The sequence below is a fragment of the Athene cunicularia genome (genome assembly GCF_003259725.1).
Source record: "Athene cunicularia isolate RWA chromosome Z unlocalized genomic scaffold, athCun1 chrZ_part1, whole genome shotgun sequence".
Lineage (NCBI taxonomy): Eukaryota > Metazoa > Chordata > Aves > Strigiformes > Strigidae > Athene > Athene cunicularia.
In genome coordinates this window covers 8,226,003-8,298,091 of record NW_020799142.1, presented here as the reverse complement: position 1 = coordinate 8,298,091, position 72,089 = coordinate 8,226,003, and the positions used below count along the sequence as shown (strand labels likewise).

Sequence of the window (72,089 nt, the reverse complement as noted above, 5' to 3'; positions counted from 1 at the left end):
ATTTTGTACCAAGCTGCAGTGGCACGAAGCAGAGCTAGGCTCCCCGCGCCGCCCCGGAGGTACTCGGGTTTCGGCATGGGGGGTGGAACTCGGGAATCCCCGCGGGGCTGGGGCCGGAGCCGGGGCCGGGACCGGGGCCCGGGCCCGCTTCTTGTCCTCCCCTGCCCCCGCGGCTCTCGGCGCTGCAGAGCCCCGGCACCACCTCGGAGCGGCTCTCGCAGGAGTTGCCTCAAAGCACCCACGTTAAGAGTTTCGTCACACAGAAATGTATTTAGGTAAAAGCCGTACGTGGGTTTCTCTTCGAGGAAGCCTGTTTTCCCTCTGTTCGCTCTTCCCGCACAGCGGGACGGTTTTCTGTTTTTCTCAGAAATATTTCTGCTTTCGCCTCGAGTGAGCGGTAGCCCTCGGCAGGGTGTGCTTGAGTACGCACGAAACAGAGCTTTGGCTCTTGAGGCAGAGGCAACAAGTGTAGTAATGCAGCTGAATTCTGCATGGTGCTGGTAAAAGACAAACTTTTCTGGGATACCTGAGTTTCGTTTTGAAATACTACTAGCAAAAATTTTGCCAGTGAAATTAGTTTGTATCTTATTTACATACTGCTAATTAAATAAGAGACATCATGGTTCGGTGTGGTGTTCCCTTTTTGGAAACCTGGATGAGCGCACGCACTTCCCATGCCGGAGGTCTGTGCGTCTCTACAGGTGCATGTCGGCAGTCTTACTTGACAACTCATTCGCACTGGTAAAACAAAATGCAGTCCAAAGGATGTATGCATCCAAAGGATGCCTGTTTCAGTTTTGCTCCTTTACAGCTTATTTTGCATAACTGATTAGTGAAACTACTCGTGTTACAAACTGCGCGGTCAAAACTTCTCCCGAGCAGTCAGATACACCAGATGAGGAGCTGTCGATTGCAATCCCTGCCTGGGTTGACTGCTGCCAGCTCTGCTTATCTCTTGTCATCTCTAAATAGGAAATTTGCTGTGAAAGAGCGCTGATAGCAGAGCCAAGTGCTTGCAGCCCTTGCGACAGCAGACTAGCCGTTTGGTCGCTACAGACCACAGGTCTGGGTCGGAAGAGCGTCGCTGGTCTGAATTTAATCACTTGTGGGTATCACTGTGAGATTCAGTTACTGTTCTCTGTTGGGAGACCCAAGGTGGGTATTGCAGGGGCAGCACAAGTCAGGCTGTGGCATCCCCAGGAAGGCACTGTGCCTAGACCAAGTCTTGATTCTGCACACTGTTCCTGTGGTGGGAGAGACATTAGATAGGTGGATGTTGTTTAAAAACATAGGAAAAGCCGTTGACACTGTGTACTGTTTATAACTTCCATTTAATGGCTTTTGACATTTAGCCATTAAATGGAATGTTTATTTCTTTGGGGTGGAAGTTTCTGATTATTATTTCTACTTCACGGTGATTAATGAACATTTTAGTAAACTTTGGAGACAGTGCAAGTCAGAGATATTATGACCTGAAATTAGGCTAAAGGCATTCCCTTCCTCATCATGCTGCTTATATTGTTGCTGTATATTAATAGTGCAAAAATGTAACATCACGTGTTTGTAGATCTCCAAAGTTTAACTTAAACAAGTACATGATGTATGTACTGTATGTTACATGAACAGGATACATTTTTACCTTTGCATCATCGGAAGAATTATAATAAGGAGGAGAAAAAAACATCCTCAAGGGAATGAGCTACTCCAGTATTAGGAGGCCGTTTGGATGTTCCTCACTGCTTCATCCCCAAAGTCTATTTTCTAAGAGACGGGAATCATCAGCTGTGTGTCAGACTACTTAAAAGTTTGCTGAGGCTCTAAACAGGAATTAATAGGGAAAAAAAATCCAGTGAGAAAGTTTTGCAGTGGAAGGAAGTCCAAGACAAAATTTGGTGAACTTGGAACATGCTTAGAAGCAGGAAGAAGGAACTAAAATGTTACATGTTACAATTACATGCTTATTTTTATTTAACCTGGAAGCAAATTTCACATGGAATATTATCAAAATAAAAGTTATGGCGCAGATTTTTGCAGGAGAACAAAACACTGAGGCTTGAAATGGAAGTCTCTTGTTGTTTGCCCTGACAACAGGAAACTGCTCATTTCCGTTAAATAGTAACTTGCCTAATCTGACTAAACCTAGATTTCAGTTTACTTTGTGGCTTGATTTGCCTGTTTTGAATTTTCTTTAAATACTTGCTGCTAAAGAATAAAAATTGCTGCTTCCTATGGCTGAGGAAATAATCAAATGGTTGAGAAATCTCAGCCTTTGTCAACTTCTTATTTCAGTATATCAAGACGAGTTCTCCAAGTGATGGACACTAAAATGCCTAATAATCTTTAATCCCGGTGGATTATTTTTTATACAAATAACGTAAGTACTGAATAACAAAGTATGGTATGTAAACAGTAGCTAGTTTGAGAGAAGTTACATCTTTATGATGAATTTTCTTCCAGGTTGCAGATGTTCACTCTTGAGTTTACCCCCTAACAGAGGTTTTGGCCTAGAATTTCCCTTTTAATTTTTTTATTAATTCTTATGCATGAACAGTAAAAAGATAAAAAGGGAAAAAGAAGTTACTAAGTGATATTTGTCATGGGCTTAATGTTGGACATATCCACTTAAATTACCTGCTTAATCTAAATAATTTGTAGTAATTTTGACTACTGTCTGGGTGAATTCGGTTTATAGCTTCTAACATCACTGAGACATGAGACAAGGCATTTGGACTGTACTTCACTTTTTTTCTTTTTCTTTTTTTTCTTTATTCCTTTGTAGCTATGTTTCTTGTCATTTCTTATATTTTCCCACCTTTAGGTAGATAATTTAAACTACTTTCATCTTCCCCCACCAACAAATTTCTTACGCTTTAAGTTAGGTTTTGTGGATCAGGCTGATCTGATGAACAGAACAAAATCTAACATTAAGTATTGAGGAAGAGTTTTCTCACAGGCAAAATATACCTTGTATACAGTGTATCTTGAACAAGCATCAGGACATATTCTGGTGAGATTATCTATCTATCTATCTCTCTATCTATCTATCTCTATCTATCTATCTATCTTTCTATCTATCTATCTATCTATCTATCTATCTATCTATCTATCTATCTATCTATCTATCTATCTCAATTTAAGAAATTCTAGTACTCCTGTCTGTTGTTTGGAGTATAAATACACAGAAAGTGGTACTCCAGGAGCTGATGATTTAATGGCAAAGTAACTTAAGGACTTTTTAGGCTTGGTTTGAGATTTTTTTGTGGGTATATGCTCAAAGCCATGAGCAGCCGTGTTGTCTATTTGATCTGTAATAGAAATGTCTGCAACATTTTTCAACTGTAATGTAGCAGAAAATCTAGTCCTTTTTATTTCATATTGGCTTCAGAACCACAGATAGTGAGAATGGCTTGAAATTAGTTATGGTTTTTTTTTTTTCTTTATGCCTCCAGCATCTTCAGATCATAAGACCCAGAATAAATGTTTTGTGTGGTCAAGTAGAAGTTAAGATGGCGTTTTGTCAGTTAAGCAAGTGAGCAGGAAGTTTCACTCAGCTTTTTTACTCTCTCTTCAGTAATGCTTTGCTCAAACCAGAATGTCTTTTTTTAACTTGAAGATAGACTGACCTTACCTCCACTGAGAAGTGTGAGCCCTGTGCCCTGAGACAGAGATATGTAATTTGCAGAGCAGTAGCACATGCCTGTTTCATTAGCATTTTTAACAAGTTTTAAAGAAGGGGAAGAGTACAGAATACATGATTTAAATTAGAAGCTGATAATCCTCTACTCAGGTGCTGTTTTCTGAACTGATCATTGATACTGTCACTTGGAGCCAAAACCTCACTTCCTTCTTTTTCTTTTTTTTCCCTGTCATGGTCCCTGGGATCTCTGCAGCAGCCTTGAATTTAGTAAAGTGGCTGTATGAGATGGAGTATCAAACAACATGCATGCCCTTTAAATGATGCAAGTTAAAGTTATTCCTTAATTTAATTTCAGTTCTGTTTCTCTTTAGAATCCCAGATGATGAAAATGAAGTGTCTCAGTGCTTGAGCAAATCTTGCAGGGACTTCAGAGGTGTTACATGCCTTTTAGATGATAAAACCACTAGTTGGCATTAGTGAATTAATAAAATGTATGTTTAGGATTAAATCCAGAGGATACCAGTATGAAAATCGGCATTTCTTTCAATGCTTTCTCATTAACTAAAAGCGTATATCCTAGTACATGAATTTTAGTATTAAATATGCCTGGCTTAATCCAAAATCTCATTTTTCTCCCAGAAATATGGTTGAGTATTTTTAAATGCCTAGTTTTTAAGTTCAATTTGTATTATAGGATCAACAAAACTAGACATGTAAAACCCCAGCATTTTCTTCAAATTTATGAAACAATGCAATGAATAATACAGTAGTATTATCCTACGGAAATTGGTCTGTATGCAGTCATTGCTAATGGTAGTTATTTGGATACCATGAGTATGAGATCTGACCAAGTATGAGATCTGACCATGAGTGACAGTTGTTAAATCACCTGGAGGAGATGTATGTGAGCAATGGGCTTTGTGTCCATGTCCTCTAGTTACCAGTAAGTGATTTTCAAGCCCTCTGTCCTCTCCAGCATGCATACGGTTCACAGATAATGTCATAAAACTGGTTGTCTTGAAAGATATTTTAAGTAATAAAGTAATACGTCATTCAGGAAGGCTAAGGAAATTTTTCTGTTAGGGAAAAAATGTTTAAGAAGGAGATAATTTTATTCAAAGACATGCTAAAGTGTGTGTCAAACAAAATGCTACCATATTTCAAAGATTCATTGGGAAAATTGATGTCTATGACCACTTTGAGTCTCCATGAAGGTGAATTACCCTTTGGTTTCTATCTGAAGATTTTTTTGGACACAATTCCCTTATAGCAGTGTCAGCCACTTCTAATTTGATGGGTAGTACTGAGCTATCAAAAGTATCAAAAGTTGGCATTACTGCAGAATAGTAGACTTGCCTGAAGAACTTATTTTACCTATAGATAACAGCTGAAGTTCTAGAAGTTAATCTGGAAGTCCTGAAAAAAATATATTAAAAGTAGGTTTCAGGTGATGATGAGCAGTTTGTGTCAGAAGTCTATTGGGTGGGTGTTCTAGCTAGCACTCCAGTGTAAATGCATTGCTGCTGTCACTCAGTCCTAAAAGAAACAAAACTTTAACTTCCTTCTTTCACCAGTTCTGCAAAAAACTAAGACGTAACACAGTCACTGGTGTCACTGGACAGAAGTAGCAAAATGCTCCTAAAATATGATTCAACTTCTTTGTTACAGTGCCCGAAGTAAATAGCTGCCCCTTGACTTACTGAAAGCATTCTATTGTTATTTTTATACAAATAGTTATGAAGGGGGTTTTGGTGCTGCTTTGCTTTGAGGAACAAAGAGGATGTTGCTGCTATGTTAATTACTATTAATAAAGCATCACAGTTTTATATGAAGCAGTCAGTTTTTAGAGCTCTCTCTGGTATATTGTGGTTAAGTAATGAATCTCTAGCAAAACCATACCTCCCATGGCTCACAAAACACTGTAGATTTTTGGATTATTTAGATACTCTTGGTTTCAGAATGTTGTAGAGAAATACTAGTTGGTACTGGAAGGTACCTGTGACTTTCTGACTCATCTGCTGCAGAAGTTACTCTCCAAGTGGCGAGTATGCACAGGCATAAAAAACCTAGATAAGGTTAAGTCTAGTTAAATAGCCTGTAATTAAGCCCTGACTGTTAAGGCAATTTAGAGTATTCATAACTAGATTTGTGTTTATTCATTATGTCCTTCCACTTTTTGATAACTTGTTTTGTGTATTTGCTTAGCCTATTTTCTTTAGTGTATTAAAATAATTTCCAAGTCCTGTGGAGGAACCTTTGCCCACCTTCACCTCATCACACATCCTACCTCCTCAATTGGGAACAAAAGTTCTGCATTTTATCAGCAGCATTTCAGCTGAATTTTGTATTTTATGTTTATTTACAAAGTGAAACAAAAATGCTCAGCAAATATTTTTTAAAAAAATTCCAGGTCATCTTCATGTTTTATAGTCAATAACTGTTGATGTTAACATTTTATCTAATCTTGCTCTGTATAGTACTGTCTTCATGACTGCTAACTGCAGAACTGTTTTATTAAAAAAAAAAAAATCCCCTTCTGAGAATACCTTGCCATCCTACTTAGATCTTTACATGCTTGATGTATTTTTGTTGTTGAGTTTACATCAAGAAAAGTAATTTGTTGCTCTTGGGCCTCCAACTTGTAGCATTTTGGATTCCAGACATAAAACCTGTCTCTCAAGTAGTCTAGACTTGGTCTTTTTCTTAGTATTGCTAGCACTTTTAGCTGTGTTATCTTTTTGGCATGATTGGAATGATTTTGTAAACAGGGGAGGTTTAATGGCATGTGGAACTTAATTATGCTTTTTATGAGATTAAAAAGTAGAAGCCTTTTGCATAAGATTCAGGGAAGAGAAGAATGTAAATGGAGCAAGAGAGACAAAGCTGAGGTTTTTTTAGGAGCCTTGAAGTTTGCTTAGCTGTTCAAAACTTTCCAAGTCAAGTTAGAAGAAAGCAGTTAGTTATGGCTATTAGTACAGTGAAATATGGAATAATACAGCTGAAGGACTTCTACTGTCTTTACATTTTTATGTAACAAAAATCATCACCACATTTTTTTATTTTTTTTTTTAAACAAAATGAAGAAGCTGTGTTGTTTTGTCAGCGTTGTGATGCAAACTGACTCTTTCATTTGAGCTGAAGGGCAGATCCTCACTGATGGGATAACAGGTTTAATATTTCGCATTTTCCCCCCCCATAACTTCTTTTAAGTTAATAAAAGCAATCATGTAAATTACGCGAGGTTTGTTTATGGGGATATCCCTTGCTGAAGTCTCAAGTGGATTCAGGATGAGTGTAGCAATGTTTTTCTGAACATCTTTCTGTGGTTTCCAGCAGTTTCAGAATAATTACACGCACTGAGAGAAAGCTAATTTTTTTTTCTGCTTGACTACAGTTTTCTTTTCTTGTATCACTGAGTGGTACTTAATGTTAATAACAATGTGGATAAATGAAAGAATGCTTTAGCCTCGCATCTGATGAAATAATGAAATAAGATAATACAGATCTGTTGCTATAAACCATGTAATGGAAATCTTGATACTTATTTTTTTAGCTCCCAGCCCCTTTTTTTTCCCCCAGTAGTTGACAAAATATTGGTTGGTGGAATTGTTTCTTGTTTGAAGATGTCATTCTAGAAACAGTTTATATGATATTTCTGTATTTCCTTGAATTTAATATCAAGATCTTACCTGCTACTTTATGTGAATTCAGTTGATTGTTTCCAGGCATATCCACTTAATTTCTTATCCGTTAAAACATTTGTTGTAGTACTTTGGTGTATTAAATTAATCTTCTTGTTAAAGAAAAACAAATCTACAAACCCATTTTTGTTTGGAGCTTTTGAAAATTTATTAAAAGTTACATGTAGCATTGGATGATCGTGGAAATGTGATTAATCTTTGAATGGTAGAGAAATCTGCGTAATCCAAGCTATGAATTTGTGTTGTACCGGTATGCAAAACACCATACTGGTCAATGATGCAGAAAGTATGCTGATTGCGACCGAATGCTTTTGTGCAGATTTGCTAGCAGTATTTGCTGTACAAGTGGTTCTGAATATGCAGGTGGATAGCTTAGTGTCACTTGAAATGTGAACTTTGTTGTTAATACCAGGAGGATAACTGGGGGATAGATGGGGAGGAGTACTGAATGTGAAGTCAGTGATAGGCAATAAAATACTGTGTAGGTTTTTATTTATTCCTGTAAGGTGTTCAAATGTAATCTCAGATGATTAGCAGTTTATACATTTCTTCTGCTTCAGATATTAGGCTGGATAGGAGACAGTACCAGAAGTTTGGATTATTACAAAAAACCCTCATCTGTTGAAAATGTGTTCTAGGTGATATCAAAAGATGAAGAGCATAGGATGTGGCCCTTACTATTAACTGCAGTTTGTACAGTGCTGTCCATCTTGTTGGGCATCCTAAACACTGATTGTTTGCCTATGTTTCCAGTAAACTTTGTGTAAGGTGTTTTTGTTACCTGTAGTTTTTTAGAAGTTTCTCAGAATTTCAGCATACTCATTTTCTAATCACTTGTTTTAAAATGTGAGACCTTTAAAAAACCATTTTTCTTAATATGGATTGCTGATGACACCATAATAAAGTAACCTAAAGCCAATCAAATCATTTTACAACAGTGCGAGGCAGAAGTCTTTTTCAAAGCCTCTTCCTGTTATGTAAGAAGTGGTTTAGATACCCGACATGACAGTCTGAAACTGTGTGGCAGTGCAGTTGTTTTCTGTGCTCAGTGAACTAAGGGCTTGCTATCAAAAAGTGATACAGTCAGTGAACCAAAGCTTTTTTAGATATTATTTCAGTTCTAGGTGGATATGAGCTAAAAACAGTTCAGGGCATTTCACCATGATAAAAATATGTTGAAGGCTTGCTGGGTTTAGAGCACACACACTTGCATCAAAAAAAGCTGTCAGACCCCAATCTGTACCATTAATTAAAGCTCACAACTGGGGCATGGCTCTTTGTGAGGGTCAGTAGCCAACATGGTGCCTTGGACCACAGGGATGCACTCCATGTCCAGAAGCACCCAGTGTACTGCAACTGTTGTGAGCAGCCCGCATCTTCTAGGGGTGGCCCGCAGGGGGGCAGGTGCATCACATAAAGCACCTTGCAGAACCCTCACACATGACACGAGTTTGTGGTTATCTGCCTGGAGTAACTGTCCTTCAGTATAGTAATGCTCTGGTATCAGACAGCAGGGGTATTTGTGTCTTCCTGTACTCATGTAGCTGACAAAGCGCGTATCTTCCAAGGTGATGCTGTGCAACTGAGGGAAATACACATTTTGTCAATTGATGCTACACAGATGGCTTGAAGAGTGGTGACCATTGCTCAGTTTCTTCTGCTCGAGTAAATTAAACTGAAGTTCCCTCAAGGGCAATGCTACTGACTAATTTGGAGGCAATTTGTTCAGGTGCTTAATGTTGCTGCAGTGTAACCCTAAAAGTGACATGCCTTTAACTTGTTTAATGCCTTAAACAAGACCATGTTGTAATTATGATTTTCAGGCTATGGAGCAAGTGCTGCTTGCTGAAAGCTATGCAGCCTACTAACAGAAGCCCTTCATAGTCAGAGCTGGGGAAGTCAGAGCCCCCATCCCACTTTTGACCCCTTTTATTGAAAGAAAGTACTAGGAAAACAATAACTTTCTTCAAAATTAAGCATTCAAAGACCTGCTAGAATTTGCAATTAAAAAGCACATACATAGTGTGTAATCCACTCCATTCTCTACATATGGCCACAGAGTATCTTTGACCACTTGTTCAAGTCACCAGTACTGGTCACCTTTGTTTGGCATTACAATCCTTTACGAGCAGCTGAAGACTGGATCATATAAATGCATCTGCCTGGGGAGCAAATAACTTGCAAACAATTCGATGGTATTTCCCTGGCTGGTGCCTCTCTTGCTATGGTTGTCCAGATAGAATGGTGGTAGAGTAACTAGCTCTCAGAACTTGACATACAAATGTTTTATCTATGTATAGTTGATTTGATAGCTGGAATATCCATTTTGTCTGATAACAGTTTTAGGAACATACCCACATGGTGGAAGATAGACACATACGGTGGTGATGACAGGATGGTGGGGTACATCTGCATGTGACCGGCTCCCACAACTCCTGTTACTTCTGACTTCTGTGACTCTTGGCTCGTGCTGAGTCAGCAGAGTACAGCGCCAAAAGTTATGTACCTGTATCTGAAAACTTCAGCCGAATACAGTAAGGATTGAAATAGGAAATACTGTATGAATGCAATTATTGTGCAGCAGTTATTGTGTAATATGTGTGGCACCTTATAGCAAAACTAACTCCTATTTTGGATCTGAATCTTGATAGGAAACTTTCAATGTAAGATTCTTTTGAGGGAATAAAAGTTGGTCGAGTGCTTTGAAAACATATCCTTTTTTTTCTTTAAAATGATTTCAAGGTGGGGTATTTATGCATAATTTAATTTTTAGCTGTAAGCCGGCATTGATGGAGTAGTTCTAATATCCTGATACTTAAACTGGGAATCCTGAGGCTGTTCACAAATCTGTGTAGTTTAGGAAAAAACTTAGAGGAATGATATTTTGGCAGCCCAGCTTAACAGCAGACAAAACAGGAAGATTACTGAAGTTATTCTAATGTAAGCTAGTGAAATAAGAAGATGAAATTCAAAACTGTGGAAAGACTTCAGGCAATAACTTGCTGGCTCCCTTAGTACCCTCTTTTTTTTCAGTGTTCTAAAGTAACTAATTAATTTTACACCCATCTATTCTTGTAGTACCTCTGGCACTATACATGAACATATATACATGGAAATGTTTACTCTGATTAGCGAGTTTTGGAGTTCTTGTTTGTGTGATCATTCCATACAGGACTTGTACGGAATTCTTACTTCCCATGCTCTTCTCCTTTAGAAAACCCCTGGAGATACTTAAATAGTGCGAGACGAAAGGAGCCTGAGATGACCCAGTAAGAAATAGTTGTAACAAAGGGAAAATGGGTTCCTTTTTGAGTACACAAAATACATTATTGACAGTAGAGGTGTGTAAATGAATTACTTCTTCTGGCTATAGAACTGGTTATGTGATCCAAGGTAAGTATGTTTACAGATGTTGAATTGTTGTCTGTTTTTAACAAATTCAACCAAGCTGAAAAGAATCTGGTGGAGGAAAGCGTTCTTTGTGAAGTTTTAAGCTCCTTTTGCTCAACATGAGTGGAAGAGTTCAGACTTTTCTATTCGCATAAAACTTCCTTTCACATCGCCAAAAAAAGTACTTGATTTCTATTGTGTTTTGCAATGATTTACATGAGGAGTTTTCAATAATTGGTAATATTTGATCATGAGTATAATTTGAGATAGTTTTCCTCCATAACACACATCCATTTTTATACACAGTTTAAGAGGTAATTCATACAAAGTAAAACCTTGTTATATACAGGAATATTTCTCAAGACACCTGTTTTTAATGGTTGTTTATTTAATTGATTCATTAAATTCAAGGTGCTTTAAAAATTGTCTTTGTCCCCACGATTCATGTCTCTTGTGTTTTTTGGGGGTTTTTGGGGTTTTTTTTGTTTGTTTTTTTTTTTTCAGAATGCGAAATCCAGACAGGTTTCTCTAAATTTCTCTGTAATACCTGCATACAGTTCCACATACACTGAGTAAGTGTTGTATATCTGAACAGAGTTTTCTGCTCCATTAATAACGTACAGAATTTACTGTGATTAAAGCTTTTCAGTGCTTGGGATGACATGGTAAATTGCTCCTCAGAAACTAATTTTTTTTCTCCTGTTAATCTATCACTACAGGACTGAAGAAAGTTGCTCAAGATATTCAGACTCTACACTGACATTCTTAACTCTAAATATTTGTTTAGCAAAACTTTAACCCTGAATTGTTTTTTGAAAATGCCTAGCATAGAGATAATTGCAGCATAGTATCATTCTATTTTTCTTCCCTTGGCTGTGTGCTCTCATTTTTATCAGACTTGTAGAGTGGTTTGGAGGTCCAACTGCCCTGCCATGGGCAGGGACATCTTTCACTAGGTCAGGTAGCTCTCAAAGCCCCATCCAACCAGACCTTGAACATTCAAGGAGGGGGCATCCACAGCTTCTCTGGGCAGCCTGTTCGAGTGCCTCACCACTCTCATCGTAAAGAATGTCTTCCTTGTATCTAATGTAAGCCTATTCTCTTTTAGTTTAAAACTGTTACCCTTTGTCCTAGCACTACAGGCTCTGATAAAAACTCTGTCTTTCATATAAGCCCTATTTAAGTACTAGAAGGCCAGAAAAAGGCTTCCCTAGAGCCTTCTCTTCTCCCAACTGGACAACTCCAAATCTCTCAGCCTTTTATTCATAGGAGAGCCTGCTCCAGCAGGTTCATTCCTCTTTCTGTTGGGGGCTCCAGAGCTGGACACAGTACTCCAGGTGGGGTCTCATGAGAGCCAAGTAGAGGGGGGGAATCACCTCCCTTGACCTGCTGGCCACACTTCTCTTGATGCAGCCAATGATATGGTTGGCTTTCTGGGCTGCGCATGTGTCCAATTTTTCATCCACTGTTATCCCCAAGTCCTTCTCTTTTATCCTAACATAGTTTTGGTGATTTCCCTTAATCTTGTTTAGTACTTTTAGGTGTCCTTATTTAGTAATTAGAAGTCCAAATATAGTTTTTGCATATTTGTAATACTTGCAAGTACAGAATGTGAACTGACAATTCTTTGTTTTCATGGACAGTATAAAGTGGTACATTATAGATTATTTATTGTGGAGTTGAAAATACACATGATCTGTCTGATTGTTTAAGCTGCTTTCATAGGCGCTTTATCATAATGAAGAAAGTGCAAAACACCTTATGTTTTCTAATTTTCCCTATGTGTGTTTCAGAATATATTTACAGTTCCTACCTCAGTCCTTATCCCATGCAGCTGAAATGTTACAGGTGGGCAATAGCTGGTTCCAAAAAGAAAAAAAGGCCTGGTAATGAAGGTCACAATTTATTCTACTTTAAAATCTGTTAGTCTGTATTATTTTCAGGGAAAGTACACTTCATTTTATGAAAAGCAGTGCATGGCCTTAATCTTCTAGGAAGGAAAAGTAAGGTGAGAACAGTAAAAGTGATCATTTAACTGTGGCAGGTGACAGCCTCAACAGCTTTTACAGCACTGGGATGTAGTCAGAATTTTCAAGGAAGATTTGATTATATTTATGATTTTCCCCTGTTTGGAGTGGTGTACTTGTGTGTGGGATAGAGTCCTTTTTCCAATAGGAGACATTCCTAGCTAGTGCACAAGAGGATGCAGGTTGCATGAGGCTTAACTCATTGAACTTTTAGCTAGTAAACTTCCAGATTCTGTTGTTACTGTATGGGTTTTGACTTGTGGTATCATGTACATGTAGAAGAATTTTGTATTTTTTTGTGAAACGTTTTCAGAACTACATATGACTTCTGGAAGCTTTAAATAGAAGAATGTCATCTGTTGAGATCATTTAGAAGAAAGAAACCATTTAGTGCAGAATACCACACCTTTTAAAGTAATTGGTTTTTAAATTTATATTCAGAAAATGTATTTTTGGATTGGTTCTGTGTATGTTTATATTACTTATTTTGTGGAATTTTTTTCCTTTATGATTCCTGTTTATGTGTGAAGCAGAGCTTGACTGCAAAAACACAGACAGTGATTCCTGGGTTATGACATTCACGGGCTCCACTTTATAGTCTTATTAGTATGGTGCTGCTTCTGGGAATGCACTTCCTGTCTTGCAAGAACACCTTTTTGTTTGTCAGCCATGGGAAGCAAGCACCTTCAGCCTTTTCATGCTTGCTTGGGTAGCATATGTAGATTTGGAACCTGTTTTGCAGAGGTAAAATTATGGAAATTTGTAACCCTGCTGACAAGTTATTTGCGTAGCCTAGAATGAAATTCTAATAGCAACTCAGAATAGCAATTAAGACACCTCCTTGTGTCAACTACAATTTCTGGCACAGGATAGCTGTAAGGAAGCATACTTTGTTAACATTCATATAATAAGGAAATTTTACAGTGTCCTTTGGATAATGTCAGTTTTGGTTTCAAATACATTGAGCTTTGCTAACATTACCTGGTCGTAAAGATGACTAGTTACAGCACATTCCAGGAAGTGCAGCTGTTTGCCCTCTTGCAAAATAATGAATATATTTGTTGTTGGGACTGTGCAAGGAGATGAATTGCTTGGTGACTGATACAGCTTTCCTTAGTGTAGAGCTTGAAGCCAGGAGTCTGAACTGTTAAGAAACAGCTTCACTCAATGCGTGTTAAAACCAGCACAAGCTTTTCCAGTCATAAACTGAAACCAATTCACTTGCTGCAGTTAGTTATCTGCCGCTTTCACTCAGATTCAGTTCTTCCATGGTTTTTCAAATAGAAACTGTAAAAGTCACTTCTCAATCTTGTTTCCTGAAAGAAGAAACTAGATTTATAATATTTGAAGCCTGTTAAAATAATTTTTGTCATGGCAGGAGTAGAAAAGTGTCTATGCATTAATTAAATGTTCAATTTTGTTTGTTTAGGAGAATGATAAATCTAATGAAATCTAACTTCAGAAATGATGGTTATAATATCAAGTAAATCAGTAAATAATAGGCAATTTTGTTAGTTATGCTGGCTGTGCAATTTTTTAAAATAATATGTCTCTGTACATAAATTTCAGTGCTGTTCTTCAAATAATATTGAATACTATCCACTTTGATTCACAGAGAATCTTTTGTAGTGTTTCATCACCAATCACCTTGGGATGCATGCTAAATATTTTTTGCTAATATTTATGCTGTTAACTTGAAACCAGGTGATGCTTGCCAGAATTTTTGCCTCAATTATTAAGACATCCCCTAATTATTTTTTATAAGGTTTATAAGAAATAGGTCTCTTGCTTTTGTCCTGGACCTGTATATGTTCATACCAATTTCATTATGCTTGTGGTGGCAGTGTTTTAGGAAGAGGTCACTGGAAGAAGCCTGTCTTCTGAATTACAGGCTTCAGGTCCCCTGGTAGCAACCAACTGCAGCTCACATTGTGGTCAGACTTTATTTTAATTCTGTCCAGCTGCTTACACTTTCTGTACATGGTGGAGGATTGCTCTAGTACTGGAGGATGCTGATGTTTAAAGTTTTACTTCGTTTTTGTGGCTGGTCTGTGCTCATTTGTTTTCGTATCAGCCTGTGAGCTGAAATAATTCTTTCCATTACCTGCTGCTCAGCCCCTGGATATTTTTATACTGAGGTCTTCTGTAATTAGCTTGCTTGTTGAAAGAGTATATAAGCCAAACTCTTTCACCTGCTTCTACAGGATGGGTACTCCCTCTCCTCGACTGATAGGCTCTTTCTTTGCTTTTCCGCTGGTTTGAATTCTCTTGTGAACAGTGTAGGTACATACATACTTTTGTTTATGTACCTACATATGCATGTGTCTTAAATAACATCTCTAGATAGAGCTATGTCTCTGCTGGAATTACTTCTTATGATTTTTTTCTTTTCTCGTCTTACTGGTGGGCTCCTCTCCTAAGGGTTTCATGGTGCCACAGGCATAGATAGGTCTTGGCATTAACTGTCATATTGCAGCAGCATTTCTGGTAGAGCTTGGAAGACTAATCATCATCATGCAGGCTCATCTGGCTGCATTATCATTGGATTGTTATGCACGTTATTAGCAAACATATGGCAAGACATGTTTTTCTGCTCTGAGTAGTGTATATGACGGTGTAGCAGATGATTTTGGAGCTCAAGGGCATATAGGGCTGTTAGGCCCTGGGTGGATTCAGCCCTGGTGCATGCTTGAGTCTGCAAAGTCCTGACTGAAACAAAAAAGAGATGTGGTGTGTTTGGCCCCTTCACTTTCTATGTGTGAGAAAAGCTGCTACTTTGGCAAATGCTGGCAGGATTCATCTGTTTGAGCTAACTACAAGAATGGTGAAAAATCTGTTGGCAGGTGAAGTTATCCTTGTTTCAGGCAAAGAAGGTGTATGTTCTGAGCACACGCTGCTGAGGTGGCTGCTCATCTGGAGTTGGGTTGAGGGTGAATAAGACCCAGTTTAATACAAATAATACCCAGTCAGCAAGAGAGAAGCTCAGTGATATTTGTTTATATTGAAAAATACAGCATTTCAACCATCAGTAGGTGTTGGGATTGTGGGTATGTGAGCCTAAAAGGAAGCCTGTGGCATTAGCACTGCACTAGTGCCATCCCAGACTGTTGCGGAGAGTGGTTGTAGTGTCCTCTACTTACCCACCTCCACCAGGATTGCTGGGTGCTGTGTAGTGAAACGAGTGGTTGCTAAAATGAGCAGGATCAGTCACCAATGCTGACAAGGCAGGTATGATGCAATGACAGCCAAGCTAGGGACATTGTTGTTGCAGGCCTGAATTTGGGTCCTGAGATGATCAAATTCTGGCAGGTTGTGTGCAGGGTGAGTAGATAGAAAGCAATGCAGTGCACCGAGGGAAAGCTGTTGAGGGCTGGTAATGTCCTTTACTTACCAAGCACGCTTAATGCCTGAGTTTAATGAGAGTTGGGTCTGAGAAATAGGCTATCCAGGAGTAATATTTCTGGAAAAGTGTGGTATGTGAGTTTTACTTCTAATGTAGGAGTCCCTGTGTAATCAAGCACTGAAGGATTAGGCATGATACATACAGCTAGAGCACTGGACTGGTAGTTGTTGTCAGGGGCTGTATAACTGAAGGAAATACTGTAATGTAAGCTAATAGATTTTCAACCTTGGAACAGAAAAGAGATGATTGGAACCATTTCTTGACCTATGTTGGCTTTAATTGGTTAAAAGGATTCTGATATTGGCTTAGCTTTGGACATGGGATAAGAAACAAGGCATCCTTAAAGCCCACACGGTTCATGCCTTCTATGAGTTTCTGTAAAAGAGCTGAAGCTGTGGTTTACTGTTTAATTGCATACCAAGTGTCTATGTCATCCTTCGTATGCAGATAAGAGTCTGCACTCCACTATTGTGGTCTTATCTTTTTCAGAGCAGTAACAGATTGGGTGATTTGTAATGATGTTGTGGCATAGGACCTTTTCTCTTTTTTTCCAGTTGATGATATGCTGCTCTCTTTACTGAAGGATTCAAGCGAGTAAGCACTAATTTCACACACATCTTTGGCTGCCAAAAAAGTCATTCAGTCCTGCTCCCATGCTTGTATTATTTCCTTTCTTGTGTCAGCAGAAACATTGATGTTCATCAGACTGAGGAACTTGATCACGAGATCAGTTAGCCTTTTTTTCCCCCAGCAATTTTTTTCTGTGAATCAGTTCAGCAATGCGATGTGCCGTAGAGCTAAGCACATGCTTATTCTACCACAGGGAGCTCTTAGGCTGGGGTGGGAGGAAAAGACAGTTGGTGTAACATGTCTGAAAAGTTGGGAATTGTGCAACCACTTCATTTGGAGGCAATGCTTAAAAGTTTGTGTGCATAAAAGTCTCTCAGTCTCACTTTGCACTTAGAAATACTAGTCTATATCCTGTTGCACTGAAACTAGCCCTTCTCAGAATTGTTCACTTTTTCCTGTGTGTTTTGTCTTTCTCATCTTTCTCAGCTTTGTGGGAGGCATCTCCCAAACTCTCACGTTCTTTTTGAGCCACGTTTTATTACTGAAGTTTTGGTTAAATATGTGATTAAATGTGTTGCAAGGTTTAGCCTTACTTAAACTGTAGGATAAACCTACTTTTAGCCTCCTATTTACCCTTCTAGTACTCCCTGTTAACATTTTTCCTTTAGCAAGTCCACGGTCCAGTTACGCACTAATGGTTGTCTATCATTTGCTAGTAGTTTTGCATATAATAAGTCTAGATTGGGAAAGATAGGATGTTATTTTCACATGACCTACTTTTGAGATAAACATTTCTGAATTATGTTTCAGTTTCATTAACCTCTCTTTCTTTAAAAAGCTTTCCGTAACCTGGAATGCTGCTGTAAACTAACAGGCTTGTAGTTGGTCTGGTCACTTTTTTCCATTTTCCATTTCCCTTTGCTGTTTGCCGTTTTGCAGTTTTCCTAAATTACAGATGTAATTTACTCAGCCTTAAATCACTATAATCAACATCTGTGTGTAAGAATTTTTTAGGAAATTTGTAGAGTGTTTGGTTTCTGAAATAGTTTTAAGAAAGGTGTTTGATTCTCTTTTAGCCAGTCTTTAAAGTGTTTTTCTTTTGTTGGAGCACTGAGTATTTGAATACAGCTTGGCTTTGTTTCTCAAATGTAAAGCTGCATACCAGAAAAAGCTGCCTTTGAGTAATGCTTATGATCCATAATGAGCATGTTGTGCCACTGTAGTGTCTGGCATTTATTAGTGCAACTTGCAGTAAGTGAGAGATTTACCTTGGAATGCAGGGAAATTTGACCCAGGAATATCTAAGGACAATAGATCTATGGAACCCAAAAGATGCCAGCCACTGAGTTTTTTTCATTAATCTTAACCTTTCTTTAGCTATGTCCAGTGATTTTAATTTTGTAGTTAACTCTTATGAATGTCTTCACAGTAGCAGCAGTGGCAGGGTTGTATTTCAGGATGTATATGAGAAGGGCAGATGTAGCATCTGCAATCCACATGTATGGGCATTGTGTTTTAGATAAATCCTTTGCTGTATAAACATCTCGGTAAATAAATATATAGGAAAAGTTAAAATTATGCTAGTTCTTAAATGAGTTAGACTGAATCCTGAGTTATTTTCTGCAGTTCTCTGCTTCTTTAAAAACCATAATACAGAAGATCACTTAAAATAGCATTAATTGTGACAGAGGTACTTGAATAAATCAAGACAATACATAGAGCTAAGATGCGGTGACTTGCTTCCTTCTTACAGTTTTATTTTATTATCTGCTGAACCAGTGTGATGAAGGTTTGGTAGACAGATGTTAGATTTCACTGTTGAGGATTTTTTCCAATTTATTCAAGACACAGCTGAAGAGTACATTGTTTAGGGATTTGTGACGTCTTTAATGAGCAGGCTAAGGTACTTACTGATGATAGTTAAAAAAGGAAGGGACTGTACCCACAGTTGTAGCTAGCAGTGAATATCTAGTTCATGTAATCTATAATAAGCCTCAGAAATTAGTGTTTTCAGGCCTGATATCCTCAGTTGGAAAAGAAAGTAGAAAGTATCTAATGTAGTTGCTTGGATACAGAACAAGAAGTGGGATTAATGTACATACTTTTTCATGCTGCTGTGTAGACTCACACTGCTAGTTTCCTCATCTATCACCACTCGGATAAAATAAAAAACCAAATGTTATAATAGGAATTATTTGGGGTGATAAAAACAGACTTTTTTTGAGGTGTTTTCCTGTGGGTTTTTTCTTCTTAATTCTTAAGAAAAATTATCTGGTAATAAACAGTATTTTGCTGAAGAATTTCTCCCTTTTTTATGTAAACTTAATTTGTCTTAACAATCCTGATCTGCCCTGCCCCAAATTTATTTGTCAAAAATATTAAGGAGGACAAATGCCCTAGAAAGAGAGCAGGTACTGGAAAGCAGTGATCTCCAGTGGATGAATTTTGTCTTAGAAAGTAGAGCCCTGTGGAGCTGATCTGTAGCAGCTGAAGTGGATAGGGTAGTAGTAATAAAAGTAATTCCTACTAATAGAGCTTTTTGGGCTTTCCTTCTTGGGGTGGGGTGACCCTGGCCAGAAAGTAAATTGCCACCTAATCACTTGCTCACTCCCCCTCCCAAGCAGTAGGGAAGAGTATCAGAAGGACCAAAGCAAGGGAAGAAGATTATGGGTCTTTACCACCAGCAGCAGCAGACCAGTGCTCAGCCAGCCCCAGAAGAATGGCTACTTTGGAAAAACATCCCAACTCCCATCACATTTTTAATGCTGATCACGGCATTACATGGTATGGACAATAAGTTTGATCAGCTGTGTCGGCTGTGTCACCCCCTGACTTCTTGCCCACTCCCAACCTACACATGGAGTGGGGGGCAGAGTGAGAGGGGAGGGGACCTTAAAGCTGTTCAGCAGTAGCCAAAACATTGGTGTTATCAACTGGTTTCGGTCACAAATCCGAAACTTCGTAAGGGCTGCTATGAAGAAAGTTAACTCCATGCTAGCCAGACCCAGTGCACTTCTGTTGATTGACCTGTAAGGAAGCAAGTACAGTAAATCTTAATAGGTTTACTAACTTCGCTCTGAAAATCCAGCTATTCTAGAAATTCATGATAAAGGCAGCACTCTGTCTTTATATGACAAACATTTTAACTTTACTTTCCAAATTAAGTATTACTTTCTAATGCCCAAAGTGGAATTCTCTAGAGCTTATTGTCAATTATCAGTTACTTCCCCATAAACTCAAGCCTTCCATCTGAAACTTCATTAAATTAAAACAATGAAAATTGCTATGAATGAAGTATCTGAATCCTCTTTCTAACAATTAGGCTTTCCATCTTCTTGCTCTTTAGGTCATGGTTCTTGAGAATAGGTTTTAGAAATGTAAGTCAAAGGTAGCTTTTTTTTTTTTTTTTTTAAATTACCAAGCTTAACCTCTTTCTCAGGATAAAATTTTCTTTAAAATGTCAGTACTTTCCATATCTCTAAGTTTACTCATGCTTTTATGATTAAATAACTCATGTTTTTCCAACATAGCATTCTGCTGAGGGCTTGAACTGTACTGTTCTGTAAGTAGGAGCAACTGAAATTTGTGGAAAAATAATTCTTAGAGTGTGAAACGCTAAATCTCCTAGACCACAAAAACTTTCATTTTACACCGTCTCATAATTTAAAGAAAATGTAAGTGAATCAACTAACAGCTTGGTGAAATCAACATATCCAATTGGCAATATAAAACCAAAAGCTTAGAAAAGATTTAACCTAATGAGTTATGAAGTACATTTCCCAAGGTATAGATTCATGAACTATTAAATCTGTTCTTGATCCTTCCTGTTTATATTTTTCTCTATTTTAATTTATTAACACAAATGCTTTCTCAAATTCTGTTGTGTTGTATCTGATTACCTACAAGCCATCTCTGTCTCCAATGGATCTTGAGGTGCAGATAGTCAGGAGGGTGGCTGGTGGCAGTACTGCTGTAGATGTCTTGAGTTCTTTCTGCTTTGGGCCACTGTTGAAAGTAGAATTTTCTGTACAAACAGACCTTTGCTCTGGTCTGGTGCAACTGCTCTTTATATTCACAAGAGATTCCGTAAAGCAAGGAAAACTTTTAGCTGCATTTAAAAAAAAAAGTGTAAATTCACAGCAGGAAGAGCCCCTAATGCACATGCTTCGCTGGTAGCCTTAACTTTACAGTCACCCAGCCAGACTTCCAAGTCTGAAACAGTGCATGAACTGGGAGGTTTTTAGTGCTGAAAGCATGTGTGTTTTTCCTAATGACAAGCCAAATGTGTTCTGAGGTAGGGTAAGGAAACAGTGCAAAGGGAAGACTGACTCCTGGCAGGTTTTTTCTTCAGTGTCTGTGAGGAAGAGGGAAAAAAAAAAAAGTGCCTTATGAAAAGATTCTCCACCTCCTTCGAGAGCAGGTGAGATTAACTCAGCAGAGTACCTTGACTTGTCCCATCTCTCAAACTGTGTTAAAGTACTTCCTCACAAATCCTGGCAGTCCCGCAGATGGTGGTGGTAGAAAAAGAGCTACCTGAGAAATTGAAGAAGCATATGCAGCAAGAGGTCCCTGAGAGTACCCCTCAGGGTATTTTGCATTCCCCCTTCACTGTCAGGGGCACTCTTGGCTGCAGTGACCATAATATGATGTTCAGGATCCTAAGAAGAGAGAGCAGAGCAAAAAGTAGGACCTTTGCCCTGTATTCCTGTAGAGCAGACTTCAGCCTCTTCAGGGATCTGCTTGGAAGAATCCCATGAGATATGACTTTGGAGATAAGGGTCCAGGAGATCTTGCTGATACTCAAGGATCACCTCCTCTAAGCTCAGGAAAGACCCATCGCAACAAGCAGAAAATCAGCAGAGACAGTGGGAGACCTGCATGGATGAGTCAGGAGATCCTGACTAAGACATAAAAAGAAGTGTACAAGAGATGGAAGCAGGGACAGGTGACCCAGGAGAAACAGAGTTGCTGTCTGAGCATGCAGGGATAGCACTAGGAAAACCAAGGTTAACCTGGAATTGAATCTGTCAGGAGGTGGGAAAGGCAACAAGAACGGCTTCTACAAGTACATAAATAGCAAAAGAAAAGCTAGGGAAAACATGAGCCCATTGCTGAATGGGGCAGGGGAACTGGTGACAAAGAAAAGACTGAGGTACTATACCCTTGGTCCAGACTTAGGGCTAGGGAGCTCTTAAACAAACTGGATGTACAAAAGTCCATGAGACTTGGCAAGTTGCACACACACATGCTAGGGGAGCTGGCTGATGCCATTGTAAGACCAATCTCAACTAACTTCTTTTATGGCAACTGAAAGAGGTTCCTGAAGACTGAAAGAAAGCAAATGCCATTGCTGTCTGCAAGAAGGAGGATCTGGGGAAGTAGAGACAGGTCATTAAAACCTCAGTGCCTGGTAAGGTGATGGAGAAAATCCTCCTGGAAACCATTTCCAAACCCATGATAGACAAGAAGGGAATTGGGAGCAGTCAGTATGGATTTGCAGAGGGGAAATCATGCTTTCCCAGCCTGATGGCCTTCTACAGTGAGGTGACTTTGTAGATGAGGGGAAAGCAGTAGATGTTGTTTACCTTATCTTTGGTAAGGCACTGCCTTAGTCTTCTGTAATATCCTCTTAGAAAAACTGACAAAGTCTTGCTTAGATGAGTGCACAGGGAGGAGGTTTGAAATCTGGCTGAACAGCCAGGCTCAAAGGGTTGTGGTCTGTGGGACAAAGTCCAGTTGGAGGCAAGTCACTAGTGGTGTACAACAGGGGTTGATACCAGGACCAATACTGTTTAGTCTCTTCATTAGTGACCTGGCTGCTGAGACAGAGTGCACTCTCAGCAAGTTCACGGATCATACAAAACTGGAAGGAGTGGTGGGTAAACCAGCTGCTTGTGCTGCTATTCACGGGGACAGGCTGGAGAATTAAGCTGAGAGAAGTCTCATAAAGCAACAAGGGGAAATATATCTGGGGAGGAGTAATCACAGGCACATTTACATGCTGGTGCATGATGGACTAGAAAGCAGCTCTGTAGAGAAGGACTTGTGGATCCTGGGGGACACCAAGCTGACTGTGAGCCAGCAATGTGCCCTTGTGGCAAAGGCTAGCAGCCTTTTGGGCTCTATTACAAAGAGTTTTGCTAGCAGGTCAAGGGATGTAATAATTTTTATCTTCTCAGCACTGGAGAGGCCACATGTGGAGTGTTGTGTCCACTGCTGGGCCCCTCAGTACAAGAAAGATAAGGATTTACTGGAACAAATCCAACAAAAAAAACCACAAACATGATTAAGTGACTCTTCATGAGAGGAGAGGCTCAGAATGCTGTTAAGCTTGAAGAAGAGAAGCCTCAGGGGAATTTTATCAATGAAGAAGAGGGGCCCAGATTCTTCTCAGTAGTGCCAGTGACAAGAAAATAGGCCTTGAACACAAACTAAAATGTATGAGAATATCTGAACACAGGAGCACACTTTTTTACTGTGACATGATCAAACAGTGGAATGGATTGCCCAGAGAGGTTGCGGAGATATTCAGAACCTAATTGTATGTGGTCCTGGACAACCCGCTTTAGCAGTGCGGTTGGACTTGGTGATGTCAGCAGATTCCTTTCAGCCTTGACAAATCTGTGATTTTGGTGACTACTCTAATGATGGTAGAACCAACCCTGGTACAACTCAGCTTAAAATTTCATTAGACCTTTATGCTTCTTTTTTCTTCTTCATCAAAGAGGATTGTTCTCATAGGTGGAGGGTTTGGCCATTTGAGCATCAGCACAAAAAAATATCTCAGGAAACACTTGGGTCTCACTGTTGATATTTTGATCAGTGAACACAGAATTCAGAGTCATCATTTCTGGATGATCCTTACTGATGTATGTCAGCCTCACTCTCTTTAAGAATAATTTAAGAAATTATTTTTTACTTTATTTGTACTCATACAATCTCAAGATGCTTCCTCTTAGACATGGACAGGAAAGGATGTAGCCATGCTTTGTTCTTCATCTGCTGCAATGGAGTGATATCTCATTGTCCTCCTTGACACCTCAGCCAAGGGTGGCATATTCCTCTAGCATCTGCTGCTATCATGAAAGATCTTAGTGCCTGTTCCAAAGTTGTTGAAATGTATGGTGACAAGTCTGAGGAATCTGACAAAAGCTCTGAGGTTTTCTCCTGGTATTTGATTGCTACAGAGATTGGGGTAGGCTGCTACTAGATGTCAGAAGCAATGTATATCACTCTATTCTACCTATACAAAATTCTTAGAAAACCGAAGTTTTACGTGGTTTTACTGCTTAAATCAGTGGCTTATTCTTTATCCATCTTGATTTCCCTCGTTGTTGACTATGAAAAATAACTGACAGCTTTATTCTGCTTTTTGGTAAAAATCTGTTGGTTGTAATAAAACCTGTATTTCCAAGGTCCTCTACAGATTAGCACAGTAAATTGAAACTCTGTCAGCATTAACAGTTTATGCTCATTAGACTTAAATGCTTGAAATCTTTTTCTTAAACGGGTAAGCTGACTGCATTGTTCTTCCAGAGTATCATCCTGCTTTGAATTTTCCCTGCAAAAGGTGCTGGAGTCACAACAGCGAGGACTTAAGAGTTTTGCCATTGAGGAGTTCCTCTTCATTTTCTGTACTGTTTCTGAAAGAAGCTAAAGTAGAGTTTAACCTTCTCTAGAACCACAAGCTCTGTCTCTGTTACTTAACATTACAACCACTTACCCATGTATTCAGAAAAGGAAGCCGTGCTGTTGCCAATAGAGACTGTCTTCCTGTCTTTGCCTCCAGCTGTATCTTACCACCACATCTTTGAGCCTGCCAGAAGTGGTGTGTTTTAATTCTTCTTCCTCTCTTCTGCATTTGGACACAGACTGTACATTTCCATTTCACTTGCAGCAGTATCATCATTATGTTTATGATATCCTGCCTAACTGCAGTGGAATGTGTGATCATCAACTGACATAGTAGCTCATGCCATATTCCACATAAATTGATGCAAGGCATCAATGATCCCTGAAGATAGGTGTGGTCACAGTCCTTCTGAGAATTTCAAGTTCTTTCTGAATGCAGTGCTACCAAGGTTTTTGGGGAACTGTCCATGCAGATTCAGATTACATGGAAATCACTCTCCTCAACGTGGTAGCACGCTTGGATGTTTAAGGCACAATGTTTCTATATACCTCTCTACAGCAGCTCCATGTGGTACAGAGGAATATCTTGCATTTTCCCACTGAATCAAAGCTGTAATGCTTCAGTGTTGACAGTCAGTAACCATAATGTATCACATAAACCAAGGTATGGGATCTTGCTCCTGTGTTAAGAAAGTCATTGACTTTTGGGAGGTTATCTTACAAGATAACTAAGTTTGGTTAAACATCTGAGCTGCTAGTGAGAGGCCCAGGACAAAGGTTCAAGAGAACATATTTTGAATTAAGAATTCCTAAGGCTTATCTTTCTTTTTACTTTAAGAAGCGATGGCTTTTCTGTTTCTGAGTGTATTGATTCCCAGCATCGCAATTGGATGCCTTCCTTCCCCCTCAGTCCAAGGTCTGTTTCTACTGAGCATTTCTGCCTCTTCTTCAAAAAAACTTCAAAAAAATCCTTGGAGTGCTGGGATGCTTCTCTTCCTGAATCCTTCTCCTTTTGTCATCTGAACTGTTTCAGCCACATAAATGTGTGGCTTTTGCAGTCCCATGAAGTGCACTTGTCAATTTTAAATGCAGCGTTAGTCTATGCAAATATTATCACGTGTCTTCCTGTCAGGCCTCAATTGGGTTCCTTAGTATTTTCCTTTGATCAGGGATAGTGTTTCACACAGATTGATGTCTTTTGCAAAGGAACCTTTCAAGGCTGCAACTGTGAGTGATCTGCTGCTTCTTCTGGTGGAAAAGAAGGTTGAATATGAATGAACACTTGCCTGAAGGAGATGTGAAGTCTGTTTATTATTCCAGCTATATTCCATATTCACATTCATAGTCCTCTGTCTTTCTGCCTCAAGTGCTGTCAATTGATTTTGAGATTCAGTGATTTTAAAGAAACTCAGAATGCAGCAGCATTTTCCAGCTATTTGTGTCTTCCCTCCAGGAGGACACCCTCCAGGTGATCCCAGAAGCTCCAGTCATGCTTAGACATGATGTGAGTGAACAGTATCTCTTAAAGATATTCGATTACTGGTAAAATACACACTTAGGAATATAGCAGAGTTGGATTTGGGAAGCACTGTGGTTTGTGGGTGAAGTGTGCATGTCTTAGGAATATTTCTGAAGAGTATACCAGGTAGGCAGTTGTTTAATATTGTTCTCTCATTTTATAATGTTTCAAGGTTTATACAGACAAGACGATAGCACAGACTTGGGGAAGGATGCTCGATATATTCACTGAGTGTTAACATTCAAAACAAGCATTTGGCCTAAAAATAAATTCCTTAATTTTTATAATGAATCTTGTCCCCCAAATTTTGTAATCATGCATGTAAAAATAGAAATACTTATTTCATATTGAGGGAATATCAGGTATCACAAATACAGTTAAACAAAAGCCTTGCAAGTGCCTTCACAGATGCTAACTATTGGTGGTTTTTGTCACTACCTGGACTTTGTCCTTCATAATGTTACTAACGGTTTTGATGGAGCCATATCAGACACTTTGATCAATAGCTAGTCTCTGGTTCAGTGCAGAAACTGAAAGTATCTGTTGAGGGTTGGCAGTTCTGCTCAGATACAGAAGATACGGTTTCATTTGTCTTACTTAGTCAAAATAACATTTATGTCTAGTTACGAGTTTTAGTATAAAACATCTATGAATAATTAGCTTCCCTGTACAGCCACTTTTAGAGTAGGTATTTGTAGCTATAGTGTTTTTACCCTGCAAAATCAGAAATATCTTTCTTAATACCTGAGGGTTTTGCCATAAGAGATTTGGGGAAGAAAAAGCAGCTGTCTTATTCACCAAGGGATTTTAGTATACAGCCCTGTGTTGGACATCAGGACCCCTGAAGAGACCTGCCCAATTTATGTGGGATTCAAGACCACCAGGAGGTTAAATGAGGGCTTGCCTGAGCATCATGAGAAGTTGATATTCATGAGATCCTAATTCCTCTCTGGAGAGAGACACCCTACTTTGATCAGAAAGGCAGTGCATGATTCACCTCAAAATTCATATCCTGAAGCTTTCACCTCCAAAACAAGGCCGTTTGATGCATGGAGGTTGCTAATACCTAAATGCAGACTAAATAAGTTGTGGGGTTTGGGTTTTTTCTTTAGATTAGGAACAGCTTGAAGATGTTAAAAAATTCTTATTTCAAGTGTCAGTCACTTGAAATAAGTTGAGCATCTCAAACCCAGTTCAGCTCTGATTTTAATGAGAAACCATTTGGTGAAAAGCCTTAAGTAACTCTTGAGTTGGAGATCAGATAACAGGAGGATAAATCTCTTAGGCATCAAATACATTCAGATCTTTGTTGCACAAACATTGTTGACTATTAGTGGTTTCTGGGTTTCTTTGTGCACATTGGTCTGTGTACATCTGTAGTTCTACAAATAACTTCTAAGCTGTGTTTAAAGGAAGCAAGATGCATCTATGGGTAACACTTTTTGAAACTTAAATATTCATGGATACCGTATTTCAGAGGATCTGGAAACATAGATGGACAGTAGGTACCTTGCAGGTGCTCTGTGTGTGCATGCATGTATGCATCATCAGTGAAGGCTCCACAGAAACAGAGTAATGCGGGGGATAGTGACGTTTTCTATACCTCATCACTTAAAAATGCAGCATTTCATACACCACTTGCATGCTTCTTAAAAACTAGAGAAATATGAAAATGGATCCAGTTCACAACTCCAAGCCAAACTATCAGTGTTTGTCAACAGTCATCACAAAATACCAGTTTTAATTAGCAATTTTTTTGAAATAGATTTTACAATGTTTTTCTCCAAACAAGACAGATTTCTCTATTGGTGTTAGATACTTACATATTTTAGTGCAGTAGGTTCTTTTAAATTTTTATTATTTCCCTCTTGATTTGCTATTAAGTGTTCGTATTCCATCTATTTCTGTTAGTATTGAATTATGACACTATGCAAATACGAATTTCCATTTCTTCCTTGAAGTCAGTAGTGTCAAAACCTAGTTAAGTACTGATGAGATGGCTATTCTTGTGTTTATCACGCCTGTGATTTTTGCAGTGAAGTTTTCTTTACCCCTGATTCACTTTGTTTGATAAACTGATATAATTAATTCTAGATTTCCGTGTAGCTACATGTGGAGTCTGCTGCATTAAAATCTGATAGGAATTTTGAAAAGAAATCAGATTATATGTGCAGTAACTGTTGAAGAGCTATCTTGAATTGGTCAGAAGCTTGAAGGTCAGTCTGCATTTACAGTATAAACTGTGGAGTAAAAACCACAGAGGATTGTGAAACCAGGCGCTCAGGAAATGGGGAAACATGGTGGCTTTAGTATGTTGCCCAAACATGTTCACTGTTTACTGTTAGGTAAGCTTCTGCTGTTTTTTCCCAATGTAAAAAATAAGTTGTGTTGTGTAGGTGTTGGAATGATCTGTTTTGGGAAGGCATTGCATTAGCTTTGAGTCAAATATATTTGTAGCCTGGCCTCAAAATGTTACATTTCACCTCTGTTCATCAACTAGACTTGCTACTGTTTTCTACCTGCAGTCACCTGCGCTGAAATCAAGTAAACCTGCTTGGATATAAAAATCCTATTTGAATGAAACAGCTGTACAGCCAAGTGAGCATATAAGCTTTCTGCTGAATAGATGATGTTTTACTGCTCTCAGTTAATGTGTTCTTTAGTTGCACAGTTAAGACAATCATGTCATGTCTGGTATTTGATAAAGAACAAAGATTTATTTTTTCACTTTCACTTACAGACATGAAAAACTTGGTAACTACATTGACTTAAAATATGGATCAAGATTGCTGGGGAAAATCTTAGGTAGCGTTGTTTAGAGTGGGAATGTTTTAAGTAGTGGCAATTCCTGCTTCATCTTTTTTCATGGGGAATGTGAATGCATTTGTACATATATTCAGAATGAAATGCTTTAAGGAAAGCGAGGAAATAGAAAACATAGATTTAGTATTTATTTTGTGTTCTTAGAATTCTGAAAACATGATAGGCAGTTGTCTCTACCCAATACTGATTAAACCTAATTTGTTGAAATAATTCTCTGTTACTATAAATTAACTGCATTTTAAAAAAATGTCTTCTAAGGTTTTAATTGGCATGCAGAAAAAATAAAAGTGACTAGTACTTGGGAAAAAAAGATTTGGGGGGGGGGGTGGTGGTCCCCAGGTAATCTGTTTTACAGTGTATACAGAAATAGCTACTGTTATCTAATTTTAGTTAAGATATCCTTTCTCCCCCATATGAGTTCCTCTTAATTTTCAAAAGAAAAAATTCAAAAGAATTCTCACAGAATTACTGAGACTTTGTCTTTCCTTGGAAGTGGCACAAAGAAAAACACTTGGAGATGTTTTGCAGGTTTAGTGAAGGTTGTATGTGCAATCTTTATCCATGGCATTCCTTGGCATTTTAATTCTGCATAGTAGTGATATTTGTGACTTCTTGGAATTCGAACTTACATTGCTGAAACACATCAGGCAAGAGGCCATCAGGGTTCCAGATGATTAGATGAGTCTGGGCTCATCTCTCCCTTCCCACACTGAGCTCCTCAATGCTCTTTCACCCTGTCTGTACCTTGCTGGGGACCTAGGACCTGTTTTGATGTGACCTCTTCTTCACAGAGGTGACTATTCCTATTTGAATTCCTGAAATAGGGGAGACCTACTCCACTCCAGACCCCTATTTTATCCACTGTCTCCACACATGAAACAATCCTGCATGTCTGCTGAGAGGACAGACTGCCACTGACTTTGGAGCTGGTGAGTTGTAGGTACCTCAAAACCTCTTCTCTGGGGAAAAAAAACCCCAAGGTTGCATTATTGCATTTCTGGAAAGACAATGGCAAGATAGGGAAGAGAAAAACATACAGGCAGAGCAGGGCTGAACTGAGTTGTTGCAGGCAGAAATTGGGGGCAAGGGGTGAGCATCATGAGTAGGACAGTTGTACCCTGAAGTGATATTTGAGTTGTTACCACTATACCTATTATGTTTCTGACTTAATATGAGCGTCCTCTAGATGGATTTAAGTCTTTTTCCGAACGTATCTGGGATCTAGGTTGGAAAAAATGATAGACATTTGCTACTGCTGCCTGGTGTGTTGACTGATGTCAGGCAATGGCCATTGTGTCAGAACGTTTAGTTCTCCAGATTTTCAATTCCAGCACGTACAGACGAAACACAATTTCAACGTTTTGTGTGAGTCTCAATATGAAATATTAACGCAGGGCTATACGTGAAGCTGCTGGACTTTTTAATCTGCTTTTTGCTGCTACTTCTGCTCTGTTCCCTAGACTGCAGCAAAACACGGCCCTGAAGACCTGCTCTTTTTTCTCAGGGCGCTGTTGCCACCTCGTGGTGGATCAAAACCAGCAACAAATTCTCGGAGACCTACATCAGCCGCTGACATATGTCACACGAGTGGGATGGATGTGGGATGCCCAGGGGGAATGGGTGGGCCTCTTCTGAGGTTTTACCTCTGCTGCAACACTCAAAAGTTTGTTACATGGGATTTCTGATAAAAGTGTGCCACCTCTTGTGCGCCAACAGTGGCAGAGTCGGTGGTAGTCTTTATTCTTATTCCATTTATTTTCTGAAGTGGACAGAGATACTGTTGTCCATATTGAGCCTCAGATTTTGGAAATACACTGTAAAGTCCTCAGCCTTTAGAAAGAATTGCAGTAGCCCAGCCCGACTGACCAAATGCCTGAACAGTAAATCGTCTTAAGTATGTGTCATAATTCAGCTTTCAGCAAATGAGATGTTGAGCAAAAATACTAGGAAGTCTTGTTCAGATCTTGTTATCCACATCTCTGTTGTTTTTTATAGAACTGAATTCTTGAAATAGTTCATGAAAGTCTTGCAATAACCCTGTAAGTTGTATTCAGTTTGGTCTAGCCCCAGAGTGCAAACTCTGTTATTGTTGCTAAAGCATTCCAAGAGCTGAAGTATGAATTTCCTGTAAAGCAGATAAAATACTTGAAAGGTTAGACCTGCTTCTACTAAATAAACTCTTTTGGACTCCAGAAAAAAATCTGAGTTGTGTGTTTGTTTTTTTTTTTTGTTTTGTTGGTTTTTTTTTTTTGTTTTGTTTTGTTTTGTTTTTGTTTTGTTTGTTTTTTTTTTAATTTTAACGCACAGCAATCGATAGAAATCCAACACTGAGTTTTTAATGTAATGCTAACATGCTAAACAGAGTTTACACCTGGAATTTTCCTATATTGCTCACTAGCATAAGCCTGCTTAATATAGGGAAAATGAGCAAGGTACAGCTTTTTAGTTGTCATAACTAGATTAGAAATCATCCAAGCCCTTCCTTTGTGAGAAAAATATTTACTTTTTGCTGCAATTCATTTATTATTTGTTTGGGGTTTTTTTACAAAAAAAAAGTATCAGCTATTTTAGGTTAAAATTCTCCTAGCCAAAAAATACATATGAAAGATTAGCTGTAACTGGGATCTTCTTTAAATGGACACCACATGCCTGTGCTGGGATGGTAGGTAGAAAAGAAGAAGAGAGATAATGCTGCTCTATTAGACAGTCTCACGTGAACCAGCCCAAAGTACTGATCTCTCAAGTGTGCTTCAGTTATGAAAATTTAGGTCAGAGGAAGCTAGTGCTGAAAATCTTCCCTCTAAGGCTGCCATAAATGATGAATTGTTTAAATTTGTTTGTGTATTGAGAACTGAATTTTCAGTACTTGTTCAGCATAGTCTTAGTTAATGTTTTCCCAAAACAAAACCAGTTCTTGCAGGTTCTCCTCCAGATTCTTAATGTGGCTTCAATCTAAGCTTTAGGCAAACAATAAATTGATTTTAAACCAATTTTGAACATGCAGAAATCAGTATGGTTCTTTGAATGAACACCACATTATTAGGTACATCTGGCTTATCAATGTAACTATAGCTAAACTGAATTTTAAAAGAGCAAACTCTGCTTAGGTTTAATATCCATTTAAATCCCTCTTTTAATCTCTTTTTAATTAAATTTGAATTAAAATGAGATTATTCTCATAGCTTGGTATTTTTTAGTTTTGTTTGATTTGAAATTTTATTGCATTTGATACGCAAGTGGTGTTTTGACTGCATGATTAATGGCTTTGGCATCTAGAAGAAAAAGGACATAGTTTGATTGTTACGCATTAGTAAAACACTTGGATCATTCACTTGGGACTGGAACACAGCCCTCGCAAACTGAGACACATGTGTTTTCCCATATGTATGTTGCTTTTATATGAACAAAACCCTTCCTTTTTTAAGGTAATACTCAATTTTCTGTTGTGTCAGCATCACTGCCATACCTTTTTTAAAAAAGAAAAATGTACCTTATTAGCCACACACTCCAGTAGCACTGTTTAAAACATACTGTATTTAACACTAGTTCAGACACTTTGTTTTACAGCTCCTTTTGAGTTTTGGCTATATGGTAATAGATTTTCTGGTTTTGATTAAAATAACCATATTCAATTAAAACTGTTACAGTACTGTGTTTTGATGCATAAATATCTGACAATACCTCTTTTCTTATGTCTTCCTGAGAGTGGATCTGGTGTAAGTATCTCTTGTCATGGCCTATGGTGACACTGCCAGTCTCTTGTGTAGCACATTGACTCCCCAGTCGTCTGAGGAATCTGTGACACTTTTGTGTGATTTCTGTTATTGATGCAGGGTTCTTTCATACCTATGTTTTTAGTGTTCTGCCACATAGTTTCTCCTTAGACCTTTCTTGCATTTTTGCAAAGGCTGCATATAATAGCACAACCATTTTGTAAGGATTTTATTATAAACTACTGCTGGGAAGCTTATTTTTCTGTGTGACAAAATTAGCTCAGATCTGCTGTACTCTGCGAAACTGGAGGATTGCACCTTGCTACCTCTGTTCATGCAGGTGTCTTCATCACTGTCACATTCTCTTCAATGCTGCCTTTTGTTTGGCATAGCTGTGTCGGCAATAGCAATCTGTGTGTGCTGCCTTTAAAGGAAAAATTCAAATAACGAGTGAAAATTTTTGGTGTCTGGAGAAACAGTGCTATAAGCTTTTATCAGTACCTGTTGCAGTCCTTGATGCAAGGACCTCAAAAGACAGCTAAACTTAACTATATAACCTTAACTTCTTTTATGTCCTCTATGAACTCCTGAACATTCAGCAACCATCACTGATTATCACCTGTTTGTGGATAGCAACCAAGTCATTGAATGTTACTTGGCATGTTTGCTCTTGAGAAATTGTTTCATACTTGCTCCTGCACTGAAACCTTGTCTTCAGTAACTGGCAACTGCTGAATAAATAAGAACCTCTTGGTGCATACTATCTAAGTGGCTATAATAAAACCATTGTTATTATTAGTGGCTCTGTACAACATGATAGCTATAGTCAAGGCAACAGAATTACATCAGAGTTCGCATATCAGAAGTTATGGTGTTGCTCTGTGCGTGAATTTGCAGAGTTGTTTTGAAAGAAAAAAGGTAAGCCCTTCTGAACTGAGAGCAGTCTCATACCCTGGCTGTTGTGACACAGTGATGCTCATCTTGAGGCCAGAAGGTGGGGATCAGTCTAAGACAGTGTCCCAGTCCTGTGCTGAGACTGTGCTGTGGCTGAAATGTCCAACAATTAGTGGCAGATGCAAATAAAGCTTATGAAGAAAGCTGCGTTTTGAGGCTAAGTGAAGATGTTTCCTCACCCCTTAACCACAGAGGTTTTGAGTAGAGGCACTGACAGCTTAAAAACAACTGTTGTTGCTATTTAGAAAACGTCAATCTCAGCATGTTTGTAACAGGGCTGCTGGTTTGGAAGATGCACGCTGCACAGTAGTGCATTTACTATTAGGTTGTCTTCTTGGGCTGTCCGTGCTGAAAATACATAGACATGATTGTGGATATTGCGCAGATGGACACTGTAAACTATATAGATGAGACTAGTGGGACTTGCAAATTTCATAGCAAAGTTTTGTTCTATGTTAAGCAGCTTTAACTTTATGAAGCCTTTTGTGGGTGTGTCTTGCTACCCTTTCTCTCTTTTCTGTCTGTGGGGGAGGAGCTGAGGTGAGGACCCTCTGTAAGGCATATTTTACTGCATCCATGTGGAAACCAGGATTTCCCCTACATGCTGGTTCTTCCTGTCTCTAACTTGATGGGCTCACTGTAAATCCATTTGTCACCCCATACTGCTGCTTATTCTGCCCTTTCATTTTCAGAAAGGTGGTCTTTAGACATACTTTTGTACCACTTAATCTATGGTGAAGCCCTAGGTTTTGTTTACTTTGACTGAAGGCCTCACCAGCAGTGGTGTAGGTTTGTATAAATACTCAATTTGCTGTATATTGCTCTTGACATTTGGAAATGAAAGAATGGATAGACCTCAATAAACTGCTAGGAGGGTGGAGAATGGATGCTGAACAGGAGGGTGTAGAAATAGACGAGGAGGACACCACAGGGGATGGGGAAGAATAGGGTGAAGTGCTGGATGCCAAGCATGGTGCAGAAGCTGATCTTTTGGGGCTGAGCTTTTTATAATTTGTTAACTACATGGTAGAAACAAACACCAGAGTATCATTCCTGGGTCTGACCAATAGGTGGAAGTGTGAGTGCTTCAGCAAGTGCCACAAGCATTATCATCTGAATTAGTCTGAAGTCTGCTCTGCAAAGACGAAAAAACAAGTTGATAAGGGAGAGCAAGCAGTGACGATCAGGCTAAAACAGGGAGTACCCATATTTTTCAGATCTGGCTTATAGGTCAACCTGATAAAGTTTTGGTTTCTTTTGTCTCTCTAGCTTTCAGTGGACTGAATTTTCCTAAATTAAAAGCAGTACCTGGCACATGGTTTATGCACGTGAAGACAGATGACTTAAAAATTCTGCCCTGTAGATAACCAAGATGTTAAGAGTTGTGCTGTTGTATAAAAACACGGGATGCTGTGTGCTGAAAACAGTATTTCCAACATCAGTCAGAAGCTAAGCACTGTCTAGATCATCTTGATCTATGTGTGTTTTATGGTAGAAGATAATAAACTATATAGAAATGAGGAGTAAAGTCTGGCTACAGCAACAACAGATGGGCTATTGTACTAGGTACAGTTACAGAACTGTATAAGCAGTGCTGTTAAAATCACACAGCTAATCAAAAATCCTCTTTTTACTCTAAAATATTAAACTCCAAATTAACAAAATTGCTTAAGAGATGGAATTTGGTTTTACTCACTACACAGACAGTGCATATTGCACTCTTTAGCAATAATAGATGTAACATAACTACAGGTGGTGTCGCTCTAACTCTGGGTTAGGAAATAACTTTAAAATAATACCGTTTTCTGCTAATTTGAATTTGTGTGTAACTTTAAGTGCATAAATGAAAGCAGAACAATTTAGATACAATGCAAGAAAATTGAAATTTTACATTTTTCCATGACTCTGTGTCCTTCCCTCCACACCTTTCTTCTCCCTGTTTACCATCGTGCACACACATGATGTCTGTGTGTACCTTCATGCAGATGTGGTGTCTGTGTGTGGCAGCAGCAGAAGGCACAAGCAGCAGGTCAGAGCTGCACTGTTTGGCACCTGGGAGGATGCCTGGGAAGTGAATTTCTGCATCCTAGGAGATGGACAGTGTTGGAGGAGACAGCAGCTCCTTGCTTTGTGCTGCAAGATCTCAGTGCTCTGTAGGGATGACAAAGAGCTCATCCACCAGCCTAAACTAATAGGGAAGGGCTAGAAAACAAAAGTGTCTCCTATTTTATAAAGCTGTGCATCTTGAAACTCCGTGCAGTTATGATCTAGCTGAAAAAAGGTTGTAGTGGTACTGGAAGAGATGCAGAAAAGGACCAATGGAGCAAATCAAGAGCACAATTCTGTGTTGTCTTTGACTGCTTACTCCATCAGTAGCTTCTATAAAAAGATCTTTCTGGTAAAACCCAGGTTAACAAGGCACCACTTGCAGAAGAGGTAGCTACAGTTAATTTCCTCATATGTCAGTGTGATTTCCAGACTTCTGATTTAAACAATTTGTCCTCTTTTCTTCCGTGAGCTATTTTCTTGTACCTTTTTTCTGAGATACTGTACAAATGTCTTGTTGCCCTACTGATAGGGCAGCATGTTTGGAGATTCCATAAACATGTGTAGACCAGACCTGCGGCACTTATTTCTGCCTTGGAAGATCTTGTATTGAAATATAACAATCTTATATCTCATTCCCTTTCAGAACAATAGTTAGAGAAAAGCTCAAATATTTGAGAATTGGTGAAATGCATTTACAGTAAGGGGTGTATCACATCATTTCTCATTACATTTTGTAAATGATATATAAGAAGAAACAATACATGTGAGTGCTTCAGGACAGTATCCAATGTTCTCCTTGTCCTGTGAGAAAATTTCCTTTTTGTGCCTATAATCCACACCCATTTGGAGTGTCAGAAGTTGAAAGTTTGTCAACCTAAACATCTTGTATGAGAAATTGATACAACTTTTTAGGGCTATAGAAGAGAGGTAGCATAAGCTTTCCTTATCTCACTGCATGATTGCTAAATGGCAAAATTTACATAATCCCTAGGTTATATATTTAACTATGGCATCTCTGAGTTTACTCCATGAAAACAGCTGGTTCAAAAGCTTTGTTTGTAGTAGTAGTAGTGTGAAAGCCAGTACTGCCTTTAAACTGTACAGTCTTACATGGGACAGTATAGTGCAACACTTTCACTTTCTCATCATTGATCCACACAACATTTTGCAAGCTTGCTAATTCATGGGAAAGAACATCTCTACATAATGGCTATTGGCATAGCATAAAGAAACTGTACCTGCAGTTATGTGTATTACAGTCTTTCAGGTTACTTGTACACCTCTTTTTTTTTTGTCTCACAGTTGGGAGTATGGTGGGAAACCCAGATTTCCTCAGCTGCCATCAGAGTTCTGTCACGTGGCTTCAAATAGCTCACTGCAGTACAGTTGCAGTGGCAAAAGTATGCAGTTGGCTTAGGAAGAGGAAATGATTGGTGGCTATCATCTGTAGCAAGGAGCTGAAGTTGGGCATGGACCTTATTTTTATCTTTTTAAGGTCTGCAATCTACCTAATGTGACATTCTGGAAGAGAAGAAGTTATTGCCAGACAACTTAAATTACATTAACCAAACATGGGGAGATTTTTTTTTAAAACTTCATGAATATGTAATGTCTGAAATGTTGCATTACCACTTCCTTCTCTAGAACTGTTCTGGGGTTCTGCAGAGGTTTTTTTGCAGTAGGAGATTTATTCTTGCTTCCATGGGAGCTGCCTCCTCTTGAAGGCTTCTTTCTGATACTTTTCATTTAGTAGAGGTGCTTCCTCTTTTTTTGTGAACCAGAACATGCGGTTCAGAATCTTCCTGGCAGTAATTTTAGCACCATTTTTTGATTTTTATTATTTAAAGATTTATAAAAGATATGCCACCTGTGTATGTAATAAGAAAATGCTCCTGTAAACAGAGCTGTTTCAGCGTGCACTGAGACACAAAACATTGAGTAAGGTTTTAAGCAGGGCTGCAGATGTGCTGACACAGCCTTTCACAATGCCCTGCATATTGTTGTAGTAAACCAAGGCCTGGCTACAGCCTTTCTGTGTGACCCTGCCTTAGTGTTAGCAGAAATGAGGACAATTTACAAATGATGAGCTAAAAAACCCAAAACAAAACCAACTATTTTTTTTGTAAAGTGAAACCAGAAGTTTTTTGTTTTAACAGAGAAGTGTGTAGAGGACTTCAGCCCTTTGTCTTACTCAGCTTTGTGGCTTTTAGACTTTCAGCCACTGAAACTTAGTATGTAAACACATTTTGTGTGTGTGCTACATAAAAGATTTCATTTTCCTCTGGGAATTCTGGCCTTCCCTCTGAGACAGTGTCTGTCCCATTGTGTGGTAGGTTTTAAGAACTTCATTTTAGAAAGTTACTTTCCCCCAAGAGAATCTTCTGTATGAAATTTAGCTGTATCTACTGATGCTATTTTTAGAGGTTTTGTCATTCTTTGTTTTGCCTTCCTACTCTGTATCACAATACACAGTTTACCATTAAGGAGAGTTTTTTTGAGCTTCCAGGCTGTTTACATCATGGGATCCAAAAATCAGTCTGGATGCTTCAATAACTGGCTCTTCCCTGCAGGTGAGGTAATGTTATCCCTTACCTGGGCTCTGGTGTTGTTCATGGACTCTCTTTAGTTTTTACCTCCCTCATTCCATTACTTTTGTTGGCCTTCTAAGTAAAATTATTGGAGTTCTTTGGATGCAGACTCTGAAGAAGGCGGTAATGTCCTCATGACTGAATGCCATTGCAAGTCCCTGCTTTACCTGAGATCAAAAACATACCTCCCCAAACATTCATCAGTCTGGTTGGGGTCTTTTCAGCCAATGCATGTGTTTTTAAGAAGTACAACTACCAAAATAAAACATAAAAAAACATTTCTGGAGTTGAACTGAGACCCTGTATGCAGGAGGAACAGGGCTGAGTGAGGAGATGCAATCATGACTCTATAGGGAAGACACAAATGAAATCATTGGCTTTTAGTTATCTGTCCAAAGAGGTCTGAAGTTTCTGAGATTTGAGAAATCTTGATTTGCAGAACTTGCTGACATTTAACCACAAGGCTTGTTATCTCTCCATGTCTCTCTGTCATCTAAAATAACAAAAGGCATTCATCTATTGTGTAAATCTGTTCTCTTGTGTAAACACTGGACTCTTGATACTGGTTTATATTCTGGCTAATTTTTCTCTCTGCCAGCACTCCCTTTGATTAAAGGACCCCAAAGGCTACTGCAGTTCATCTTCACTAACACTGTGTTACTTCCTGTTCCTCTATTCTGTGTGGGGTTTTTTGAGTGGTTTCAATCTACTAAACAGTAATTAGCCCAAACCACTGATTTTTAATATTTTTTTTAATTTTTTTTTTTTTAAACTTGTAAATGTGGCTTCTTTCAGTAGAGTGTTGTAATTACTTTTTCTTCTATGATATTGCTTAGGGTAATGTTCGCTTTCATTCTCTGTGCTTTGAAGGATGCAGCTGCTGTGCTTTGCCATGCCACAGGAGATGATGAGGCCTGTAGAAGACAGCTAGCTTCTTGAGAAATGTCCTTAAGGGACCTATGTAGTTGTGTGTATTGCAAAATATTCAAGAGTCATCAAGAGCCTTTAACTAAAGTCTTTCTGAGGCATGGGGAGAAGTACATGGCAAAGGATACCGTAAATAAAATCACTCCAAATTGCACAAAAGTTGCTCACATTCTGAAGTATTATTTATTCTGGTCCCCAAAGCAACTTTGCCATGGCTAAAGAATTCATACTGCCCTTCCTGACTCTGTGCCTTTTACTTACAAAGCCACCCTATGCACTAACAGGCTTTCCATAAGCTTTAATGAATACAGCTGAATGTTACAATCTGAAATGCTTTTTTTTTTTCTTACGTGGTCCAATTTTGTGCAGCTGACAGCTTTGTCTCTTTTCTATCTTGAAATACACTTATTTCTACTTGAGTCCAGTAAGTCTTGCTAGCTTTTAGTAGTGTTACTTTCAGGAGGAAGACCTGACAACCCCTTAGGCACACGCATTTAACCCTGTGAGGGGGAGGTAGGTGGGAATTTGGTTGCATGTTGGAGCTGGCAGCACCACCAGGACGTCTCTTGAGAGATCCACCTCTCCTTTTGTTTTAGCAGCCGCATTTCCACTGAGGTTTTGTCCTATTTGCTGTGCTAAAAATATATTAAATGAGTAAATAGGAAAAGATGGTTCCTTATGATGATTTTACTGGAGTCAGTGTCAACTGGAAAATAGCCTTCCATGCAATTCCCCCAGAATTCGCTACGAAGGTGTTATGCATGAGGAGTTGGTGGGTGTCGCAAAAGACCCCTGTTCTCTTGCTGTGCTTTAAAACAATGTCATGTAATAGTTCAAAATAATTGTATTTTCTAGGGGTCTATAGCACAAAGAAATCAGACAGTTTTCAAAGAAGAAAAGGTAAATTGCTCCTTTCAGGGTAGATAGGACCATACACTGAGAATGAGTGAAAGAAAAAATATTTACTTTAAACTGCCTGAAAGAAAGCTGCTGCTTCTCATCCTTTCAGCATGTATTTAGTCATCCTGTATTAGTCAGTGTAATTACAGAGGCTTCAGAACTAATTCCAGATAGTAACTAGTGTTGAAATTCACAATTTAGGCTTGAAAAGTAATTGTTTTAAATTGGATTTTCCTGCAAGTTAAGAGAGCTCCAATCTGATTGTCAGTTACTGCAATCAGACACTGCTCCATGCTCAGAGTTTTTTTGGTCTCCCCTGCTTTCTTTCGCATACCATGTTGGCAAGCTGCAACAAGTGAAACTCCACCCTTCCTACAGACTGGGGAGAATAAAATGCATAAACGACGACTGCTGGCGACTAAAAGACGTTTTCTGTGAAGGTGCTGGTTTTCCAGGCAGTCGCTGGTGTGCAGCTGAGAAAGGGGCGGGATTCTTTTCAAGTAGCTTAGTTGTGATTTGCTGAATTCATAGACTTTTTCCCTTAAAATCCCAACCCTCTCTCTTTTTTTTCCTTCCCCTTTTTTTTTTTTTTTTTTTTTTTTTTTTTGAGAAGTTGACTTGCGGCTGCTTCTCAGCGCGCACGTCAGCTGTAATCAGGTCCCCAGTGCTTTGCACTAACACCATGAGTTCGGAGGCTGATGAACCCAAGGAAGGTATGGTTTTTAACTATTTTCACAGGGAGTGGAAACATGCATGCTTATGTTGCCAGCGCCGCTTTTGTGAGCGCAGAGGAGAGTTTCTGCTTGCTTTAGCTTTTGTGTATTCAAAGGGGAGGGGAAAATGCCTTGGCAAAATCATCTGAAGTTCTGACGATTTCCCTGGATGTGAAATGACTGAAGCATTGGCACCCGGGGATCTGTCTGTCTCAACAGTGGTAATTTATTCACACGTGGAATACTGATAAGTGGAAGAAACGGTGTTTCAAAACACTGGTAGTAGAATATCAAAAAAGGAAGGTTTTTTGACTTTGGAAGCTCTGTATTTTTCAGCAAAAGAGGAAGTTGCTTGAGGGAGAAGTGAAAGGTCATTATTTTGGGAATAAGCACAATGCTGCTTACTTCCCTGTCTAAATGACTGTGCATGCATACGTGTGCGTGCATGCGTGTGCATGCATGCGTGTGCTGTGTTAAAGCTGAGAGGAATGTGCCAAAGCTACAGGGTTTCATTTACTGCTTCTAGAGTGGAACATGTGGAGGAGCTGGAATTGCTCCAACAAAAATACAATTATTCCCTAGTGTTGATTGGGAGGGGGTGCGAGCCAGAGTAGGACAGTAGGAAGCAAGTGGGGGAGGAGGAGGGCAATTTCCTGAAAGTGCCTATATACAAAAGAGCATTTATACGGAAGAGGGAACAGGGCAGTGGTGGGGTTATACACTGGATTTTTTATTACAGAATTGATGTTGCATTGTTACATATAGACCTTAGAGATACTCACAGTCATCCAGTATAAGCAAGCAATAAGTCAACCTAAGCGTTTTGTATTTGGTGAAAGCAAGACATTTTCAGAATACTTCAGATGGTTTCCCTTCACACTCTTTACTACTTACCCACTTGAAGAATAACATCACCAGGGACCCCTGCTTACTTGTGTAAGAGTATTTTGCTGATTTGCAGAAAAGTCAGCTTGGGCTGAATCAAATTTAATGCTAATAATGCTGATAGAACCTCGTTAATAATGAAGCACGATAGCCTGTGTTTCAATAAGAATTACAATGGTGCTCTCTGTTTTCTTTTTCTTTCTTCTCTTTGAATGTACAGATGAGCTAAAAGGCCGTTTTTTTTTTTTTTTCCCCCAAGAAGATTCTGTAGGACAGAAAAGCAGAACTGAAAAAAATATTTCTCTATAGAAACTATTTAAAAAAGAGAATATGTGAAAAAGAATATGGCACTGTGAGCACTCTCCTTCAGTTTTACAGTAGGAGAGATCAGCAGGCATGCCATAGCATGAAAGATCCTCTGGTTTCATACAGGCAGCCCCAGACAATTTTCCTAAGCTAGCTATATTTGAAATGTAAATTTTCTTGTTTAAAGGAAACTCTTACCTTCTTAGATGGCTCAGATTCTTAAAATTATCTGAAAACATTTTTGCATTTTTGTGCATTTCTTTTGAAACAATTTGAGATGCCAGGATCTTCATGCTGAAAATAGCACTTGGAGCAGGTGGCTGAGACAGGAAAGAAAGGGTAGCTTTTCAGTTAGTTACTTTTAACTAGGAAAGTGTTTGGGTTAGAATGGAAAATAAAAACAGTAGCCATTGTGGGAAGTTGAGGTACAAATGTTGCTGAAAACGTTTTTCGGTCAGTCTGTAAATGTACTCTTGGGAATACACTCCCACCTGTAAAGGAATAATTTAGAAGATGCATGAGAAAAGGGGAGGTAGTGTCTGTGTGAATAAAGACTGGGATTAACAGGTGAATCTATAGAACTTCATCTTTTACACTATTTTGCCTAGTCTGATTGAATATGGCATGAGAGATCACTGATCTACCACTACTGTGGATTTGTAGTGGTCCAGTTTATGTGGCATAAAATAGGCATTCAGTGTCTTTCAATTAACTGGTTCTGTTTCATCAAGAAACTGCTTTTTGCATAAATAAAAACTGATGCTTCCTAAATTCAAACTGAATTTGGGGCTCAGACTTTTGATACTGAGTATGTATAATCTTTTAAATAGATTACCAAAGGGGGGTGTGATTCATTTTTTTCCTTTAGGTACAAGACCAAGCATCACTCTAAATGAGAAATTCTGATTTACCCACAAGCTATGAGGTCCAGCCGGGGAATTAGCATGTAAGGATCTGTGACTGATCGTGGAAGGGATAGAGGGTACACTTGGATAACTATTAAATATTTTACTGGATTCTGTACATTTCAATGCCAGGGATAACTATGAAAGCATAGTGGTTAATCTGCTACATGCTAAAAAGTGAAAGATGGAGAAAGCTACAGGAAAAATGTTGTTTGTAAGCAAAGGCAGAATGTTTATATATTCTTTAAGGCAGAGATGCTTAGGGGGTCAGGGAAGCATCACTGGCCAGGAACTAGTGAAGGGATGTATAAGGAGCTCTGATACTTAGTTGCAGCATCCAGGTGTGACTCTGACTATCTGCTGGAAGATCAGTCTGAATGAATAAGAGGGTTGAGGGCACAGTAATAGCATTGAACATGGTGTATGTTCTGACAGTGATCTCATGGTGAAGTGAGCAATACTTCACTTCCAGCCACTTTATACAAATGCATTACAGTATTTGGAGAACATTGGGATGTCTGTAAAAGTAGATTTAGTGGGTTAATATGGATTATTTATTAAAATCTGCATAACAAGATCAAAGACCATAGGTTTTACTACTGTAAAAATGAACTATACCTATTGTTACAGTGAACCACAAAATCAAGGTCGATTTTGAATGGTAAACTCCTGAAGATTTTCTCTTGTAATTAATCATATAAAGGTAGTCTTTAACTTCTAGTCAAATCTTAATTTTTTAGCAGGAACTGTGAGCAAAAAGACATTGCTAGGAGACAATCATTACTTCAATGTTTGTTGTACTAATTGCTGGATATGGGTTAAGGAGCAATGTATCTGGGCTCTTGATCATCTGCCTTTGATCTTTGCATGGTCCACATTAGAACGGTAACATGAAACAGTGTTTTTGTTTTTTGTTTTTTGTTTTTTGTTTTTTTCTCCGGTTGTGCTATTTAGTAACATTATAACAATCTTTTTATTCATCCATATACCACAGTTCTGTGGGGGCGGGGGTGGTGGTATTTGGGTGTGTTGGTGTGGGTGTGTGTTGGGGTGTGGGGTGTACATGTTGGGGTGTGTTGGGGCTGTGTATGGCATCAATCTGTATTGCATTTACAGATTCCAACTGCTGTCATGATATAAATAACCCTGGCACATTTTCCTGTAGTTACTTTTGCCCTAGATGAAACAAAGACCATGGTAAAGTCAAGACTATCACATTTAAATGCATGGCAGTTTGCTGTTGCATGGTGCCATATCATGTACCAAGGAAGGTACCAAATGGTTTCAGGCTGTTATTTGACTTAATTCCTTTCTGAGATCCAAATATGTTGTTAACACTGTCATATTAAAAATATGTGTCATGAATATACCTTTTTAATACATGCCAATAGCAGTTAAAATGATTGTGATGTAAATGGATTCCTTACATAGTATTTCTTTAATAGAAGGAAATAGTAATTTATGTAAAGCTTCAGAGCTCTTCAGCTTCATTCTACATGTTTTATGTTGTATACTTAGAAAACAACAAGAGATGAATCTAATGTCTCAAAGGAAAAGTAAAATAATAACAGATATCACAGTGAGTGTAATACATAGCCTGTGAAACAACGAATATTATATTACAGACTTGAAAGCAGTGAGAGCCTGCATTGCACCTTTATCATACTTAAAGTACCACATTTCATGGGAGAGAGATACCTCTGGATTCCTACAAGTGCTCATAACTTTTTTAGACACATTTAGCATTTTTTAATCCAAATGGGATTACTGAGGAATGAGCTCACCTGTTTCGTTCCTTTTAGAGCTCAGAACGGAGACACAGAGCACTCACTGTTTTGAGAATTCAGTACTCCCTGCTGTAAGTAGTCATGGATTTGCTTTGACATTTTGCAGTCACCTCTCATTGTGAGAAGAATCATGTTCATTTAGATAAAAAAATAGTCTGCTCTTGTGCTTCAACAGACCACTTATTCCATCCAGAACATCGATGGGAGTCTGTAATGCATAATTCTCCATCTGACTATCTCCAAAACTAGCATTTTGTGGGCTTACTTTATTTCATTAACAAAATGTGGGCTTACTTTATTTCATTAACAAAATGTGGGCTTACTTTGTTTCACCTCCTCTTTGCCTACCCTCCCTTGTCAAAACAACAATCTCCATAAAACATTAAGGACATTGAAACAGGGACATTTTTGTTGAGAGTAGTCTGAAAAGTTCAGTTTAGGAGCAGGAGCAGTGATATGGCCCCAATGGATGTGTCATAGATCTGAATTAGTCAATTTGAGGATTTTTTTATTCCACAGATAACTTCCCTACTACTGATGAAGAGAATCAAGACATTACCGAGGCTACACATTTCATGTACACAACTCTATAAAATCAGAGCAATGCTTAACATCTTGGCGTTTTGCATAATTCCTGCTATAGATTATTAGAATTCAAGATTAATAGGACAAGCTAAAGGCAAAATATATCGCTTCAGTACAGGAAAGAAGGAAAAATGGAAGTAAGCTTATGAAAAATTAGAGAGAATTATTACTAATCGAAACTAATACTTTATCACGTATGCATGGGGAAAGCATTCCAAGAGGTTCAAATAGTGGGGGTAGAAGGAAAAGCAAGAAGCTAAAACCTTAATGAAGAAGGAGCAATGGGAAATTTGGAGGAAGGACTCAGAGGAAAGACTGGTAAGTCAGAATGGCTAGATTTTTCTAATGTAGTTTGAAGGATTGTATGTTTAATGAAGCAAAATACAGGAAATGGACAAAGTGCTTTAAGGACAGGAATACAGCTGCTGTGGTTTGTAGTACAGCTGCTGCAGCTCTATCTAGAGGTGGGCACTTGAATCTCTCAGTGAGAGCACTGACTTTCTATTAAAGCCATAAGACTTGGAGAAGAAATTGGGGGTATCAGTAGTGGAAGACTATTATGAGCCAGCAGTGTGCACTTGCAGCCCAGAAAGCTAACTGTGTCCTGGGCTGCATCAAGAGAAGTGTGGCCAGCAGGTGGATGGAGAGCATTCTCCCCCTCTACTCCACTCTCCTGAGACCCCACCTGGAGTACTGTGTCCAGCTCTGGGGCCCCAACATAAGAAGGACATAAGTGGGTCCAGAGGAGGGCTACTAAGATGATCAGGAGGCTGGAGCACCTCCCCTATGAGGACAGGCTGAGAGAGTTGGAGTTGTTCAGCCTGGAGAAGAGAAAGCTCTGGGGAGACCTTATAGCATCCTTCCAGTACTTAAAGGGGGCTACAGGAAAGATGGTGAGAGACTGTTTATCAGGGATCGTAGTGATAGGATGCGGGGTAATGTCTTTAAACCGAAAGAGGGTAGATATAGATTAGATGTAATTAAGAAATTCTTTACTGTGATGGTGGTGAGGCACTGGAACAGGTTGCCCAGGGAAGCTGTGGATGTCCCCTCCCTGGCAGTGTTCAAGGCCAGGTTGGACGGGGCTTTGAGCAACCTGGTCTAGTGGAAAGTGTCCCTGCCCATGGTGCAGGGAGGTGGGGTTGGAACTAGATGAGGTTTGAAGGTCCCTTCCAACCCAAACCATTCCATGATTCTGTGACTCAGGAAGCAGCTCTCCCTCTCTCCTCTTAATAATTGAAAGAATGGTTGATTTTATTTTCCTGACCAAGTCAGAGTAACCTTTAATATGTCCGTGAATGAATTAGGTGGCTACTCTCATTTCTTCTTCTACAGGCTCATAATTGAATGGGTTGAACTGGTGCTCTTTGTTGTATACCATATTTGGAGTCCATATGGAGTAGCTGTCTTCTGCAGAACACTTTGTACCCCATATATATAGCAATCTCTTCCTTGTGCTGTTAGGGCAGATGAGGAAGCTAGGTGTCAATTTGAGCAGAGGCCACAGGATAAGCACTCTGTAGCTGGTAGGGTTACTTTAGAGAATCACTGAAACACTGAGCTGCAATTGTTTGTTTGAATGCTGGATTGCTTTGAGAAAATTCCATTAATATAATTATGCAATCAAATCTTTTAATCCATAACAAACTGCAAGACTTGTGTTTAATTACAAATAAGATACAGTGCCGTGAGCTACCTGGTCGATAGAATCATAGATTAACTGAGGCTGCAGGGAACTTCTGGAGGTCATCAGGCACAACCTTCCTCTCAAGGTAGAGCCAGCTTTGAAGTTGGATCCAAATTCAAGCTTGTATGAGGCTGCCTAGGCTTTTTCTAGTCAAGTTGATAGTGTCTTCAAGACTGCTGATCCCACTTCTCTGGCAACATATTCCAATATTTGACCACCCTTGCTTTGAAAGTGGTCATTCCTAACAAGAATTCCCCTTGGTGCTGCTAATGTCTGTTGCCCCTTGCTCTTTTGCTGTGTATCCTCAAAAAGAGCCTGTCTCTGTCTTCTCTATAACTATTCACTTAACAAATTAGATCAATCACTTAGGTTCACTGTTAGTCTTCAGGCTGAGCAAACATGGCACTCTCAGCCTGTCCTTTGTATTGTGCACTCCAGCTGTCTAACCGTCTTGATGGCTTGCTTCAGTTCATCAGCTCCTTTTTTGGAGAGACACGGGGAGCCCAAAACTGGACACAGTACTCCACATATGGGAAGACAGTACTTTGCTTTCAAATTCGACCAGTCTTTTTCATCTTACAGAACTGATTGTTGTACCAGAGACTTAGCTTCCCCATCTTCCTTCTATTGCCTGTTGATGACAGCATTTGCTATATTACAGTATTTCTTAGACCTTCCGCTTATTCTCTTCGAGTAATTTGTAAACTATATGCTGTCACAAATGAGGCAGAGGTTAGCAACTGGGGAGCAAAAGTCAGTGAATCTCTGGAGAATCAAAAGAAGGATCTGACTAAGGGGAGCCACATGCATTCGGAAAGGCTGTATTCTTTATCAGGATTATTTCCAAGTATAGCAACAGGCTGTCTGAGTGGCTTCTAAGAACAATGAATATTTTGTGAAACAGGTGCCAGAGATAACATAAGGAAAATGTAACACTCGAATACTTGTTGTAATTTGTAATTTTTATTGTAAAGCACATATCATTCCTTTTGTCAGTAATGATTTATCATTTGGTCAAATCTGTTAAATGTGATGGTTTCATGAGAGTTCTTACATACTGATTTTTGAGAAGCAAATTGCTTCCCCTCCCCCCTCTCTCCTCAGGCATTTAGAGTCTCTGTAAACACATTTGGGTAATAAATTAAGCAAATGAAAATTATATTGCAGGTGTTACTTCAACCTTCTGGACAGATTTTTTTGTCACAATTACATTACAAAATGTGGTAAGAGAAGAGCATTTCATAAAGAGGTGTGAAAGAGCTACTGATTTTTATTCTACTTTATGAAACAGCTTCTGTTTTTCTTTTTCCATACATCACACTCAATAGAAGAAGTAGAAGGCTAAAAATAGTTTCATGTATTTCATAATGGCTTTAAAGACAAAATGACTTTTTTTAATGTTTAAAGGTTATTTTTTCATGTTTGATTATTCAGTAATTACTTCACAGATCCAGTAGTAGTACAGTCAGTAGTAACAGTTGCTGTACGTGACTTTGTAAGAAATTTGAGTGCCTAAACTGAATTGTTTCTGCATTAATAAATAGCACCAATTTGAATGTTAGTTTTCTACATATTGACATTAACTTTTTTTTTTGTACTGTGGTAAATCTATAAGTTACAAATTTTCATGTTTTCACTGTCTGCAACAGTAGATTTGCCAAGTTAATTGTGTTTTTTAATGGCAGGTGTATACTTTTGTGCATGCATCTCCACCGTGACTGCTGAACAGGATACACTGTGAGATTAGCAATGCAAATGGTACTGCCAATAACATGATTGTTTTAACCATAACATCAGCAAAAGCACAAGCCATAAATGTGCTGTCAGTTGGACACGGTCTTGTTTTGAGTGAGGAGGAGAGAAACCGGGAAACCTGATATGAGAATTTCATTCTATATTCATCCTTTTGGGATGTTTTCTCATAAATTTTGTTTTTCTTCATAAGATTCCTTGCTGGGTTGAGGTGTGGTTTGATTCAGTTTCATTGGTTGATTCCCTGTCACAATTCTGTTTCATGGTTCATTTCTAGTGCTTGACTGGCTAGCAATGAGAAGTAGAGAGCCCGTGCCTCTGACTGGCACAGTGGAGTCAGTCTGGGGAACTTGGGATCCAAAATCTTGACCACAGATCTGTTTCAGCAGGAGTGTTGTAGAGGTATGAATACACACTGTGTAAACTAATTTATTTTTCTCTACCTTTTGCTGAATTCAGTATCAGTATTTGTAACTACACAGATTAGTAATGAAAGATCAAAGAGTCTGTTTTGCACAGCAAGAGGGGAAACCTACATTTCAGTTTGACATACAGTATACAAATGTTGAGGTGTCTGCAGAGAGTCCTGTTCCTGCTGGCAGTTTACAGTAATGAGAATGAATTGCAGTTAGCATTTAATTTATTTGAGATTGTTTATCCTTGAAAGGTTTGTTATTTGAAATCCAGGGATATATTCTCAGATGTATTTTGCTTATCTGTAAAGGTTAGTACCTGCAAGTTTCTCTAAGGCATTAGTAGCTGACCTGTGATTTCAGTACAACTCTAAGAATGTGATATCCTCAAGTCTTGTTCCCAAAATGTTTACATTTCACTCCATACGGGGATTAATAAAGCACTGAAACAGTGCATGCACAGACAAGCTTCCACTTCATTAACTTTGTCGAGGTGTGTAGGAAACTTTGACTTTGAAAAATACAGGAATTACATTGTTTTAAAACTTAAAAGCTTTCATAAGATCTGTTTTTGCTTTTACTGTATCCACTTTACCAAAATATTCTACAAAGATTGTTTTATTTATAGGAAGAAGAAATTTTTTGGTTTAATATTAGCAAAAGCAGGTAGATAACACTGGTGAGTATTTCAGCTACTGATTCCAAAGGCTATTTTTACTTTCATGCAAAAAAGAAAATTGATTAATGTTTCTGTTAACTTAAAAACATTTATATTAAAAATGAGAAATAGTGACTTGGACTTTACTTCAGAAACTAGCAAAGAACTTTAAACAATAATAATGAATTTGAGCAGCTGTGAACAGAAATAGTGGATGCTTCAGGAAGGGGAGAATATAGTTCGGCTCTGGTGTCTACGCATGTGATAAGATGATTTCACCTAGCTCACAGTCTTGTCCTCAGTGCTAGAGATTTAGAAGTCTGTGATGCAAGACATCACTGTCCTGGATGTATGTTTAAACTAACCTTTCTTTGAAACAAGCAGTTGCTATTATAATCAATTGAAAGAGATGTAAATTATGGTGGATTTAGATGTTGATCCATTTGTGGCTTGTTACAAAATGCCATGCAGTATGGGAGGAGAGGATAGCAGTATCCCAGTGAGACAAACTGCTAACATTTTATTTCAGTGCAAAAATGTGATCTAAATAGTTTGAAATTTAGATTGATGATGCTTATTTTCACCATTTGAGGCCTTTCCTTCTCCAGGTTCAAATTTGCGGTACCTGGAAATGTAAGAAAGACATTTTTTGAGTAATAATCCTGAAAATCTCAAGCTACAACAACCTTTTCTTGTGGTGGATATCCCTTCACAGCTGACCAATGCTGTTCATTGCCTACGTAAAAATACCATTTGATGTCAGTACAAGGTCAAGAAGCTGGACATTTAAATTCTACAGTAGTCAACAGCTGTAAAAAACAGTGCACTCAAATCTCCCATGCTTTTCCCCGAGGAGTTAACCTCAAAATAGATGCAGGTTTTACAGAGTTACGGAACAGTTGAGGCTGAAGGACCTCTGAAGATTGTCGAGTTTTAGTCACTAAATATATTTGCAAGATTTAAAAAAAAATAGGGTTGCTAGTGCATTGCTAGGTATCAAAGTTCTGTATCCAAATAATACTGCTTTCTGACATAAAAGAAAGTGACAGTGTTACACACATGATGTTTAACCAGAAAATTTTATTTTACAGAAGAACGAGTTGCTAACAGTATTAAAGATCTAATTTTTCTTATGCTGTATTGTCTACTAGGATTTAATGACATTAATGAAAGCAAACCCAAATTCTTGAGGTACGTGGGGAGGTGGACCTATGTTTTGACAGTCTCAGTTTATGCTTGAGAGTTTAGGTCTTGTTAAGTCAAAGATTTTAAAGGTGGGGTTTTTTTCCAGTAAGTGTTATGTATAGAAATACTTTCCATACTTTTTCAGCTTTTTTGAGAATTGGTTTTGATTTGGAGATGCTAGTAATAGAGCAAACCAAGTGGAAACAAACAGGAGTCAAAGCAAAGCCTCCAAAAGATAGACTGTGCATTTGGATCTTGGGGAGCATGTTCTGAACTGACAGCAAGGGAATAAGGGAATAAAGGAGAGAAAATACTCTCAAACATTGATTCCATGGCTAGAGGTTTGGATGAAAGTCCTGGTAGCTGTAATATGGATACAGAGGGAACAGGCTGTGACTACTAAATACTGGGAGAAAAAAATTAAAACTGAGGGGTTCATTTACTTTGCTCCTTGTGGAAAAGGAAAATAAGGGAAATGTGTGTTAATAGCGGCAATGGAAAAGACCACTGTGGCCACCAAGTGCAGTCATGCATAATCTCAGAATCCATGAATGACAAATATATATTCTCTGTACAGGCATGCATTTAATGCCAGAAAACTTATCCTTCATGCTATAAAACAGGAAAACAGGTAACAAAAAAGTAAAAACTGCAAAAGACATGAAGCATGTCATCATTGTCCCAGGTCTAAAGAACAGCCAGTATTTGATAAGTTAAAGAACAGCCAGTATCTGATAAGTTAAATTCTTAGATGGCATACACTCTTGTTTTTTATAATCTGCATTTCAATGTTGATATTGAAAAAAGAATATACTAACCAGACACCTGAGAACTGAGTGCCCTGGTAAGCACTGTTGTTTTTTTGTGTATCTGGCCTGTAGCTGTGGCAATCCTAAGTGCCTCAGAAGTTCCTTTAGAAAGGAGAAGTCAGAAATCAAATTGTGTGTGGGACGCAAGTATAATTTGGTTTCTCAGGACAACCAGTGGAAGATACGAAAGTAATATACAAAGTGGAAGTTAGCAATCCATTCATCTTTGAACATTACACTGAAAGAGAGATAGCAAGGGACTCCCTTCCTGTCTGCAAGAAACAGACAGAATGTCATACAGATTGACATAGAGAACAGAGAACCGGAACTAGAAATTCAGGAAAAACATCATTAACTACTTTCAGAGCCATTGTAAGATCACTCACAAACCTTTCTGTCATTTGAACTCTCTGAAGTCTCTGCTGTGGCTTTCTTTGCATGATACTCAAATTAGATGTCATTTGCATTTTGACAGCCAAGTTGCTACCTTGTCCTTGCAGCTGAGTTCCCTGTTTCTCTCATGTCAGATTGCCATCTTGTCTTGACCATCTAGCTCATTTGTTTTTTGCCACATGTGTCTTAAACTTCCTCTTAACTCCACTCTGACCCCATGTCAAATTTAAGTCTCTCCAATGGATTCAAAGTTCCCTGGGGCTGCTGGTCTCAGTGCTTTTCCTTCTTCATTCAAGCCAGAAGTTTTTTTTTTTTTTTTTTTTTGGTAAGAAGACATTCCTTTTGCCAGGATGGTTGTAAGAGCATTTAGATGCCTCTTTTTAAACTTTAGCTTTTGGTAAAACATTCAGTTAAATGGCCAGATTGTTTTATTGGAAGTGCCACTTGGGTTCGCAAGCTTGGCACTGTTGCCTTGCTGCAATTTGGTACATGCTTCTGAGGCTGGACAAAAAAAATACAGTACCTGCACTGCATTTTCTTGATTGGAACGAATGACGTAAGACACACTTTCTTTCCTGTGAAAAGATTTGTGCAGTGTTACTCTTGAGTGTGCATGGACACCTGGTAGAGGCAGAGGAACTTGATGTAACCCTGAAATGGCCAACAGCTGAAATACACAGTCTGCGTATTTAATACCACAGCACCTGTTGTTACATTCCAGCAAGGATAACAAATGGTGGCAAAGAAGTGAAATACCAAATTAAGTTCATGATCCTACTCTGTGTGTCTGTCATTTTCTCTGTTGAATATCCACCATATTTTAAAATCCACTTCTCTAAGAGCAGTCATCAGAAGTTAATCTGATTTTTTTTCTTATTATTAAAGCTGCAGTGCTAATTAAAATACATGCAGAGTCTTTAGGGAAAAAAGGACTTCTAAGAAGGCTTTTAAAATTTCTAAATCAGCTACAGTATATCATGTGAAGCACAGGGTGGCTGTGGGAAGCACAGGCATGTAAAACCAGAATAACTTGTTGGCACAGACTGCTCTCATGGGACTGCAAAACTGCACATACATTCCTGTTGGAAATAGCATCTTTCCTTGCCACGCTACCCAGCCTTATGCTCCAGGTAGCTTTTCTGGCAATTCTTCTCACCTCTTGATCAAAGAAGTATTTTGTTTCGTGTTTTTTTCATGGTTTGTATTTGTAGCTAGAAAGTGGGTCATCTTTTGCTGTTGGTCAAGTTTTGGACATTTTAATACTCTAAGGCTAGAATTAAATAGCAAAACCAGGAAGCATATAACAATATCATATGCGTTTTGCAAACCCACTGACAATGACTTCTTCAGCACTTTATTGAGTAAAAAGAAGATGTTCACAATGGTGTTTGCTAACTCTTCTTTTATCTTTCTGATGTTCCTGCTGCTGAATGTATGCTCACTTTCAGTATGAGTACACAGACTAGACCTACTGTATATTTTAAAAAATGCTTAATCAGCCAGATTTTTTCCAAAATTGCTTTAACTTCAGAGTGACTTGTAGCCTCAGAGATGATTTCCAAATCCAGTAAGACGGCTCATGCAGTGTTTGCCATACATTAGGCTTGGCTTCAGATTGGGTATTTTTTCTTTTGAAGGTCTTCCAGTGTGAATGTTAAAATTACTACATACTGCTTGACTAACATTCCGCAACTGTGTCCTCAGTTGGTAAAGATTAGGGTGAGTGAGAATTTAGTACAATTTACCATACCTATCAAGAGAACTGTCAGCAAAGGTTACTTACCTTTATGAATGAATGCTTTGTATGCATTGAAAATTTTAAACTGTTTTCTAGTTAAAAATTATATTAATATATAAATCTCCCTTTTTAAAAACAAGGTGCCAAATAAAATATTTGCTTTTCAAATAAGGACCTTGTGTACCTCAATCAAAAAAGTAGAGACATAGGTGGAAGAAATAAGTACTGTATAGGGCCCTTGTTTGGTTTTTTTCTTCCTCCTCCTGCACTTAGCCGTTTGCCCTCTGGGTTTTCCACTGCCTGATGTTGCTTGCCCAAGCTATCTGCCCTGTTGCAGTCCTTTTCTCAATAAACTCAGTGGCTGCCCTGGTCTTTTCTCACCCCTGCCATCAGCCTGCTTAGAAGTTGCAGTCCCAGTGTCTGAGGCTGAAGAGCGAAAGCTGTCAGAGGGCTCTCTGGTCTTGCATGTCTGGTAGAAGCTTCAATTTCATTAGCTTTTGAAAAGCCCAAGTGAACAAATGCTTGCAAACGCAGAGACTCGCCCGTGTGTTGAAGTGGCCGTCGGGGGACTGCTGCATTTTTGGACTGATTTCTACATTGCAAGGACTTTATCTGTGCTTTTAAAAAGTTTAACACACCTTTCACCCAGGAAGCTTTGAAGCACTCAGATAAGAATCAAAACACTGACTCTTCTGTTTGTTTTGGTTGTGTTTTTTTTTTTTTCTTTTTAAATCACACCAAAAAACATTCTTTGAAACCCTGACTCACTCAGATGATTATTAAAGAAGTTATACATCATGGTAGCTAGAAAAATCAATTTACCTTATTCATATCTGAAGAACTCATAGACTGTGTCCTACCACTCATTTTTAAACTCATCAGCACATAATAAGCACACTGAAAATTGTTACAGTCCTGGTAATAGGTTTATGACTTTATTTTTGCCCATTCTGTGCTTCAGGACTTGTTCATTCACTGATGCTAGCTCATGCAGTTTATCATGGTTGGAGCTTTACCTTTCTGAAGTCATGTGTTTATACATGAAGTCATATATTTATATGCCTCAGTGTATTTATTTTTTTAATGTTTCTGGCCTTTATCATTCTTGAAAACAAGGGTAGCCCTGTAAAGACCCAGAAGGCAGAAGGCACAAGAAAAACTAAAAATTCAGTAATTATTTTATCCCTTGGTATCTAGGCAATCTCATGATTTTGGAGGTGCATGACTCATGGTCACATACACTTGGAAAGCATAGCGCTGTCAATCCCACTTGATTTCAAGTTGCCTCCCTTCAGGGAAATGATGCGCTCTTACTCTGGGAGTCTGAACATGCAATTCCTTCAGGATGCGCAGGCTTTTAGCTGTAGCTCTCACTCACAGTCTGTACAGAGGCAAACACACTCGTTCACATGGGAAGCCTGGCAGGAAATCAGTTGCCACGTTTCTCAAAGCAATGGGATACAGTCTTCTAAATGCTGCCTGAAGTGCTCAGTTGGTGCAGTCTCTTTCCTTCTATTCCCGTGTAAGTGTTCTTTGAGCCTTGCCTAAAAACCCCTATCATTTTTGGGCCTTGAGCTTACAAGGTACTAGTGCAGTACGTGGTATGTTGATCACTAAAATGAGAAATGAGTATCACATAGCAGTGTTGTTATTAATGACTTCACAGTCACATTTTCGCTTCTGCATGGACTGTTGTATCAGCATACCCAGGACGTATGCTAGAAATGCAACTCATGTCAGAAGTCTGAACTCTTAACTTGCCTGTGGAATTTAACATGTTTCACTGGAAGTTTTTACTGGATGCTTTTTTTCTGGTCCTTATTACAACAAGCTTAAAAACTCAGTGACTCAAGTATTCAATGTCAGTGCGCATGAGATTGAATACATTCAACTGCAGGTGATGTCTCATCTACCATTGAGTGTTACCTTGTGTAAAAATTTTTTGTCTTGATTTAAGGCAGTGAAATAATTGATTTTTTTTTTTCCCCCTGAATACTTTTATTTAATTATTTATTTTAGTTTAAGTAGAGTTGAGAAATAGGGTATTTGGTAATAGGCATTTGCCACAGTACAGAGGGAGGTGTATGAACTTCCATGTCAGGGAAAAGTGAGCATTTCATCCATAAGTAGTAACCTTGAGTCTCCTAAGAGTTTATTAACCTGCAATTCTAAATTTTCACTGAAAGTTTATACTTCCACCACAGTTTTAAGGCAAACGTGTAAGGTAAAGTATTTTTGGGAAAACACATCCAGAATGCTACATGTCTAATATTGATTGACTCTAACACACAAAATACTAATGTTAAACGCACAATACCATTGACTGCGAAAACTAAGAAGCTTCTTCATTAATAAGCTCCCAACTTTTACAGGAGGCAGTCTCTAGCAACTTGTTTGCTCTATATCATAAATTAGAAGGCTTTGCAGATGTCCCTGTTACCCCTAAGATTCTGTGAATTTTGAAGTAATGGAAGTGAGATTTCCTGTGAGAGCCTTTCCTCTTACACTGTTCTCTATGGAGAGGTGGCTCTACTGAACATAATAATGTTATCTGTATAGATTATACAAAACATGACATCCCGGTGATTTCAAAGTATCATTTTTTGATGATACAGTTTTAAAAAGTGAAGTGTTAAACTGCACAGGAGAGATGCTATCAAGAGCAGTCATGAAGAAAAACTATCTGTGAGATACTTTAAATTAGTGGGATTACCTGCCCAAAATCTGGATCTCCTGCAGACCACCAGAGAAATGGCACTATTTCAGTTTAAAGTGCAAGGATGGGACCTGGCAATACAATAGGTGATGAGGTAAGATATTTATACATCCTGGCCAGCTACTATAATCACTCTTAAAAGTGACTGCATACAAGCAACCTTAAGAAAATGAGTCTGCTTTAAGTGGTTGTATAAATGTGGATTTACAGGCTTATTTTTAGGTGCTTACATCTCACATTGTAATGGGAGCTTTGAAAGGGGATGCTCAGCTGTCCTCACCTTGGGAAGGGGGTGCTGGCAACACGTGCAGCCAGCGGCCACCCCTCACCAGCACCCTGTGATCCCGGAATCAGGAATGTCCCATACACGAGAGTATCTGCATTTGCAGATACCAGGTTAATGTTGTAGCCTCTTCTTGACACATCCCCTGCCCCTTCGAGTCACAGAGTCTTTCTTCTCCCTCCCTTTCTGCTGATTGTTCCAGTTGTCAGTTAGCAATAACGGCTATTGGTGTTACGCTGCTTGCTCAGCAGTGCAATTTCCTTTCAGCTCTCTTTTCAAGGAAGTGAAACCACTGCAATGTATTTTTGCATTCTGAGGTGCCAAAGCAAAATGAAGCACCACAGGCAGGAGGAAAAGGTAGCTGAGAAGAGCTGTTATGGTGACGGGGAGAAACCCATGTTTGCTCTGTGATAGCATCTGACAGCATTTCAAGGGGCATGAGAAAGCCTGCGCTGGATTTAGTGGAATAAATAAGCCTCAGGCCAGTCTTCACTTCGGGTATTTTGCCTCTCTTGCTGTTATCACCACTAACAACTGCAATTCCATTTGATGAACAAGTAAGTAATAATTTTTAAGAAAATTTGTATTTTCAGTCTGACGGAGCTCTATAATCTTACTGCTTAAACTAGTTTTATTTAAGCAATTGCCTGAAATACATTTTAGGTATTTCTGTCACCAGTAGTGAGGAAAAAATCTGATTATAGAATATAAACAGCTTGCCAGGTTCCTTTTTGGATTAACTGAAATACTGAAGTATGAATTTTATGTATTTAGCAAATTAGAAGCCGTGTAATAACACAGGGCAAATGTAGCTAACTTCTGGTGTATTGCAAAGTAGATAGAAAATAGGCCATGCTGGGTAGTCCCAAAACTTGGGCAGTTTTTAGAGAAATGTGATTAAGAGTTTAACACCTCTTTTAAGTGAGCAATTCCTGTTTTGCACATCAAGCTCCACTTTGTCAAATGTTAAATTATGTAATGTAAGGACATTTTTACTGAAAAACCATGACATTTTTAGAAAACTGCTGTATTTTCTGTTTCTTGAAATTGATGCTTTGCAAGCTGTTATGTGTAAATTGGTAGAACCATACCTGAGTGTTTGTGTGACTTGCTGGAGGCAGGTTGTATGGATTTTTGTTCAGTTACAGTGGAGTGTTCTGTGTGATACAGTTGGCATTTTATAAACATCCTGGGGAAAAACATTTCAATGTACATATATATCATATTTGGGGGGGTTTCTCTGCAAATTTATCAAGATACTTTGAAACAGTATTTTAGCATTGGTGTTATTTTTGCTGAGATATAACTGCATCTCATGTTGAAAGAAGTTAATTTTGTACACGTGTATGTGATTATCCAGAATTTGAAATAAGAAATTGTAATTAACCTCTAAGCTGATTTGTATAACCTAACTAAATAGTTGATTTAATATCACATTCATGTTTGATTAAAAAAACAGTTATGGATATAATTGCCCGAAGACTAATATTTATCCTGTGTATGCTTTTTTTCTGTACCAAGCACCATCAAAAATATTTTTCTTCCTTACATTTTCAAAAGCATTCACTAATATTGTTTACTGTTATGGTAGTATGAACTATTAGAATGAGCATCTATGTATGTTTGTGGACTGCCAGAAAGAATACATAATGCAATTAGTAAATTTGAAGGCTTTAAGAAATAAAAAGTTATGAAAGAACAATTGATATTCCTGTTTTGCAGGAAAAAAACCCCTATCATTCATCTGTAGATCTATGTAAAGCATTGGCTCTTGAATTTTAGTATTTGACCACTCTTTGAAATACTTGGATTTTTTTTTTTATTTGAATAGTGACAATTCAAGTTCTATATTTAAAAGCACAAAAAGTGGATCAATGATTTTCAGTTCAGATTGACTGTTTAGCATCTTTAATGTCTTCCTGTAAGTTTGTGGTTGAGAAACGTGTCTGTCTTGTGATCTTGAGGGCTTTGCCCAAGATAGTTAACAATGGGTTCTTTGGTTTTTGAGTGTCCTCATGTAGTAATGATTTTTTAAAATGTGCTCAAACACTTCATGCTTAAAAAAAAAATAGATATGCACTGAAAGTCTTAAGAAACAAACTTGCTTGAAAGTTTCTGAGATGACAAAAAAGGAGCTTGTTAATAAGTTTCTCAAAAGTACCGTAGAAGTAAAAATACAGATTTGTGTCTCATATGTCCTGAAGGACAAGTTCATTCTATTTGCTGGAACCTAAGAGGCAGGCACCCTGTGTGTGAACACACCAAGCTGCCCAAATACAAACAGTTAAGAGGAAGCTTTTTCCAAATTCAGGGACTTACTGTTTGGCATCTGCAGAGTTTATGTTTTCATTAAAAGGGGGAAAAAAAAAAAAAAAAAGAAAGAAAAACACGTTTCCAGGCCCTGCGCTTGCAAAGCAAATCTTCCATATGTTAAGTAAGTGGAAACAGATGAAGCTTTCCTTCAGCCTGTCTGAGACTCCAGGAAAGCTGCAGGGCAGCCATCTACCAGATGATCGTTCAACCTGGAAATACGAATTCACATGTGCCTTAGTGGAGAAGGTGCTGCCAAGGGAACGTGCTGTAAATCGTTGTCACTGGCAACAGAACATGAGTGGTAATATTTCACAAAACAAGTTTCTGAAAGAACGTTTGGGGTCTTTGAAGTATTTGAAGAAATTACAAACCAGTCACTAGGTATATTGGTGCAAGCAAGCATAGTTTTGGAGGTGGAAATCTGTTGTAGAATCTACTTTGTCGGTCACAGAAGGATTTCTTTGTAAGGTTATGCTATCAACTGTTATGACGGTTCCTAGACTGTACATCTTTTGGCTATTTCTGCGTTGAGTATAGGACGTAGAAGTGTTAATCTATTCTTGCTTTCCTCCTGAAAACTAACTTCTTTAGAGTGCATCCAGAGAATCTCAGTATTGTTTGCTGACAAAGGATTTTTGTGTTTGTATTTTACATGTGTGCATGTGTGTGTGTGTGTCTATATATAAAATATATACATAAAAATATAATAGATATGTGGGATCTGAATTCACTGATTATGTAAAATGCTAGGCAGGAAACAGTTTTGCAGTAGTTAATTCACTGAATTACTATCCCTAATTGAGTACCAGTGGTAATTGTCATGGCATTGGGATAGTCATGGTTTCAGATTTCATTCTGAACTTGAGAATCAGATCAAACTTAATGACTCAACTGATCAAATAGGGCAGGTTTATTGCCTCACTTTGAAATCACATCAATCCATGTCTAGAGAGATAATTTAAACCATTTTTAGTGAGTTTGATCTCATTTTGTGTTTTCTTGAAAGTCTAAAAGAATGTAAACCTAAAGACAACAAAATTTAGGGATTGAAAAGATTACATTTTTTGCAACTACATACATAAGTTTACCTTATTTTTGTGGCAGTTAGTAGGACTAATATGAATGGACAGACATGGAAATATTCCTTAACTTTATATCCATAGTATATCTGTTATGTTTTTTTTTTTTTTTTTTTTTTCTCCCCAGTGGCCACAGATGTGTTCAATTCCAAAAGTCTGGCCATTCAGGCCCAGAAGAAGATCCTTGGAAAAATGGTGTCCAAATCTATAGCAACTACTTTGATCGATGACACAAGCAGTGATGTTTTAGATGAGCTCTACAGAGTGACAAAGGAATATACACAAAATAAAAAGGAAGCAGAGAAAATCATCAAAAACCTCATTAAAATAGTCCTTAAATTGGCAATTCTCTACAGGAACAACCAATTTAATCAAGATGAAATAGCACTGATGGAGAAATTCAAGAAGAAAGTTCATCAGCTGGCTAAAACCGTGGTCAGTTTCCATCAGGTGGATTATACTTTTGACAGGAATTTTTTGTCCAAACTGTTAAATGATTGTAGAGAGCTACTTCATGAAATCATTCAACGTCACCTAACTGCAAAGTCACATGGACGCGTCAACAATGTGTTTGATCACTTCTCTGATTGTGAATTTCTGGCTGCCTTGTACAATCCCTTTGGACCTTATAAACTCCATTTGCAGAAACTTTGTGATGGTGTCAATAAAATGTTAGATGAGGGCAACATATAAGTACTTGCATTAAAGTTAGCTGCCTATGCATTATTTGTAGATGGAACACTGTTGATTTATGAAGGAATAAGGGAGCATGCAAAAAGTTTTTTTACATAATGACAAATATTTCCAAGTTAAATTGATTCCTTGTTATGAGCTATCTGTTGCTATTCACAGTCAGTCTGGGAGAAAGACTGCACATGACTATTTACTGTGCTTTGCCTACAGAAACAGCTGGATAAAGACAATAAAACAGAGTGGTCCAAGTAGAGTAGGAGTCTTGCAAGATGCTGTTAGACAATCCACACCTGTCACAGATTTACAGGATTACTTCTAAATTATAAGACTCCAGTAATGTTGCTAACAGACTATCATGGTGATGGTACACTCTATAATTTCTTTGACATTTGTAAAATATATATATTTGATTCATTTATAGTTTTCTATGCTCTCTGCACAGATCACAGCTTCCTAGTGTTGCTCTTATGAAGCATTCAGTTTTAAATAATGTCAGTGATGCTGTCATGTAGAGTCTTAACAGGCTTGTTCATCTCCAGCTCAGTGGTAAAAACTTCCTGTCTGCAAGGCTACCAAGTATAGATCCTTATAGACCCACACAGATGCTTGCTTCCTTTGATTATATGGGGATTATTTGAGGAATAAGCTACAGTAATAGCCTAACTGGGGAAGACTATTCCCTGGAAACCACCTGCGGTACGTAATTTTAACTCTGCCTATGATAAGGTAAAACACAGTGACTTACCTGTGTAATTCCTTGAGATATTTAGAAGCCTGCTAATAGGTGACAGTTCTTTTTGAAAAGGTATGAGGCAGTGTATTTTATACACTAGGCTATTGTGTATGATGATGTGAATTCAGAAAGCTTGATCACCTGAAAAAAATTCCAAGCCAATTTGTGTACATTGAAACTAGAAACAGAAATTAGTTTTATCATTGTGTTATATACCATTTAACTAATGGAAAAATGATCTTGAATACATTTATTTTTAATACTTTTCTCTCCTCCTACCCTTCTTCTCCCTCATCTTCTCTCTGCCTTGTCCTTGGGGATATAAAAATGTGACTTTATAGACACTGTAATGTACTTAAAATCATGAAGTTAATACATTTCAAACACCTGAAGATTTTTGTTAGAAAGCATATAAAGAATTTGCTGTTTATTTAATTGCCAGTGTTTTTGCTGTTTGCTGTGTCCTTTTGTTTTAATAAGTAAACCAAAGAATATTTGCACCCTGAACTTTTCATGCCTTTTTTTTTCCCTTGTTGAATTTTAAATTCTAAAGAGCAAATTTGGCCTGTGCTGGCAATGAAAGCATCTCAGCCTCTGACATACAGCTTCAGCATTACTTGTGATTTTTAAGAGATAGAATTTACTTTTATTCATGTTTGTTTGGTCATGAGGCTCTGAATATTCCCAGAAAGGTGCCAGAAGTATGCCAGAGAAATGTGTATTGAAAATGTGAACTCAATTTTATACAAGTTACTGGTGTCCAGGTGAGAGAGAAGATTAATGTGCTACTGGGCTGGAACAACTGGGAGCTGATGTAAGGGTAGTACGCCAGAATTTGCCAAAAATCCTAGATTATTAGGTTGAGACCTAAAGGAATATCCCTTCCCATATTTTACTTGAACAGTAAATACATTGTACTTTTGTCCATCAGAAACCATGTAGAGGAATGCAACATCATGAGGAAAATCCCAGAAATTGTAAATAGTTTCTGATGTATTTGCTCCATTTATTTCTTTTCTTTTCCCATCTAGAGAGAACTGTTTTCTTTCACAATTATTTTCTTTGAGGTGAGAATAAAAAAGAATCTGACTTCTAGAAATGAAAGCAGTTTTCTTTACAAATTCTATTTCTAAATCATGTTCCAGTTCTCCAAAATAGCAGAATGGTAGCAGTTACTGAAAAGAGAGCAGGATACTATCTTGTTTAGAAGCAGGCTTAATATATGTATGTGCTGTGTAAATCATGAAAGGTTTTCATCAGCCATGACCCAGTATATTTTGGCTGCTCAAATTAGAATTTTCCCTGGGACAAAAATTGCTTAAATGTTCTTTGTACATCGTTAACACCTGCTTACATATATATGAGCTATACTGTGGTCAAACTATGTGTATTTTCAGTAACACGGTAACTTACAGTGGTACTCTTTAATTATTGGTTGGATAATGCTATTATTCTGTGCTGCAAAACTGATGCAACAGTGTGTTTTAATAGGGTAAAAATTACCAATATATTAAAATTCAGTCATCATGGATTCATTTTACAATAGGATTTTAAATCTGAGTACCTTAGGTGTTTTGCATTTGTAACATTCTGTCAATGTTAATATGTAGTGTCTAATGCCATAAAATGTATGTTGGTGAAGATGTGCAAGTTAAAACTAATGTTATAGCCTTCTAAAGATATTGAAAAAGTGAAAAGTCAGACCTTGGATACTTTTTACAAGATATATCAAACAAATGTGATCTCAGCCATACAAAGAAAACAAGATATAGGGAGGTTATCATGGCCATTTTTGTGTGCACCTTGAAAGGGATGCACTAGAACTTTTGGCCACCCCTTAATTATGTGTGTATGCATTTGTGTCTTTGCATAGACAAGCAGAAGCACACAACTGGGTAAATTACAAGCCTTTTTCTTTCTTATTTCTGTCCTTAAGATCTTAAGATCTTTTGAGATTTATCTCCATTTAGAAGGTGCAGAGATTATGAGGAGTACGGGAAGCTTTCAGCAACTGGGGTGGGGTGGGAATTTTTTTAGGAAAATATGAAATAATGTCTCTTCTAAAAAAAGATTCAACCCCACCCATAAAGCAAATTCCTGTAAAATAAAGGAGTGAGAAGATGGCCAGCTGCTTACTCCCTAAAAAGACTGCATTGTCCCAAAGAAGTAGCTAACTGATTTTGATGACAGTTGGCTTCAGTTGCTTTCCAGCCCCTTGAAGTAGCTTTAACAGCTATCATGTGACTATTAAAGGTAAACTGGAATTCCGCATGTAACTTTTCAAGGGACCAGGACATGCTTTTGTGGTCTAGCAGAGAGGAATCCACACAACTCATAAGTCCATCATTCTCAATGATGATGGTATTATGAGGAGAAAGACAAGTTGCACATTGCATGGGCAAGTAGTGCTTTTCAATGCATTACAGGGGGTGTACTTTAGCACGAACATGAAATGAAGATTTCCGTTTGCATAACCATTTGCAGAGAAACCTTATCACAACTGTTTTTCATGCAGATTTGGGCAGGTCAGCCAAGATGCATGGTTAAGTGGCAAACATCTGCACTCTGGACAAAACAACTGCCAAAAGATATTATAGTTGTCAAGTTCTGTAATGTCTTGTTTTTATGTTTTGCACATAATTGAAATTCCCATATTTTTGCAAAGGAAAGTTTCTGATTAAAAAAAAATGCTACCCAAAAAGACACAGTAGCTACTACTCAGAAAGTTTAGAGTAAGTAATGTTGTTGTTATTTCCAATTTGTTAAAAAAAGGCTTGCATTTGTTCTGATAAAGAAGTTCTAAAAAAAATACTAAATTACTAATCTATTCATGCTGAAGTTTGCATACTGCAGCTGAAATTATATTGCAACTTTGGCTTTCCTATCTACAATATTAAGTATTTTAGGTTACCATGTGATTCATTTTTCCTCTGTGAAAATAGACTAGCAGTTATCTTCTTACAGGTTGTGTCTAAGAGCTCTTTCTAGTAGTGCTTGGTTAATATCACAAATCAAGATTTTTTAATGTTTAAACCACAAATTGCTGAAGTGATCATCTTTTCTTAGTACTCAGTTTTAGTATTTAAATTTCTGTTTTACAGTTTTAAAGCTGATACTTATGGGCAGGACATTCTTAATCAATAACCACCTTTTCTTGTGAGCTTGGGACATACAGGAACTGATGTATATCTTCTAACAGTCTGTACACACCACCAGTTTCTGGAGAAACATCCCTTATGGCATTTCTTTCTGTTAGGGAGCAAATTGAAAAGAAGCAGCTCTTAGCTTTGGGATGTCCCATAGTTACACAGTATCAAGAAACAAAGCAGACTATAATGATTAAGAATAATGGAATTAAGGAGGCATGTTATTTGCCCAGCTTTCCCAAGCAACTGAAACTTGTTTGCTATTTGTTGTTTTCCCCTGTGGGAAAGTCTTGGTGTGGTAGGTGGAAGACAAAGGTGGAGTTTCCTACAGTTACTGTAATTTAGATATAAATTACTTTTACCATCAGATGTAAGACCTTCCACTGTCTACTCTAAAAAGCTTAACACTGGATTTTAAAATCATACATTCCATTGGCTTCATGGCAAATTAATTCCTATTTCAGTTTGTATTAAATATTTGTATTTTAAATGTGCTTTTATTATGCACATAAATATTAGCTGAAACAAAATAGAAGTCAACCTTGTGGATCCTGTCTTCCTAGATACCTTGGGTTTTTTTCTTTAGTCAGTAGGTGTTTTGTGTGCTATAAAATTCCTTGGAGGATGTAATATTGAAGGTTTTGATAATTGGGGGTCATTCCAAGAGAAAACTGTTGGCTTTTTACCCACTTGTTCTCCAGTTCCTGCTGGCACCTTCTCAGAGTATCAGCCCCACTGGTCTTTAAACATGGCAACCTAAAGCTCTTCATTTGCAACACATTTGGGGGACGTTTTGAATTACATTTTTTAGAATTCATTTATTGTTGATTGTTCTGGCCAAGTCACAGCTAACAGTGGTTGAAAAATATTGTTATGTTTAAGATGTGTAAGGGGTTTTTTTAATACAAACAGTGTAATGGTGTAGAAGGAATAAATCAGCCCAAGTAGGGCCTGTATACAACCAATCCTGTTATTGCGAATGGCAATGCACCAGCTCTGCCCCATTGTGGAATAGTGTTGAAAAATTATTTGGCTTTCTTCAGCAGAATTTGGTGTCCTTTCATTTGAGGAATCTATTTCAGTAGCTGGGCTTGGCTTGGGTCCTGAGAACAAAGTCCCCTGGCTGTTGATAGACTACTGTTGAGGGTTCCTGTGACATGAAAGCAGAGCCATTCCCCATTGCACTTAGCTGATGCTTTCAGTTTACTTCACTGACTGGACTTGAGATACCGTGGGTTTTTGCTTTGTTCCTTTGGGGTTTGATTTTATTTTGTGGAGAGTCAAGACCTACAACTGTGTAACATCTGCTAGGCCTGCTAAGAGATTGCAGAAGACAGTCTGAGGCAGTGCTTTCAGCCAGGGGGGGAATAAGTTCACTGGTCCCAGGACATGACATGAAATCAGCTGTTACTTTCAAGAAAGCTGCTTCTGTATCTCAAGGATCTTGATAATTCAGCAACAGAAAAATTATCTCATCCTTGGAACTAAAGTGAGTCTCTTTGCTCAACTGAAAAACTGTCTCAGTTACAGGCTGCCTAACTTGATTTCAATGATACGGACACTCCCAAAAGGTACATTTGCTCTGCCATCATATGAGAAACTATCAGAAAGTGTTAGAAAGGAAAGGAATTCTCAGCACTTTTCTGGGAGAAAGGGCTCTAATCAGACAAAGATCTCATTAAGTTTACTTTGCCATTTTCACTGTGAAGAAGTCTACCGCCTACTGAAAGCACAGGCATTTGGCTGGCTTAACTTAGTAAGACAATACGTTTAAATTTACAGTTCCAGTATCCTATGACACTGCAATCTATAGCTTACCCCAAGGCTAGAACTGAGAATCTCATGCTACAAAGTATGGAAACAGGGAAGAAGGCCCTTTAAAAACAGTATTGATGAAAACTAGGCGTTGCTACTGTTTGGATCTGGGAGAACCTTGGCTGGGGAATTCAGACTTCCCACCTCATTCCTGATTAGGAAAGCAAGTGCTGAAGGAACAAGCTACCACAGGAAGAGGTGTTTATGTTGTTACTTAGTTGACTGGCTGTTCTCCATATATCCATCTCGTTTCTCAGTAGGCTATTCCGTACTTCATGTATTTTTAACTAAAATTGTTCTTTACTGCAGGCTGGGGAGGCATTCTTGCCACAGAATATAGTCAGCCTGAACATGTGGTGTTTGGCTTTCATTTGCGTTTTTGGAGTGGTTGGGATGGAAGCTGATGGAGTAGGTATCTCTGAGAGACAACTGGAAGTCTGCTGTTTATCTGGGGGGAAATGAATGTATGTGTGCTGTTGTGCACAGAGAAAGCTTCTGTAACATTGGGATAAGAACTTTAGAATGCCCTTGGTAGCAGCTTGAGAGAAGAAGCCATTTTAGGAGGCACAGTTCAAAAGTAGCTTATCTTTTGTGCAAGTTTTCTGTTTATTAAAGGAGCTGCCTGGATTTATTCTGTGAGCAAAACCTCTTGGAATTTTTGGCTGCTCTAGAGCTCAATATGGCTGTTAACTCAGGAAGCAACTGCACTGAATCAGTTTTCTCAGGGGGCATTTCAAGTCTTCCAACTATTCATTAAAGACTCAGCTCATCTGTAAAATCTGTTTACTCATAACTCGGTAGTGGTGCCAATATGCATCTGATTTCCACAGAAAGTGGCATATGGCTATTTGCTACCTCTTATTTTAATCTATGTGGGGTTTATTATTTTTTTTTTTTTTTGCCTGCAGGGAAACCAAGTTAATGGATTTTTCATGAAGACTCATTTAGGATGAAATGCAGTGGCTGTGTTATGGGAGCAACACCATGCCTTTTTGCGGACACCTCCGTAACATCTCTGCACAGGATGTATTTTCAAAGTTGTGGATGTGCACAAGCAACTAGTTTCTGCTTCATGAGTTTTTTTACTAAAGTGTAACTGCATACCAGCTCAGCAGTCCACCAAGTCCTGACTGTCCCAGGGCTTCAGTCTCCCTTAAAGAGTCTGACAGAATCAAATTGAGAGCTTCCATAGTGCTCTGCTTGTACTCCCAGCATGGATTTTCCACTTAACTGAGTGGTATGTGCAAGAAATGCCAAAATTAACATTTCTTGCTAAAACAGAGACACGAAGCCTCCTGTGATGTGGGTTGTTGACAAGAGCTGTAAAAATGTTTGCATTTACATCTGCAGTTGGTTCATAAGAATATATCCACTGTTAACTACACAGTAGGCTGCTCCTCAACATCACATCATCAAAGCTGCTTTTCAAGTTCTGAGGGTGACAAACAATGGCAAGAAAAAAAACACTAACTGCTGTAGGCTCACAGAAAAATAAAAGAACGCAGAAGAATGCAAGTCAGAATGAAAATACTATTTGCTACTTCTGCAGATTAAAGGAATCAATAGAAATATAGCTATATACTAGCTATAAAGAATTCCTCAGCAGGGATTTCTATCACATAAAATTGTATACCTAACTAAAATACGTAGTTTAACCACTTTTACTGAGAGTAATTAGTAGGGTGAGCTGGGCCATACAGTTGGTTTGTATGAAATTAACATTTGTGACCAGCTCAGGGCTGAGACCTCTCAATGACCTCTCTGCACTGGCAGCCAGAGGATGGTTGCAGAGAGTGAGAAGAAATGGGGATGACGACCTGGCTGCATGCAAGGTCTCTTTGGTCACAGCAGAAAACGTCTATCTTCAAAACCCCAGGGACTTCTAGCACTAAGGCTGTGGGGAGGTACCATCTGTTGTAGGCGATGCTTCTGTAGTGTTCAGTGAAGGGTGCCAAAGTTTTTAACATGGATTCAATATCTAGTTGTTGGTCATGGCAAGAAACATCTGGTTGTCTCATTCACTCATATTTTTAGAGAAATCTTTTTTCCTAGTGAACAGAGCTCTACAAATCTTCATGAGCAAAACCATGCAGAAAGCAAATGAAGTACTTGAAAATGAGCCTTATGATCCAAACAGATCAGTAATAGCAGTATTAAAAAGTACAGAGTAAAAGCAAGTCAGTCAATTAATTTGTTCCCCCTGAATAAAAGGTTCAAAGGTGCTCACCACCTACAGCAGCAGATGATAGAAAACATTTTCAATGGGATTAAGACCTACAGTATCCACCACATCTGCAAAGCCAAATTTATAAAAGAGACAAAAGACAAAAAAAAACAATTATCTAACATGTTAGTCAAAATAATGACTTTATGTGCTGGGATTGTGTGGCAATGTTTTTGGTAGTGGGGGAGGAAGCTACAGTGGTGGCTCCCTGTGAGAACTTTCTTGAAGCTCCCCCTTTTTCCAGGTCAGACCCACCTCTGGCCAAGGCCAAGCCAATGAGCAACAGTGGCTCTGCCTCTGTGATAATGTGTTAAGAAGGGAAAACAGAAAGGGGGTTGGGGACTTATGAGGAGGAGTTATAAGAAGGACACCTGTGCGAACACTGATGTCAGTGAAAGGGAGAAGGTGTGCCAGAGCAGAGAGCCACCCTTGTGTCCCATAGTGAGATGGCAGGGCTGTCTCTCTGCCACCCATGGAGGACACCAGAGGAGCAGAGATGAGCCTGCAGCCTGTGGAGTACTCTGTCCCGGAGTAGGTGGCTGAGCCTGAAGGCCAGGCCTGTATGGGAAGAAGCCTGCACTGTTGTCATTAAGTGCTGGGAGGATTGCAACATATGGGGGTGACCCACACTGGAGCAGCATGGGAATGGCTGCAGCCCATGGGAAGGACTCAGAGAAGGTTCATGGAGGACTGTCACCCATGAGAGGAACACCAGAGTAGAGCAGGGGAAAAAATCACAAGAGTTCCCCACCGCCACCAGCTAAGGAGACAGGAGCTGTAAACCCCATTTCCTTCCCCCTGTACCCCTAGGTGGGGAGGAGGTAGCGAAATTGGGAACAAAACTGAGCTTGGGAAGAAGGAAGGGGTGGCAGAAGGGGTTTTTAAGATGTGGTAATGCTTTTCACTCTCCCACTGTCTGTTAAGGGTTGGTTTTGTTAGTGTTTGAATTGAAGTGATATTTTTCTTCCCATAATGAGTCTGTCTTTTGCCTGTGACCTTAATGGGTGAAACACCCTCTCTATCCTCATCTCCATTCCTGAGCCTTTTGATTCATTCTTTCTCCATTCCAGCACTGCAGGGGAAGGGGTGAATGAATGGCTGCGTGGTGCTCAGTTGCCCTCTGGGCTCAAACCACAAACCTTTAGAACATACATCAAATTTGTTTTAGTGCACAACATGAAAATGTACTGTTTATAAAACAACTTAGCTGCTCTAGGCATTGAAGTGAAACACCAAAAAAACCAATCATATGCAGAATTACAGGGTACTGCTTGGGAGTTTTGGCAAATTTTTCCTGTCGTTAAAAGCCTGATATGTCAGTAAAAGAGTTAATGATAAATACATGTTAGTTCACACTGCTCACTAAGAGACAAAATAAAGTAGATCTTGTCTTCCTTTTTGACTCACCTATTTCATTACCAGTTTCAACGATTTTAAACCCTGCCTAGCTGAGTTTGGAATCTGGATATCCTGCTATTAATCAATCTCCCACTATGGCTCACTCATTCAAAACTTAGTTTTACACCTGCTATTGATTTGTGGTTTGAAACCTGCTCCATTCAAGTTTTCACCTAACATCACCTTGCTTTGGTTAACAGTGGTAGTGTTTTGCCCTCATACCTTGTTTTAGTCTGATGCAAATATTTTCTGGTAGCTATATGACTTTTGGAACAAATCACTTCTGATTGTTAAGGGAATGCATCAAACTCTATTCTGAGTGGTTCTTTGTATATTGGATCTTTTTAATACAGGCAGATTTAACTTTAAAAACATAAAATATAGAAGTGACATACTTTCACCTCAGTGCACTATGTTTTCTAGAAAAAAAAATCTGTTGAGGAAACTCAAATTTTATTTATTGTTTTGAAGTGGGAGCTCTTTACTGATTCTCATTGCAGTCTATGCACCAAAATGAGGATGGTATAAAAGATGCCAACTTGTTAACAAGGCCTGTTTGTTAGCTACTTAGAGAACAGATTATGTATAGAAGTATCTCAGGGTCTGATCTTACCTGGGGCATGTAACAACTAATTTCCAGGCAAATTCAAAAGTGGAGTCCCTTCCTTGAATAGCCCATCATCTAAAAAATACAGGACATGGAAGACCATGGAACCTGAAAAACTAGAGCTGAAATGGCCTGTTCAAAAGCGTGTAAGAGTCCAGAAACAGCACTGACAGTGAACCAAGTTTTCCTAGGACTAACTTATGGCCATGCATACAGAACTATGCTGCTTTAGATAGATATGATTATATAAGGGATTACGCAAATAAATTTGGTCGTGTAAGGATGACGACAATAGTTCTGGTGAGTATTTCCAGTCTGAACTAGATGTTTCCAGGAGTGTATGCACAGGTGACTAAGCTGGGTATTTGTGCTGTTAGTTTGCATGCATTCACCTACCCTAACAAATTACATCCTAAACTTCATGGACAGTACAAGCTCCTAGCACCCCTAATAATAAACATGAGGGAACAAATAAGGCCACATAACACTCAGCAGATATCACACTGACTACACATTGCATCAGTGCAAGGCTCTCTTATGTGCACTCTATAATATAAAGATACATCGTGTGTCATGGTTGCACTGAGGGGCCAGCCAGGCGGCTGTCCCAACAACCAACACTGCTCTTATCCTGGAGGCTCCCTCTCTTCTCCCAGGTGGGAGACCTGTCCCACAATAAACAAAATACTGAGTTATGAGGCTGAACCAAAGCTGGCAGGCAGTTATGTGCTCAATCTGTTACTTCCTCGGGAAGAGCTTTCACAAATGGATTCATGGCTCTGCCCTCCTGGGAAACAGCTTCTTCCTACTGCCCAGCACAGTACAGGCAAATTACAACCAGTGATGTTCTCTCTGCAAGCAATACACAGCCAACTCCACCAGGTCTCTCACTGTTGGGAAATTTGTTCTTGTATTGAGCTTCATTCAAATGAAATAGGCAAACTTTGGAAGTCTGAGGAGTTGTGAGGGTATTTTGTGCTGATTAATACAGTGTCAGTATAACACACATACAGTGCAAGGGAACGTTTCTGTGCACATTCAGCAATATTTCCCATACTTAAAACGTGATTTTTTTGTAGACTATTTATCTGCCCCGTGTTCCCTTACCTGCCTCCTGAACAATTTTTTGTAGTTTCTAGTGCATACAGATAATATGCCTATATGGCCAGAGGAATGCCAGTGAATCTGTTGACTAAGTAAAACCAAGGTGTATTAAAAGACTCGATCTGTGTGTAAGCCCGTTTTAGATGAGTCATATAAGACTTCCATTACTTGTGGTGTCATATCTGTAAATGTAGATATTTCAGTCAGTTTTATTGTGGCACAATGCTTCCTCTAGTGCCCAAACTGTAAATTGCAATTATAATATTTCAGTGCAATTTCTCCATTCTAACTGAACTGCATGTAATAAAATCACAGGCGATGCATCTCTA

General features: G+C 38.6%; 1 protein-coding gene across 2 annotated transcripts; it reads left to right on the top strand.

Moving 5' to 3' along the window:
- Positions 1-40,466: 40,466 nt before the first annotated feature.
- TNFAIP8 (TNF alpha induced protein 8) lies at positions 40,467-61,978 on the top strand. 2 transcript variants are annotated; one of them, XM_026865582.1, is made up of 2 exons: positions 40,467-40,546; positions 60,168-61,978. In XM_026865582.1, exons 1-2 carry the CDS (start codon positions 40,516-40,518, stop codon positions 60,731-60,733), a joined length of 597 nt encoding a protein of 198 aa, XP_026721383.1. In that variant the 5' UTR covers positions 40,467-40,515; the 3' UTR covers positions 60,734-61,978. The 2 variants fall into 2 exon arrangements, with proteins under 2 accessions (XP_026721383.1, XP_026721384.1); XM_026865583.1 differs by lacking the exon at positions 40,467-40,546 and adding an exon at positions 57,008-57,205.
- Positions 61,979-72,089: the final 10,111 nt, after the last annotated feature.

Bases quoted from the DNA above. Each gene is read 5' to 3' on its own strand.
- TNFAIP8 (XM_026865582.1), top strand. From the start codon at position 40,516: ATGAGTTCGGAGGCTGATGAACCCAAGGAAG. The intron at 40,547-60,167 runs GTATGGTTTTTA...TTTTCTCCCCAG, and splicing joins GGCTGATGAACCCAAGGAAG to TGGCCACAGATGTGTTCAAT.